We start from the raw sequence: 58,676 nt of genomic DNA, 5'->3' as shown, positions 1-58,676 counted from the left end.
TTTAAATATGAAACTATTTGTGAAAAGATTAAATGTAATTTTATCTTCTAAATGAGAGAATTGTTTTCATAACTGAACTATGCTCACTCAGTGGCCCCGCCCAAGTGAACAGGCATTGGTTGTGAACTATGAAACACGCCCTTCTCTCCCCCACTATAAAAGCCCATTGATGAAAGTCAACCATTTGTGTTCCCGATGACGTGAGGACTGCTGTCCATACATTTAAAAGGGCTAATTTCAACTACAGAACTGAGCCAACCTCAGCGTGAGCTCTGGTTGCGAATGGTTGAACGACTACAACCTAATGAAATTAACATTGTGTTCCCTATGTCGTGAGGACTGCTGTCTATACGTTTAGAAGGGCGAATGTCAACGTGGAGGTGACGATCGCCACGCTGGAAGGATGATTTCAACTGTACCAGACAGAATATGGCATGAGCTTATAATATGGCAACTTGGTATGAACTTTAAACTCTTATTCACTAAAGAAGTGATACATCCTGGGGGTCGAGTTATCAGCAGCAGCTGTGGACGTGCGTGGCCTGGGAAGGGATGAACAATCTCTTCAGAAAGACAGGGTACTACAACGTATCCGTTCTACCATATTCTTCAAAGGACAAGGGAGATCTCTGCTGGGCAACCAAGTCTTCCATCTTCGACCAATCTATCAAAGCGCAGCTCAGAGTAAATATATTTCTTGCATTTTCCTTTTCCGAATGGACGGATATTTAGAATGCATAAGATTCTGTATTTACGATAGAATAGCTTGATGAGGTCCGATAGAGACCCAATCCTTTTGTTCCTCAGTCTTTCATTAAAACCCAACCACATTTCTTTGTGTAACCAGCCGTCATATCGGTTCCGTCCACTAGGGACATTTTCTTGTATGACATAATTAGTAATCAATGTATGATCCATCCTGTGTATATGTAATTCTGTGTGATTATTTAGTAAATAAATAGTTAAACCAAATGTTGTATTGCTCATTCAACTTGTTAGCCAGGGTTCGTGAAGATGTCTCCCGGGTGGCGCAGTGGTCTAGGGCACTGCATCGCAGTGCTAGCTGCGCCACCAGAGTCTCTGGGTTCACGCCCAGGCTCTGTCGCAGCCGGCCGCAACCGGGAGGTCTGTGGGGCGACGCACAATTGGCATAGCGTCGTCCGGGTTAGGGAGGGTTTGGCCGGTAGGGATATCCTTGTCTCAGTATGTAAATGTAATAAAATGTATGCACTCTACTGTAAGTCGCTCTGGATAAGAGCGTCTGCTAAATGACTAAAATGTAAAGATAACCAAGAATTTTACGCCGTTCAGATAAGACTGAATAAGGTGACAATTAATAATTGACTGCTATTGATACTAAAGATTACCAGGTATTTAAGAGTTTAGTCGGAAGACAACAGCTCCATAAACATTCTTCCGTGGTGCCCCAACTTCCTAGTTAATTACGTTTACATGATTAAATTAATATTATTTGATCCATAGTAAAGACACGAGAGTGTCTTTATCAAAAGCAATCACTTTTGCATGTAAATACACAGAATCCTACTCATTACTTCTCGTACTTAATTACATAACTTTTGGTCACATGGCTCACGCCGGGAGGTAGCCCGGTTCCAAAACCAATGCAATCAACTCTGATCCTGTACAAAACATGCCTACACGGGCACCCGGGCCAGATGAATCAAATCTCCTCACTGACAAAAGGGTCTACTTGTAGCTTTTGTCATGCATCAATGAAAGCAGTGATTGTGCTTTCATGAAAACTAGGAACTTAGAAAAGAACGAGGTCAAATCATGACGTCAGTCATCTTCAGGTCCTAGTTCCAGAAAGATGCCAGAATTTCCGACTTGGATGATCATTCAAAGCAATTTTCCCTAGGCAAGAATGCCTTCCCTGACATGCACCAGCTAACTGCCAAGATAAGCACCCCTAACAAATCAAATGTATTTATATAGCCCTTCTTACATCAGCTGATATCTGAAAGTGCTGTACAAAAACCCAGCCTAAAAACCCCAAACAGCAAGCATTGCAGGTGTAGAAGCACGGTGGCTAGGAAAAACTCCCTAGAAAGGCCAAAACCTAGGAAGAAACCTAGAGAGGAACCAGGCTATGACGGGTGGCCAATCCTCTTCTGGCTGTGCCGGGTGGAGATTATAACAGACCATGGCCAAGATGTTCAAATGTTCATAAATGACCAGCATGGTCAAATAATAATAATCACAGTAGTTGTCGAGGGTGCAGCAGTCAGCACCTCAGGAGTACATGTCAGTTGGCTTTTCATAGCCGATCATTAAGAGTATCTCTACCGCTCCTGCGGTCTCTAGAGAGTTGAAAACAGCAGGTCTGGGACAGGTAGCACGTCCGGTGAACAGGTCAGGGTTCCATAGCCGCAGGCAGAACAGTTGAAACTGGAGCAGCAGCACGGCCAGGTGGACTGGGTACAGCAAGGAGTCATCATGCCAGGTAGTCCTGAGGCATGGTCCTAGGGCTCAGGTCCTCCGAGAGAGAGAAAGAAAGAGAGAAAGAGAGAATTAGAGAGAGCACACTTAAATTCACACAGGATACCGGATAAGACAGGAGAAGTACTCCAGAGAGAGAGAGAGCAAGGGCAGAGAGAGCAAGGGCGGTTCGTTGCTCCAGAGCCTTTCCGTTCACCTTCACACTCCTGGGCCAGACTACACTCAATCATATGACCCACTGAAGAGATGAGTCTTCAGTAAAGACTTAAAAGTTGAGACCGAGTCTGCGTCTCTCACATGGGTAGGCAGACCATTCCATAAAAATTGAGCTCTATAAAAGAAAACCCTGCCTCCAGCTGTTTGCTTAGAAATTCTAGGGACAATTAGGAGGCCTGCGTCTTGTGACCGTAGCGTACGTGTAGGTATGTAGGGCAAGACCAAATCGGAAAGATAGGTAGGAGCAAGCCCATGTAATGCTTTGTAGGTTAGCAGTAAAACCTTGAAATCAGCCCTTGCCTTAACAGGAAGCCAGTGTAGGGAGGCTAGCACTGGAGTAATATGATAACATTTTTGGGTTCTAGTCAGGATTCTAGCAGCCGTATTTAGCACTAACTGAAGTTTATTTAGTGCTTTATCCGGGTAGCCGGAAAGTAGAGCATTGCAGTAGTCTAACCTAGAAGTAACAAAAGCATGGATACATTTTTCTGCATCATTTTTGGACAGAAAGTTTCAGATTTTTGCAATGTTACGTAGATGGAAAAAAGCTGTCCTTGAAACAGTCTTCATATGTTCGTCAAAAGAGAGATCAGGGTCCAGAGTAACGCCGAGGTCCTTCACAGTTTTATTTGAGACGACTTTACAACCATCAAGATTAATTGTCAGATTCAACAGAATATCTCTTTGTTTCTTGGGACCTAGAACAAGCATCGCTGTTTTGTCGATATTGGACTTGTTTTACTGTGGATATAGATACTTTTGTACCTGTTTCCTCCAGCATCTTCACAAGGTCCTTTGCTGTTGTTCTGGTATTGATTTGCACTTTTCGCACCAAAGTACGTTTATCTCTAGGAGACAGAATGCGTCTCCTTCCTGAGCAGTATGACGGCTGCATGGTCCCATGGTGTTTATACTTGCGTACTATTGTTTGTACAGATGAACGCGGTACCTTCAGGCGTTTGGAAATTGCTCCCAAGGATGAACCAAACTTTTGGAGGTCTACAATTTTTTTTCTGAGGTCTTGGCTGATTTCTTTTGATTTTCCCATGATGTCAAGCAAAGAGGCACTGAGTTCGAGTGTAGGCCTTGAAATACATCCACAGGTACACCTCCAATTGACTTAAATTATGTCAATTAGCATATCAAAAGCTTCTAAAGCCATGACATAATTTTCTGGAGTTTTCCAAGCTGTTTAAATGCACAGTCAACGTAGTGTATGTCAACTTCTGACCCACTGGAATTGTAATACTGTGAATTATAAGTGAAATCTGTCTGTAAACAATTGTTGGAAAAATTACTTGTGTCATGCACAAAGTAGATGTCCTAACCGCCTTGCCAAAACTGTAGTTTGTTAACTTTTTATGGCTGCAATCCCGCTAACGGGATCGATATGTCAAAAGCCAGTGAAAGTGCAGGGCGCCAAATTCATAAAGCAGAAATCTCAAAATTAAAATTCCTCAAACATACATGTGTCTTATATCATTTTAAAGGTAATCTTGTTGTTAATCCCACCAACGTGTCTGATTTCAAATATGCTTTTCAGCGAAAGCACTACAAACGATTAAGTTAGGTCACCACCAAACCACAATAAGCACAGCCATTTTCCCAGCGAAAGATAGCTTTCACAAAAAGCAGAAATAGAGATAAAATTAATCACTAACCTTTGATGATCTTCATCAGATGACACTCATAGGACTTCATGTTACACAATACATGCATGTTTTGTTTGATAAAGTTCATATTTATATAAAAAAATCTGAGTTTACATTGGCGCGTTACATTCACTAGTTCCAAAAAACATCAAGTGATTTTGCATAGCCACATCGTTTCAACAGAAATACTCATCATAAATGTAGATGATAATACAAGTTATACACATGGAATTATAGATATACCTCTCCTTAATGCAACCGCTGTGTCAGATTTCAAAAAACTTTACGGAAAAAACACACCATGCAATAATTTGAGACGGCGCTCAGAACAATAGCCAAATTAGCCACCATGTTGGAGTCAACAGAAACCAGAAAATACATGATAAATGTTTCCTTACCTTTGATGATATTCATCAGAATGCATTCCCAGGAATCCCAGGTCCACAATAAATGCTTGATTTGTTCGATAATGTCCGTTATTTATGTCCAATTAGCTACTTTGGTTAGCGCGTTTGGTAAACAATTCCAAAGTCACAAAGTGCGTCCACTATAACGTGACGAAATGTCCAAAAGTTCCATAACAGTCAGTAGAAACATGTCAAACGATGTACTGAATCAATCTTTAGAATGTTGTTAACATACATCTTGAATAACGTTCCAACCGGAGAATTACATCGACTTCAGTTGAGCATGGAACAGAGCTGCCTATGACGTGAACGCGCGTGGTCAAAGCATGGTCAGCTCGTGGCAGTGGTGACTAATTCCTGTCTCCTTCGGCCCCCCTTCACATTAGAGTCATCAGACAAAGTTCTATTGACTGTTGACATCTAGTGGAAGCCTTAGGAAGTGAAAACTCACCCATATCTCGCTGTAATTTCAATGAGAGCTTGGTTGAAAATCTGCCACCCTCAGAAAAATTCCAAACAGAAAGTGGAACTTCTCAGGTTTTTGCCTGCCATATGAGTTCTGTTATACTCACAGACATAGTTCAAACAGTTTTAGAAACTTCAGCGTGTTTGCTATCCAATACTAATAATAATATGCATATATTAGCAACTATGACTGAGGAGCAGGGCGTTTACTTTCATCCAGCCATAAGAAGTTTTGACAAGACATTTGTGGAGTGGTTAAAAAACGAGTTTTAATGACTCCAACCTAAGTGTATGTAAACTTCCGACTTCAACTGTATTTACTACATACAGGAGTGGTAAGTCAGTACTGATGATGTTGATTTATTTCCTTATGAACTATACTCAGTAAAATCTTTTAAATTGTTGCATGTTGCATTTATTTATTTGTTCAGTGTGCATGCTAATAATGTTAAATTGTCTTTATATTAAAATTTTCTTTATATTTCACAACATTTTTGGTCCCACAGGCTGTCCCAACACATAATGACATGAAAGTGAATTCTAAAAGTGTAAAAAGCCCTTAGTTGTCTCTAAAATGTTGTATTCTATACCCATCTGAAGATAAATAAGTTAATAATGTGTTTGATAAGGTTAATGATTCTCTCAGGGGACCCTAAGTGAAATTTAGGGGACACCACAGGGTCCCCGACCCCAAGTTTGGGAACCACTGTACTACTAACCTATCTCCCTGCTTGCTTTAATGCTTCCTCTGTGTGTGTATCTCCTTTTTAAATGTATTTTACCTTGATTTAACTAGGCAAGTCAGTTAAGAAAAAATCTTATTTACAATGACGGCCTACCCCGGCCAAACCCTAACCCAGATGACACTGGGCCAATTGTGCACCACCCTATGGGAATCCCAATTACGGACGGTTGTGATTCAGCCTGGAATCGATCCAGGGTCTGTAGTGATGCACTGAGATGCAGTGCCTTAGACCGCTGTGCCACTCAGGAGCCCACTTGGGATGGCTCTCTGTAACAAAAAGCTATTTTTTTTATGAGAACTTAGTAGCCCATAGTAGCCCATATTTTGGTTGTAGCTAGCTTAATTTCAGTCACCTACTCCTGCTGAGGTCAGGCTCAGTTCAATGTTAGCTTCTAACTTCATCCTGCTAGCTAGCAAGTTATAGCTAGCTACCTGGCTAACAGCCAGAGCCCTTCAGCTACCTAGACATCTAACTGAAATATCAGTGAATATTTACCAGTTGTGCACAGTGGTGTGTATTCATGGATGCCAAGGGAAGCCCCTCTCTGGGTTTCATAATTTTCCTTCAATTCGCAAGAGGCTGAATGTATCTCACAGGAAAAAGATCAGAGCGAGCGAAACACCGCCCCTGTTTCGCTAGCACAGACTGGAATATGTTCCGCGATTCATCCAATGGCATTGAGGAGTACACCACCTCAGTCATCGGCTTCATCAATAAATGCATCGATGATGTCGTCCCCACAGTGACTGGACGTATATATCCCAACCAGATCCATGGATTATAGGCAACATCCGCATCAAGCTAAAGGCTAGAGCTGCGCTTTTAAGGAGTGGGAGACTAATCCGGACGCTTATAAGAAATCTCGCTATGCCCTCAGATGAACCATCAAACAAGCAAAGCGTCAATTCATGATTAAGATTGAATCCTACTACATCGGCTCTGACGCTCGTCAGATGTGGCAGGGCTTGAAAACTATTACGGACTACAAAGGTAAACTCAGACGCGAGCTGCTCAGTGATGCAAGCCTACCAGACGAGCTAAATGCCCTTTTATGCTCGCTTTGAGGCAAGCAACACTGAAGCATGCACGAGAGCACCAGCTGTTCTGGATGACTGTGTGATAACGCTCTCGGTAGCCGATGTGAACAAAACCTTAAAACTGGTCAACATTCACAAAGCCGCTTGGCCAGACGGATTACCAGGACGTGTACTCAAAGCATGCGCAGACCAACTGTCAAGTGTCTTCACTGACATTTTCAACCTCTCCCTGACCCAGTCTGTAATACCTACAGTTGAAGTCGGAAGTTTACATACACTTAGATTGGAGTCATTAAAACTTGTTTTTCAACCGCTCCACAAATTTCTTGTTAACAAACTATAGTTTTGGCAAGTCGGTTAGGACATCTACTTTGTGCATGACACAAGTCATTTTTACAACAATTGTTTACAGACAGATTATTTCACTGTATCACCATTCCAGTGGGTCAGAAGTTTACATACACTAAGTTGACTGTGCCTTTAAACAACTTGAAAATTCCAGAAAACTATGTCATGGCTTTTGAAGCTTCTGATAGGCTAATTGACATTTGAGTCAATTGGAGGTGTACCTGTGGATGTATTTCAAGGCCTACCTTCGAACTCAGTGCCTCTTTGCTTGACATCGTGGGAAAATCAAAAGAAATCAGCCAAAAGAATTGTAGACCTTCACAAGTCTGGTTCATCCTTGGGAGCAATTTCCAAACGCCTGAAGGTACCACGTTCATCTGTACAAACAATAGTACGCAAGTACTTCTCAGCTTCTTTGGAAGTTGCTCCTTGGTTGGGGTATTCGGGTATGAATCACATTCACCCCCCTTTTTTACACTGCAAGCATATGAGTGAGTTTCAACAATGCCTCTTTTCTCCTTGAAGTTTCAACATCCATTATCTCAGCAACTGTTTGGTCATGTCCTGATTCCATGCTACTAGCTATGAAGACGTTAGAAGGCTAACTTAACTACACACGCTGAAATTTTTCGATAGTTAACGTAAACTCACTCACTTTTGTACATCGCCTTGGTCCGTACAATTGACCTTATTTTAGCACCCAAAAAAAGTAATACTTCCAGATCAACTGTAATGTCAATACCACTGTAAAGCACAATTTCTCCACTTTCCAACAGAATCAATTACATGAACTCCACGCTGCCCGTTTCTGCATGATTCAAGAAGGCAACGAGCTCCGTCGGGTCTTTTTAAAAATGGCGGGTGGGGAAGTGAAACTAATTCGTGGTAGTGAGAAGGAGAGACGTGTGTGGCAAAACAACGTTTTTTCACTCGATCTGTCCAACTTATCACCTTATTGCCTCTAAAATGTAAATAAAACACTATAAAGAATTTATATAATGTGTCATTACATACCTATTTGAAGGATTGTGTCGAATTTGAATCGGGTTTTTAGGGCGGTGCTAAAGTGATCTTCAGAAGTAAACACCGGCTCTGAGAGTCATGATGCTTGCAGTGATGACGCAAAAAATGACTAGGTATCCCCCCTTACCCCCGTCACTGTCCATTTCTTGTTTTAAACGATGAGAGAAGTGCTACACCTGGTGGAGAGATTGTAAGACAGAAATAGTTGCTTTATGGGTGCTGTACGTTACGGCATGACACGTCACGATGTAACAGAGGGTCAGTTTTTTAAAAACTTTTCTCCAATACTATAGAGCCATTACCATGTCTATCAACGCTTGAATAGAAACATAGTTCACACCCCAGATTTTGAAGTCAACACAGTCGCTACAGTCCCATTAGTTTTCTTCGCAGCCTCGTTTGAATGTCGCGGTTGCGCACATTTGAACGGATTGGGGCGAGTTTATGTTAGCTTGTTCGTTGGAAATCGACAAACATATATTTCAATGGTTTGATTAATTACAAAATGATTCAAAATAGCTATATTGTATTGTTAGATATCATTTTGTGTGAAAAAAACAAATTGTACCTGCAGTCTAAAACTATAATCTTTGTGAGAAAACCCTGAAATTGTTCCTCAGAAATGTTACACCCTCTCATGTCGCCATCTTGAGCGCCCCCCTCCATCGCTCGTTGCCCTGCAAGTGTATACACGTCAGATGTCATGAAACGTCATGAGAAGTGTCCACTTCATTTGAGGGCTGAGGGGATAGGGTGTGTCTTTTAAGTGTTTGGACTACACCGGTGACAAGCAGTCAGGCAGTCAGTCTTAGAGCATGCGATCAGTTATCAGTTCTAAACATGTATTTGTATTCTCTACGCTTATGATCTATTTTCTTACGCGCATATGACAGAAAAGTGGTGGTCGGAGCACGTCTCTGGATCCGCTGTGCCGGAGGCGCTTGTATTAATCCTGCTGTAGGACTCCTTGCGGCCAGCACCAGCAGCATGAACGAGTCACTTCATGTTATGTTTCTCATGCTAGGGGCAGTGTAGAGCTGATTTCTTGCGTTTCAAAGAATGAATAAAGGACATTAACGAAGAAAAAAATTGTTTCTCTATTGTCCATGCCTAACTTAATGAAAAAAATTACTTTGCTACAAAACGGATAGTAATATAATGGCATATGCTTTTCATTAAGTCGCGTTCCCTTATCATTTGCTAATAATGCTTAATGTTTTTTTTATTCAAGGCAACGAAGAGTAGATGCGCAAGAACCTGTTTTGTGGGGGAATTGGAGCAAATTTCGGAAGGAATGTGTATCAAGACCGGATTGCATTAGACTGGGAAATCCTTAGACTAGTCATCTCTATCGGGTCTGAATGCTTTCTTCCACCCGGGGAACTTTGTCTTTGTGCTAGGAACAAACTATTTTTATAATGTTTGATCATATGTACAGCATCACATCACGCAAGGATAACAATGTAACGATTCATCAGGATTACAACGAATAGACAGATGCATGTTTGCAATTTTTTCTTGGTGAAAACACATTTCGGGATAAACCGATGTCAATGCTTCCGTGATCCGAGGACTGAGGAGTTACAAGTTGCGAAGCCCACAAGTTATATTGCAGTTTCAAGTATTGAAGGAAAAGTTTGGATATCAAAGAAAACGTTTTGGCTAAGGGAATGTAATGCTATCAATAGGAATATGGTACTGATGTAGTGGGCGCATGGCATATGCTAGCAATATACCAAGTTTGCAATTTAAATTTGCAGTAAGAATTCCAATGGAAATAGCCCATGTTAATTGTACGTGTTCAGGATTTGATCCTCACAACCACTGAAAACCATCTGCAATTCGATTTTACTGCTTTTATATACAGTCCATAGGCCTACTAAAAAGATGGACAAGATTCTTGGCAGAGTATAGAAAACAACCCAGGACAGTTGTGTAATTGAGTTGTAAAAATACCCAGCTTTATACTGCACTATTTGTTTTTTAAGAGAGTAGACATAGCACTAAGGTTAGTATCATGTTATAGTGCATGAGCACATTCGAAATTAGTAGTTTGTATCAGTATTAGTGTAATTTGACACTTTGTCAATCGAGTCACTCTTTCACTCCTTCTCTTATTGATTTGTTGTGTGACTAGAGTTGAGATTAGATGAAATAGAAGGGCTATGGTTCAGCTATTCAGAGCTCACCTATTTGCACAACATGTGTTAACAAGTTGTGCTCAAGGGTAGCAGGGTCACAATGATTTTAGGCAGTGTGCATATGATAGCTGATTTTTGATGTCATAAGTGAGTCAAAATGTCGATGAAAGGCAAGGCACTCTTCACTTTCCAAAGTGAAAACAAAGAGGAGATCAGCATACAGGAGAATGAAGAACTGGTTATCTTTGACAATAACTCTGTGGATGGATGGTTACAAGGGGAGAACAGTAAAGGAGAGAAAGGTCTCTTCCCGGCCTCTTATGTGGAAGTAATCCGCCCTCGTTCCAACTCCAACCTGACAGACTGCTCCATAAGCCCGGTGGGTTCTCCCGGCAATGGCTCCTCATATTTCCCCTCTACAGCAAACGCGCCCTTTCACATGCAACAGGGTTACTATCACGATGACGATGATGACTGGGATGATTGGGATGACAGTTCCACAGTGGTGGACGACGATGGCCCCAGTGGCACAAATGGACATTCCCATCAGAGCCCCCACTCCAACAACCCCAATGTCCACTATTGTGCCAAACCTTACATGGAGAGGCAGGACAGCATCTCCAGCTCGCGGAAGGGCAGTATGGTAGGCAGGAACTTAAACCGATTCTCCAGCTTTGTCCGCTCAGGGGTGGAAGCGTTTGTGTTGGGCGATGTGCCCATGAACGCTAAGATAGCCGAGTCATACACCATTGCGATGGGCCCCAAAGGGCCTCAATGGAAAGAGAGCCCCACACCTTTCTCTTGCTCCATCGAGGACCCCACCAAGCAGACCAAGTTCAAAGGCATCAAGACCTACATATCTTACCGGGTGACCCCGAGCCACAATGCGAGGCCTGTGTACCGGCGTTACAAGCACTTTGACTGGTTGTACAATCGTCTACTGCACAAGTTCACCATCATCTCCGTACCCCACCTGCCCGAGAAACAGGCAACGGGGCGCTTCGGGGAAGATTTCATTGAGAAGCGCAAGAGGCGGCTGATTCTCTGGATGGACCACATGACCAGCCATCCGGTCCTGTCGCAGTACGAGGGCTTTGAGCACTTCCTGATGTGTGCCGATGACAAGCAGTGGAAGCTGGGAAAACGGCGGGCGGAGAAGGACGAGATGATGGGCGCCAACTTCATGCTTACCTTCCAGATCCCCAACGAGCACCAGGACCTGCAGGACGTGGAGGAACGTGTGGACTCCTTCAAGGCCTTCGCCAAGAAAATGGACGACAGCGTCATGCAGCTGACGCATGTGGCCTCGGAACTGGTGCGTAAGCACCTCGGAGGCTTCCGGAAGGAGTTCCAGCGTCTGGGGAACGCTTTCCAGAACGTCAGTCAGGCGTTCATGCTGGACCCTCCCCACTGCTCGGAAGCCCTCAACACCGCCATCTCCCACACGGGACGCACATACGAGAACATTGGTGAAATGTTTGCCGAGCAACCTAATTATGACCTCTTCCACATGCTGGACAAACTGTCGCTCTACCAGGGACTACTCGCCAACTTCCCGGACATCATTCATCTACAGAAAGGTAATGTACTCTCTCCTTATGATGTGCTCATTAGTGTTAGACCTAGAGTCTAATAGCTTGTCCTAGAGATTAATCTTCAACTCATTGTTTTGCCTCACAAAGTACGGCCTATTAGTTTATGTAGTTATCACCATCATTCTGACTTCAATACCATCATGTAACTCGATGCCAAAACGATACCACAACAACAAAAAATTGGTATATTAGCCAAAGTAACAGAATCGTAACTGATCCAGACACACTCAGCTACTACTCTGTTCAATCATTGGGGCATCTTTTGAGTTCAATATCATTACATTAGAAACAAACAACTTTTGTGTATCGTGAGTGGGGAGCTAACATGATGCAGCCCAGACTCCCAGTGCAGGCTAGCAATGAGTAAGTGGAGCAGGCATGGTGCACTTTATAAATAGGGGTTGTTGCGCAGATACAGGCTTGATCTGTGAGACACATTTGACAGAAGTACCGAAAGTAACACAAATTCTAGTACCGAACCGTTGTTCATGTTTTAGTATTGAGAAAGTACCAAAGTTTCGGTAAACCATGCAACACTAGTTATAAGTGCTTATAGAATCAGCGTTATAAGTAATCATGCGTTACCACAACAGCTTTGAAATCAATAGGGCAGAAATCACTCTTGGTTCCTTGATTGATGAAGACTGACACTTCTATCAAACATGTCTTTGAGCCCTAACGGTATCTCCTAAATGCGTCTAGTTTTACTACCCTGTCACTGATAAATGGAAGGATAATTGAAGTACCCCCAAAGCCATTCCTTAGTCGCATATACAGTGCCTTTAGAAACCTTTCACACCCCTTCTTATTCCAAATGTTGTTGTGTTACGTCCTGAATACAACATTGATTAAGTGGATTTTTTCTCAACCATCTGCACACAATCTACACCCCATAATGACAAAGTGAAAACCTGTTTTGAGGAATATTTGCACATTTCTTGAAAATGAAATACAGAGATCTCTCATTTACCTACAGTTGAGTCGGAAGTTTACATACACCTTAGGCAAATACATTTAAACTCAGTTTTTCACAATTCCTGACATTTAATCCTAGTAAAAATGTCCCTGTCTTAAGTCAGTTAGGATCACCACTTTATTTTAAGAATGTGAAATGTCAGAATAATACCAGAGAGAATGATTTATTTCAGCTTTTATTTCTTTCATCACATTCCCAGTGGGTCAGACGTTTACATACACTCAATTAGTATTTGGTAGTATTGCTTTTAAATTGTTCAACTTGGGTCAAACGTTTCGGGTATTCTTCCACAAGCTTCCCACAATAACTTGGGTGAATTTTGTCCCATTCCTCCTGACAGAGCTGGTGTAACTGAGTCAGGTTTGTAGGCCTCCTTGCTCGCACACACTTTTTCAGTTCTGCCCACAAATTTTCTTTGGGATTAATGGGATTAAGGTCAGGGCTTTGTGATGGCCACTCCAATACTTTGACTTTGTTGTCCTTAAGCCATTTTGCCACAACTCTGGAGTATGCTTGGTGTCATTGTCCATTTGGAAGACCCATTTGCGACCAAGCTTTAATTTCCTGACTGATGTCTTGAGATATTGCTTCAATATATCCACATAATTTTCCAGTCTCATGATGCCATCTATTTTGTGAAGTGCACCAGTCCCTCCTGCAGCAAAGCACCCCCACAACATGATGCTGCCACCCCTGTGCTTCACGGTTGGGATGGTGTTCTTCAGCTTGCAAGCATCCCCCTTTTTCCTCCAAACATAACGATGGTCATTATGGCCAAACAGTTCTATATTTGTTTCATCAGACCAGAGGACATTTCTCCAAAAAGTACGATCTTTGTCCCCATGTGCAGTTGCACACCGTAGTCTGGCTTTTTTATGACGGTTTTGGAGCAGTGGCTTCTTCCTTGCTTAGCGGCCTTTCAGGTTATGTCGATATAGGACTCGTTTTACTGTGGATATAGATACTTTTGTACCTGTTTCTTCCAATATCTTCACAAGGTTCTTTGCTGTTGTTCTGGTATTGATTTGCACTTTTTGCACCAAAGTACATTCATCTCCAGGAGACAGAACGTGTCTCCTTCTTGAGCGTTATGACGGCTGCGTGGTCCCATGGTGTTTATACCTGCGTACTATTGTTTGTACAGATGAACGTGGTACCTTCAGGCTTCTTTTGATTTTCCCATGATGTCAAGCAAGAAACACTGAGTTTCAAGGTAGGCCTTGAAATACATCCACAGGTACACCTCCAATTGACTCAAATTATGTCAATTAGCCTATCAGAAGCTTCTAAGCCTTGACATAATTTTTGGGAATTTTCTAAACTGTTTAAAGGCAGTCAACTTAGTGTATGTAAACTTCTGACCCACTGGAATTGTGATTAGAGGTCGACCGATTAATCGGAATGGCCGATTAATTAGGGCCGATTTCAAGTTTTCATAACAATCGGAAATCTGTATTTTTGGACACCGATTTGGCAGATATTTTTTTTAAATATATATAATTTTTTTACACCTGTATTTAAATCTTTATTTAACTAGGCAAGTCAGTTAAGAACACATTATTATTTTCAATGACGGCCTAGGAATGGTGGGTTAACTGCCTCGTTCAGGGGCAGAACGACAGATTTTTACCTTGTCAGCTCGGGGGATTCAATCTTGCAACCTTTCAGTTAACTAGTCCAACACTCTAACCACCTGATTACATTGCACTCCACGAGGAGCCTGCCTGTTACGTGAATGCAGTTGAAGCCAAGATAAGTTGCTAGCTAGCATTAAACTTATCTTATAAAAAACAATCAATCAATCATAATCACTAGTTAACTACACATGGTTGATGATATTACTAGTTTATCTAGCGTGTCCTGCGTTGCATATAATCGATGCGGTGTGTATCATTGCTCCAATGTGTACCTAACCATAAACATCAATGCCTTTCTTAAAATCAATACACAGAAGTATATATTTTTAAACCTGCATATTTAGCTAAAAGAAATCCAGGTTAGCAGGCAATATTAACCAGGTGAAATTGTGTCACTTCCCTTGCGTTCATTGCACGCAGAGTCAGTGTATATGCAACAGTTTGGGCCGCCTAATTTGCCAGAATTTTACGTAATTATGACATAACATTGAAGTTTGTGCAATGTAACAGGAATATTTAGACTTATGGATGCCACTCGTTAGATAAAATACAGAACGGTTCCGTATTTCACTGAAAGAATAAACGTCTTGTTTTCGAGATGATAGTTTCCGGATTCGACCATATTAATGACCTAAGGCTCGTATTTCTGTGTGTTATTATGTTATAACTAAGTCTATGATTTGATAGAGCAGTCTGACTGAGTGGTGGTAGGCAGCAGCTGGTTCGTAAGCATTCATTCAAACAGCACTTTCCTGCGTTTTGCCAGAAGCTCTTCGCTGTGCTTCAAGCCTATCAACTCCCGAGATTAGGCTGGTGTAACCAATGTGAAATGGCTAGCTAGTTAGCGGGGTGCGCGCTAATAGCGTTTCAAACGTCACTCGCTCTGAGACTTGGAGTAGTTATTCCCCTTGCTCTGCATGGGTAACGCTGCTTCGAGGGTGGCTGTTGTCGTTGTGTTGCTGGTTCGAGCCCAGGTAGGAGCGAGGAGAGGGATGGAAGCTATACTATTACACTGGCAATACTAAAGTGCCTATAAGAACATCCAATAGTCAAAGGTTAATGAAATACAAATGGTATAGAGAGAAATAATCCTATAATTCTATAATAACTACAACCTAAAACTTCTTACCTGGGAATATTGAAGACTCATGTTAAAAGGAACCACCAGCTTTCATATGTTCTCATGTTCTGAGCAAGGAACTTAAACGTTAGCTTTCTTACATGGCACATATTGCACTTTTACTTTCTTCTCCAACACTTTGTTTTTGCATTATTTAAACCAAATTGAACATGTTTCATTATTTATTTGAGGCTAAATTGATTTTATTTATGTATTATATTAAGTTAAAATAAGTGTTCATTCAGTATTGTTGTAATTGTCATTATTACAAATAAACAAAAAAATTGGCTGATTAATCGGTACCGGCTTTTTTTGGTCCTCACATAAATCGGTATCGGCGTTGAAAAATCATAATCGGTCGACCTCTAATTGTGATAGTGAATTATAAGTGAAACATTTTTTACTTGTGTCATGCACAAAGTAGATGTCCTAACCGACTTGCCAAAACTATAGTTTGTTAACAAGAAATTTGTGGAGTGGTTGAAAAACGAGTTTTAATGACTCCAACCTAAGTGTATGTAAACTTCCGACTTCAACTGTATGAATTCACACCCGAGTCAATACATATTAGAATTACATTTGGCAGTGATAACAGCTGTGAGTCTTAATGGGTCTCACAGCTGTCTAAGTCTAAGAGCTTTTCACACCTGAATTGTACAATACTTGCACATGATTATTTTAAAATTCTTCAAGCTCTGTCAAGTTGGTTGTTGATCATTGCTACACAGCCATTTTCAAGTCTTGCCATAGATTTTCAAGCAGATTTAAGTAAAAAATGTAACTGGGCTACTCAGGAACATTCAATGCCGTATTTGTAAGCAACTCCAGTGTATATTTGGCCTTGTGTTTAAGGTTATTGTACTGCTGAAAGGTGAATTTGTCTCCCAGTGTCTGTTGGAAAGCAGACTGAACCAAGTTTTCCTCTATGATTTTGTTTGTGCTTAGCGCCATTCCTTTTCATCCTAAAAAAAACTCCCTAGTCCTTGACAAGCATACCCATAACATGATGCAGCCACCACCATGCTTGAAAATATGAAGAGTGGTACTCTGATGTGTTGTGTTTAATTTGCCCCGAACATAACACTTTGTATTAACACTTTGGACATACAGTTAATTTCTTTGACACATTTTTTGCAGTTTTACTTCAGTGCCTTATTGCAAACAGTTTTAATGTTTGGGAATATTTTTTTTCTTCTGTACAGGCTTCCTTTTCACTCTGTCATTTAGGTTTCTTCTAAAACAACCATTAAACTCTGTAACTGTTTTCAGAAGGACACCTGTATCTTTGTAGTGTCTGGGCGTATTGTTACACGATCCAAAGTGTAATTAATAACTTCACCATGCTCAAAGGGATTTTCAATGTCTTCTTTTTTTAACCCATCTACAAATAGGTGCCCTTCTTTGCGAGCCATTGGAAAACCTCCTTGGTCTTTGTGGTTGAATCTGTGTTTGAAATTCACTTCTCAACTGAGGGACCTTACAGATAACTGTATGTGTGGTGTACAGAGATGTGATAGTCATTCAAAAATCGCACACAGAATGAGTCCATGCAACTTATTTTGTGACTTGTTGAGCACATCTTTAGTAAGTAAGAAAAGGTGATAGATATCTATGCCATCACTAGATGGAAAACTGTCTAGCTTCCAGGATATGTTCCCTCTGAGTTCCATTTGCACATTGCATCAGCCTACATATAATTTACTTAAATACATTAATGCATTCAGTGGTGGAGACGGCATGTAAACAAATCAGTCTGGTGGTCAACCACCTTTCACAAACTGACAACCTTGTAATGGCATGTCCCTTAATGGTAGAGTGAGCTGTAAGAAATCCTGTTAGTGTCAATGCAAAAATCTTCCATCTGGGGTGATTTCTTATATGCCCTGCACAATCCAGATGATCATTCTTCTCCATTGGATGCATTGAAAAGGGATGATGTGCCTAGTACATGCTTGGGCATTGCTGATGCATTAACTATGGCCAGCAACTTGGACGTGTCTGTATTTGTCATCAGGGTGGTGCAGTATTTGACCAGCATACCAAAGACATGCTTCAGTTCTCAAACAACCCACATATCAGTAGGGGGGAGGGGCCTCCAGCAGAGGAAGCCATGTTTCTCTTAGTTGTCTATTGTAAATAAGGGCATGGTCAATGTTTCAATCTTAAGTAAACAGCTGCAATGTGCTTTTCTAAATCACATCTACACCGCACCCTTAATTGTACAGGAATTGAAAGCCATTTGAAAATGTCATAGGCATAGCACAACGTCAGGGACCAAGGGTCTTATTGGTTCAGCTGAAAATACTCATGGAACATTTGGCTGACTATTGAATGACCTTGGCCCATAGACGTAGATCTACATTTAGTGATAGCATAGTCAAAAGGCAGAATGTCATATCTGCACTGCACATTTAATAAATCCACTTCCTCTCAGTTTTACTGTACTCTCATTACCTAGCTGAAGGCAATGCACATGAACACATCATGTAAGAATATATATATTCGGAAAGTATTCAGACCCCTTGACTTTTTCCACATTATGTTACGTTACAGCCTTATTCTAAAATTGATTAAATCGTTTTTCCCCCTCATCAATCTACACACAATACCCCATAATGACAAAGGAAAAACAGGCGTTTGCAAATTTATAAAACATTTCAAACGGAAATATCACATTTACATAAGTATTCAGACCCTTTACTCAGTACTTTGTACTTTGTTCAATGAACATTGGCAGCGGTTACAGTCTCGAGTCTTCTTGGGTATGACGCTACAAGCTTGGCACACCTGTATTTGGAGTTTCTCCCATTCATCTCTGCAGATCCTCTCAAGCTCTGTCAGGTTGGATGGGGAGCGTCGCAGACCATCTATTTTCAGTTCTCTCCAGAGATGTTCGATCGGGTTATGTCCGGGCTCTCTCTGGGGCACTCAAGGACTTTCAGAACTTGTACCGAAGCCACTCCTGCGTTGTCTTGGCTGTGTGCTTAGGGTTTTTGTCATGTTGGAAGGTGAACCTTCTCCCCAGTCTGAGGTCCTGAGCGCTCTGGAGCAGGTTTTTGTCAAGGATCTCTCTCTATTTTGCTCCGTTCATCTTTCCCTACATCCTGACTATTCTCCCAGTCCCTTCCTCTGAAACACCTCCCCACAGCATGGTGATGCCACCACCATGCTTCACCGTAGGGATGGTGCCAGGTTTTCTCCAGACATGACACTTTGCTTTCAGGCAAAAGAGTTCATCAGACCATTTTTCAGCCTAAGGTGTGTGTATAATGTAACATTGGTAACATGTAAAAAGCAATATTATATTTTAATCGACACGTACAATTCCTAATTAGGCTATTTGTATTAAAATGTATTATAAAGTTTTTTTTATTCTCAATACCATACAGGGTGGAAGCACCAGAACACAAGACTGGAGGACACCAAATTGCTTGGGAAAGCATTGTTTTAATAAATAATTGTTTTAATAGATAATTGCTTAAATAAATAAAAAGATCAGCATTCTTTACAGATTGGGCATTTGTTTCCCTGAAGGAGTTTCTCTTTCTGAATTTGCAGTAGCTTTTTCTGTAAATTCAGGACCTCACTCTGTAGTAGGTTTTTCTCTCTCTCCAGCTCCAAAACATCAATATGAGCTTGGTTCATGTCAGTTCTGGGGCGTTGCTTGGCCTGTCTGCTGTTTTTGCTGCTGGTGCAAGATCCAGGCACTGCTGTTTCTCCACGGCACAGGGTGTCAGCTCAACTAAAGGAAAGAAAAGAAAGAAAATGTTGTACAACAATTGAATTGGAGTTTATGATATGCCCAGCCTTGGTACGAATGATGATGTTATGCAACATGCTGTAACGGGACTGATAACGGTAACATTGTAGTGAAGTAGCATTAACGTTAGTTTTAACGTCCATTATATTCATTGATATGTACCAGTTATTTATGTTTACTAAATATTGGTGGGTCGAGTTGTCCGTCGTCATCATAGGGGTTAAGGAGAGGGGCAAACTGCTAGGGAATCATCTCGCATATCTTCTGGGAGAAAGGATCAATTCCATTGGACGGAGGTCCCCCTCTGGTCTGAAATAGCCCCCGCTTCTCCTCTGCCGCATCCTTTTTGGCTTTGAAGTTTTTCCAATTTGGGTCTTTCTTCTCTTTAATCTGTGTCAATCCGTTCAATCTGTCACATAAAATGGCCCTGGTGTCTTCCTTCTTTTTGACAGTTGTCTGTTTTATTATCCTCCAGTATGTTACTAAATTCCTCCATCAGCTCCGACAATAGTTTTTTTTTTCATAAGCAGAGCAATGTGAACTTCTTTGACGTTTGACGTGCCATGATCAGGTGGCTAGCGGACAAATAATAAATGCCTAAATAACGTTAAGTAATAACAATAACTTATATTTCATGCTAGCTAGCTTGGATTATAAATTAGCTACCTACAGTAGCTAACATTAGCTATTTAACAAGTTTTCTATCTAGTACTGGCAAATAACGGATTTTATTTCAAATCAGCCAACCCGTGAGAACCTTTCACGATGGAGTTGCAGTAGTTTTAACGTTACCTTATTATTTTAATCAAGGAACAGCATCTTTGTGGCCTCATTTGTCAAGTAGGCTAGCTAGCTTCGTTTCAACTCACGAAATACCTCATATATTGGTGTTACATGTCACTATTCATAGTTCAAAACCGTTAATCATAGATGTATTGATCCAGATTTAAAATGAAGTGCTGCATCACATCTCTATTAATTATAAACCTAGATTTACAAAACCTAGATTAGCTTTAATCGTAGATGAATTTAAGGCCAGGCACCACAGGCAAACGTTGTGATTTTGCTTCCATCTGTCATTTTTCTGATTTTTGTATATTTTGCAACTATAACTTTCCTGATTTCATCAAATGTACAAATAAATCAGCAATAATGTATATAAATACTTTATTTGTATCATTTTATCCCAACTCCGTCAACAACACCAGCATACATTTTGTTCTTGTTAGCATGTTTCATGTAGAACTTCAACCACTATTTTTTTAAATGCTCCATGTGGAATCATATATCATTCAAAAGCTTGTTTTCCGGAGCATATCGTTAGCTAGTCCACACATGGCTATATTCTTTGTAGACGTAGTGCTTCGTGCTGAAAGATGAGTAATTTCCTGACATTTGATTGGTTACTGGCATTTAAAGGCCCTTCCGGCAACCTGATTGGTTAAAATGCCTCACTTTCTTGTTTGAAAGTATCTCCCACGAAGAATCCACGTAAAGAGAGATAAAATGAGAAAATCTCAAAATATACCTACAGTATGTGAATAAAAATAGGCGATCTCAGTTAGCCAATGAGAGAAAAGCAGTGAATGAAAGAAACAATTTGCTTGATCAGCCGATCGAGGCAGTGGCAGTACAGGTAGAGGAGGAAAAGGAGGTAGCCGGCAGCTGCGTGTCGAAATGCAAATTAGTTGAGATGAAGAGGACAGCGAGCGGCGATCAACCAGACAGCAGCCAGCCAGCCAGCCAACGGTGGCTTTCATTCCACGTCACAAATAAACCAACTTGAACATGATTTGATTTGCCCTAAGTGTCTACACACTGGACTGAAAATCACCATAGACCCCACCAATCAGGGATTCTGTAATTCTGTCATGATAGAGTTTGCACACTGAAGGTGATCGTGATGCATTTAGGAGGAGTGTTTACACATCCTCCAGGCTGCAGGAGTGCTCCGGGGGAGATGTGGCTTTTGACATAAATGTGAGGATGGTTCTTCTAGCCCACAAACTTGGACTTGGTTATGCAGCTCTAAAGAATATAAGCAAAGGGATTTGCATCTCACCTCATAGCAGAGACATGACAGGAGAGTGACAGGTAAATAAAAGGAGAGAGTAGCCCATTAGTGTCAGTTGACTTGCTGTATATAAAAAATATTTATTTCCTTGCTCCAGCAAAAGTATTCAAAGTTAATTAAACAGAGTGATAGGAAAACATAACTATACAATGAGACTGTCACATAGGCCTACAATGTCATAGGGCTGTAGCCTACTGTGATTACTGAGAAATTAGCTTAACATAAAGTAAATGCATGCTAATATGCTAATATTTACATAGGGTAACATGCTGATATTTAGTCCTGCAGTTATGACTGTAATGTCGACAGACATCATAACAAGTACTTATCCCCCCCCACTTTAGTTGCAGAGATTCAGAGAGGGCGTACGCAGATATAGACCCAGACATAGCAGAGTTGCGGAAGGAGGATGAGGATCATAGACATGTATGTATCCTTTGATGGCACTTGGCACGAGAGGATTCACTTCCAACTACGGGTGTGTGCATAGACATTGTAACAGGTCTAGTGATAGACTACGAGGTGTTGCCTTCATACTGCCATTCATGTGTGATGAAAAGGAAAAGTGGAATTACTGAGGAGGAGTTCAGGGAATGGAAGGATTCACATGCAGATGACTGTGCTCAACTTCTCAGGTTCGAGGAAAGCAATGGAGCAGGAAGCAGCTAAACACATGTGGGCCAGATCAGTCAGTTGCCACCACTTTCTATACACCGGGATGCTCTCAGATGGTGACAGTACTGCATACAAGGCAGTTGTCAAAATAGATCCCTACCCAGGCATTGAGATAGGGAAACTAGAATGCATCAATCATGCCCACAAGAGGATGGGAACAGCGCTTCGTAAACTGAGTTCAGAGAAACACTTTGGGGGGAGAGGTATAGGGAAACTCACTGCACAAAAATGTAAGAGTCTGCAAAACTATTACAGGGGTGGAATTCTTGATAACCAGGGTGATGTAGAGGGCAAGAAGAATGCTGTCTGGGCTGGTCTTGTCCATTCCATGTCAACAGGCTAAATCCCTAATCACGGTAGATGCTCGTCATCTTGGTGCTGGTACCAGCGAGCCCTAGAAAATGGTGAAGATCCACCCAGTCACAAAAACCATAGAGGCAATACATGTTTTAACCTCTACTTCCTCAGAATCCCGGGTCCGGGAGCACCCCCACCAGTAAAAAAGCTGACTAGCATAGGCTAGCATAGCGTCACAAGTAAATAGTAGCATCTAAATATCATTAAATCACAAGTCCAAGACACCAGATGAAAGATAAACATCTTGGTAATCAAGCCATCATTTCTGATTTTTAAAATGTTTTACAGGGAAGACACAATATGTAAATCTATTAGCTAACCACGTTAGCAAAAGACTCCACTTTTATTACTCCATCAGTTTTTGACTCCATCAGTAGCTATCACAAATTCGGCCAAATAAAGATATAAATAGCCACTAACCAAGAAACAACCTCATCAGATGACAGTCTGATAACATATTTATTGTATAGCATATGTTTTGTTAGAAAAATGTGCATATTTCAGGTATAAATCATAGTTTACCATTGCAGCCACCATCACAAATCGACTAGAATAACTACAGAGAGCAACGTGTATTACCTAATTACTCATCATAAAACATTTCTTAAAAATACACAGCGTACAGCAATGGAAAGACACAGATCTTGTGAATCCAGACAATATTTCAGATTTTCTAAGTGTTTTACAGCGAAAACACAATATAGCGTTATATTAGCTTAGCACAGTAGCAAACCAAACAACAGCATTGATTCCAGCCAAACATAGCGATAACGTATTCACCACCAAAAATATTAATTTTCACTAACCTTCTCAGAATTCTTCAGATGACAGTCCTGTAACATCATATTACACAATGCATATAGAGTTTGTTCGAAAATGTGCATATTTAGCGGCACAAATCGTGCTTATACAATGAGAAAAGTTGCCAAGCTCCCCAGAAAATTGCGGGCGCCATCTTGGAGAGTCACCTAGTCTAATCAATAAATAATCATAAACTTGACTAAAAAATACAGGGTGGACAGCAATTGAAAGACAAATTAGTTCTTAATGCAATCGCTGAATTACATTTTTAAAATTAACCTTACTGCGCAATACTGGGTGCAATACAGGGTGCGATAGCGCAACGCTACACGGAAAATAATGCCGTCTTATACATTTTACTTTTTCAACAGAACAACGAATTATCAGCATAAATAGTACTTACTATTAGCTGAACTCCCATTAGAATCTTGGGAAAGGTGTCCGTTGGCCAAAAGAATCGTTGCTGGGTTGGAGAATGTTTCCTTCGACGTTGCAATTAGCAGTACACAATGGCATTCGAGAGAGAGAGATACCCAACTCAATACAACGTCAGAAAATGAAATGCCCGAAAATCGCAATATACTGACATAAACTGATATAAATCGGTTTAAAATAACAAGATTATGATGTCTTTAAAGCCTATATCGAATAAAAACAGAGCCGGATATATCTAGTTTCTAAAACCAGAGCTTCTAAAAAGACATTCCAAGACCCTCTCTGCGTCAGCGCGAAGGTCCAAAAGGGTGGACACCTCGGTTCCAATCAATTTATCAACTTTCTGAACTACGTAGAGACTCCATTTCAACTCTCCCTATTCGCTAACAACCAGGGGAAGGCGTATGCAGTGCATCTCAACCAATAGAAGACAGTCAGGGTTATCTACAGGTCTGGGAACAGCAAGCAGATTTCACCATTTTCAAATCCTCATAGGAGAATTGCTCTAAGTCGAGTTCTGTTTCACTTACAGACATAATTCAAACGGTTTTAGAAACTAGAGAGTGTTTTCTATCCAATAGTAATAATAATATGCATATTGTACGAGCAAGAATTGAGTACGAGGCAGTTTAATTTGGATACGAATGTGCTATGTCGAAATGGCACCCCCCTAGTGGCAAGAAGTTTAGAGAGGTTGCACAGAAAATGGTACCTGTATATCATAGGATGTCAAATAATAACCTCAAAAGAATTTCAGCACGGAGGAACCCAGAATGCAAATGAATGTCTGAACTCTGTAATATGGTCGCGATGCCCCGAAACTGTCTTCGTGGGCAAAAGCAGCCTTGACGCAGCAGCCGGTATTGCAGTAGCCACGTTCAATGAGGAAGCCACTGCTCTATCAAATGTGATGGACAAATTGTGTCTTGACAGTTGTGAGAGCTGATGCTGCTTCAATGGAGTGTGCCAAGCATAGGCACAGGTCCCATGACACAGTCAAGAAAGTAAAGTGGCACCAGCAACAACTCAGAGGGCCTTACATATGGGGCAGGCATAGCTGATTAATGTTCTGCACATTTCAAAAGCCATACAAAATCCTTGTGTGTGACAAATTGAGCAAACTGATATGAGAATTTGCCCAAAACTGCATATTTGGCCAACACCAGTATTCAAAGCATATGCTCTATTGCTTGAAACAAACGTATTAAACATTTAGCCCCCGAGTGGCGTCACTACAGACGTGTCACTACAGACTCTGGTTCGATTCCAGGCTGTATCACAACTGGCCGTGATTGGGAGTCCCATAGGGCGGCGCACAATTGGCCAAGCGTTGTCCAGGTCAGGGTTTGTCTGGGGTAGGCCGTCATTGCAAATAAGAATTTGTTCTTAACTGACTTGCCTAGTTAAATTAAGGTTAAATCAAATGTATAAATGTGCTCATGTATTTGTAAAATACATATTTGATGTTTATTTGTCAGTTTAGAAGTGATATATGAATGAGTTTAATGTGATATAAATGGTCATACTTTTGGAAAGTACATTTTAATTGCATTAGCCTATCTTTATTGGCCATTTTCTCAAGATGACATGTTCCCCGTGCGCCAATTCATTGTCTTCAAAGGATGTACATTCACATTATTCCACACAAAGGTTCTTAGGTCTTATAATCAGACTTTTACAGAGCTTTTTTTTTATATCTTGTGTCGTTTTGATTTTTATTGTCATTTTATCTGTAAATATATGTGAAATATTCATCTGTCATACATGAGAATTGTGTTTTTTAAATAATTCCATGAAAATACAATATTTTGATCAACTAATCTGTTGTAACGGATTTCCTCCTCGTCTGAAGAGGAGTAGCAAGGATCGGACCAATGTGCAGCGTGGTAAGTGTCCATAATGAGAAGTTTAATAAATCAAACTGAACACTGAACAAAAATAACAAAAGCACAAACAAACAACCGAAACAGTCCCTTATGGTGCAAACACTAACACAGGAAACATAGAAAAACAACATAGAATGCCCACCCCAACTCACGCCCTGACCAACTAGAATAAAGACATAAAAAAGGAACTAAGGTCAGAACGTGACATCTGTAAAAGTCTGACCATTAAGTGTCTTAACACAATAAAATAAAAACATTCTGCCTTGAAGCAATGTGTTTGAAAAACAGATTCTAGTAATATGCAAATTATCAACTACAATTGAGTTCGCAGAGGATCATGAGGCGCTAAGAGATAATTGAGAGTTCAGAGAAAAATGTGCCCAGAAAGTGGAATTGAGAGCAAGAAAGTAAGTGTTGATCTCCCTGCTCATGATATACTTGCCTGCGCTCTCTTGAAATTCACCTACAGTGCATTCGGAAAGTATTCAGACTCCATTACTTTTTCCACATGTTGTTAAGTTACAGCATAATTCAAAAATAAAATCCCCTCATCATTCTACACGCAATAATAAAACAGATTTTTAGAAATGTTTGCAAATGTATAAAAAACAACAACTGAAATACATTTACATATGTATTCAAACCCTTTACTCACTACCTTGTTGAAGCACCTTTGGCAGCGATTATAGCCTCGAGTCTTCTTGGGTATGACACTTCAAGCTTGGCACACCTGTATTTGGGGATTTCTCCCATTCTCTGCAGTTCCTCTCAAGCTCTGTCTGGTTTGATGGGGAGTGTCGCTGCACAGTTATTTTCAGGTCTCTTCAGAGATGTTAGATTGGGACTCTGGCTGGGCCACTCAAGCACATTCAGAAACTTGTTCCACTCCTGTGTTGTCCTGTTGGAAGGTGAACCTTCGCCCCAGTCTGAGGTCCTGAGCGCTTTGGAGCAGATTTTCATTAATGATCTCTCTGTACTTTGCTCCGTTCATCTTTCCCTCGACTAGTCTCCCAGTCACTGCCCCTGAAAAACATCCCTACAGCATGATGCTGCCACCACCATGCTTCACCATAGGGATGGTGCCAGGTTTCCTCCAGATGTGACGCTTGGCATTCAGGCCAAATAGTTCAATCTTGGTTTCATCAGACCAGAGAATCTTGTTTATCATGGTCTGAGAATCGTTTAGGTGCCTTTTGGCAAACTCGAAGCAGGCTTCCGTCTGGCTGCTCTACAATAAAGGTCTGATTGGTGAAGTGCTGCAGAGATGGTTGTCCTTCTGGAATGTTCTCCCATCTCCACAGAGGAACTCTGGAGCTCTTTCAGTGTGACCATCAGGTTTTTGGTCACCTCCCTGACCAAGGCTCTTCTCCCCCAATTTCTCAGTTTGTCCGGGCGGCCAGCTCTAGGAAGAGCTTTGTTGGTTTCAAACTTCCTCCATTTAAGAATGATGTAGGCCAACATGTTCTTAGGGACCTTCAATGCTGCAGAATTTGTTTTGGTACCCTTCCCTAGATCTGTGCCTCAACACAATCTTGTTTCGTAGCTCAATGGACAATTCCTTCGACCTCATGGCTTGGTTTTTGCTCTGACATCCACTGTCAACTGTGGGTCAACTGTGGGACCCAAGTGGGTGGGCCCTACCGAAGTGGCTGCGCCACTGCCCATTCATGTGAAATCCTAATGAATTTATTTTAATTGACTGATTTCCTTATATGAACTGTAACTCAGTAAAGTTGTTGAAATTGTTGTGTGTTGCGTTCACATTTTAGCTCAGTAAAAATGTTTTCTCCCTATAATGAGGATATTCAAAATGAATTGGAAATTCACTATAATTTTAGGCTAACCGTAACCTGCCCTGCGTAATCAGTGAACCAACAGCATAGCCTAGGGCTATATCTTCTCTCCCAGACTCGTGGGTAGACATTTTGGAGCGTAGCATAAGTCTATCCAGTGTGCATAATCATACAATCCACACTCAAAGTCAATTACTGTCACGAATCCCGCTTCCTGAGTCTGTTTTTGCCTGTGTTCTGTCCTGGAGTGTTTTTTCCGGTGTCCTGGAACGCACCCTGTCTGGTTGCCGGGCGACGTAGCTAGTTGGAGGATCTCTGAGTACCCGCACCTGTATCCCATCAGCTATCTGCACACCTGGTCCTGATCATCACCCCTCCACTTCATAAGCGCTGACCTGACATCCATTCCCTGCCGGATCGTTAGCCATGAACAGTATGTTGTGCCAGCGTATCAGCCTCCAGTTTGATAGTTTGTTTTGTTGTTTTGTACGTCTTGCTTGCCTTGAACTCACCTCCGTTTTTTCTGTCTACAGTCATTCACCCGGAACACTCCTCCCATCCCTACCTGGTCGTCGGTGACTTCAGTTACTTCCTTGGATCTGCCTATTCAATCCCATCAACTCACCTCCGCTGCCCGCTCCGCCACCTGGATCTTTCTATCACTACATTTAAACTTGTAAATAAATACTCACCTTCGTCTTACTCTCCTTGTCCTGGTCTGCTTCTGGGTTCTACTTTAGAAAACTGTGACAATTACTCTAATTTGTTTAATTATAGAGTATGGGCTAGACCAATTATGTACCAAAGACATATTATATCAGTTTGTTGTATGTTTTTCTGCCATGCGTAATATGCGGTAGGCTATTTATTGTACAATGGCACAATCATAATTTACTCAATTGATGTTAATTAGCCTATCAGAAGCTTCTAAATCCATGCCATCATTTTCTGGAATTTTCTAAGCTGTTTAAAGGCACAGTCAACTTACTTGTGGAGTGGTTGAAAATCAAGTTTTAATGACTCCAACCTAAGTGTATGTAAACTTCTGACTTCAACTGTACATTGATGTCAGAGTGGTTAGAGCAGTGCCTAATTTGAGCCGGATCCGGCACCTCTCCGTTTTGGACTGTTTTGTTCCTTAACCTATTTGGCCGGATCTGGTACCTCTCGTGGCATAACTTTTTGTAATGTAAAAATTCAAATCAAACCGATCAAAGTTCATTCGTGGTGCCTGTTCGTTAATTCTCCTGCCCCCACAAAAATGTGAAAAGTCGATTTATCGCCCGAGCCTAATATTCTAAGAGTTGATTTGGTTTGGGCCGGCCCAGGTTTATGGTTTGTGGAACATTGTAACCTATGTTTAATTCCCTCCATAGAGGGAGAAGCACGCCAGTATCTCTCACATAACTAGAATGAGATTCACTTTCTATCATCTCTCTCCCTCTATGTTCTGATAGACATGAGCCTGCAACTCTGATCTCTCCTGCGTTGCATTTATTTTCTTACAGAATCATAGCTGCGTGAAGGGTCCGGGAGGAAATGCAGCACCCCTGATCAATTGAAATACATTTGCCAAAGTTATAGAATAACTGCTATCTGTTCAGAAATACATGAAATCATTCAGAATAGCCTACTACACCATGAGAAGGCCTATAATTTAGCCACAGAGGATCAATATCTTCTTTTTTTTAAACAGCCTAGCTGTGGATTTTAGCCCAATAACAAGGAATAGCCTACAGTCAGGAATGGGCTGCAAATCTGTCATTGATAAAACAGTACACAGACAAAACAGGCCTTTCGCAATATTTCAAATACAATCGAGGGGAAACACAGGTTGGACAGCGATTGCTCCTGCTGAAAAAAGAAGACTATCCTGTAGGCTACCAAACATATGTGGTAAACTTCCAAATATTGTTTTACAAAAGAGAGAGAGAGATAGGCTTTTGGCACGAGCGCATCGACAATCACCAGCGAGTTAGCTGTGCATCATTGGGTGAGTCTGTGAAACTGGAAAGCATTTTTAGGACTATAATTTCCTTCTCATAATGTAGCCTACAATATGTGTCTCCACACACCTAGGCCTAGGCTACTGATGGCATCACATTTCAGGTAAGTCCCAAGTGCAGACTGTGTTGAAGTAACAATGTTTATTACAGCAACAGGGGCAGGCAGACGACAGGTCAAGGCAGACAGGGGTCGATAATCAAGAGTGGTGGGGCAAAGGTACAGGATGGCAGGCAGGCTCAGGTCAGGCAGAGGTCGGGTAATCCAGAGTAGGGGCAACAGTACAGGACGACAGGCAGGCTCAGGCAGAGTGGTCAGGCAGGCAGGCTCAAAGTCCGGACAGGCAATGGTCAAAACCAGGAGGGCGAGAAAAAGAGAGACTGGGGAAAAGCAGGAGCTGAGAAAATCGCTGGTTGACTTGACAAACGAGATGAACTGGCAACAGACAAACATAGAACACAGGTATAAATACACAGGGGATAATGGCGAAGATGGGTGACACCAGGAGGGGGTGGAGACAATCACAAGGCAGGTGAAACAGATCAGGGCGTGACAGATGGATTCAAGACAAGGTCGTTTTTATTGATCTCAGATTCTCAGTTTGTCTGTGTCAAAGTAGCCTGTCATTTCGATAATTTGTGCGGTATTAAAAAAGATTCTCCTAAAGTCTCCAGTCATGTAAAATGCGGTAGAATTGCATGAAATGGGTTTCTAAAAGGCAAAACATTTCCCCATGTGTGCAACTTCTTTAAGTGCCTCTACTCTACTGTTCTATGCCACTATGCAAATGCAATGATATGCAATGCTTTATTATAAAGGTGTTTTTTTTCTCTTCATGCTTTTCAGTACCTTAGAACTCCCCAGATCACCCCCCTCTAGAGCTCACTTTTTGTTCTGGCACCTTCCGATTTACATATTAAGCACTGGGTTAGAGAGTGACAAATAAAGCTCTGAGTACCAGGCCATTAGGACTTGATGGCCGTTAGTGAGTTGGCTACTACCAAAGCATGTCCAGAGTGCATAAGAAGAGATTACCGTGACTCAGCGGTCACATGGAGTTTTACTGCGGTCATGACTCGTGACTGCCGGTGTGGTGGTAATACAATCACTGCAACAGCCCTACTCTCCATTGCTATTCAATGCAGATCCTGCCTTCATTCCGCTTTGATCAACCTTTTTTGCTTCGGTGTGTGAATCTGGGCCAGCGATAGGTTATTTTGTTTTATAGAGGAGCTCTGGCCTACTGGTTATTGTGTTATAACACAGTTCCTCTACTTCCAACAAGTCATCTGTTGAACACAACTCTCAATGTGCATGTCGTTAGACCAGTTTGATCTGTTGAACACTTTTTTAGTCAGTTTCCCTTGTATTCTCTGTATACAACACTCGTTTGAAATCAAGGATCAACATATGATCAAACACATCAAAAACTAGGAGGACCAAGGCACTCTTCATACAATTAAAATGCCTTTGTTTTGGTGGCATGTTCAATAGAACTAAATCTTTGAAACTCAGACACATTCCGGCATGTCTTGTCTAGCCTTTGTCAGGGAGTGATACCATGACCAACACAGTTGACATTCTGAGGTATTATTCAATTAAACGGGATGGACGTGTAAAGTCGTCTAAGCTCTTCCTGTAACTAAGTCCCAGGGCAAGAATGGGTGGATCTCTTTGAAAATTCCTCATTGCTGAAGCTTTGCTTCTCTCGTCTGTCGTCAGTCTGTCTTTATATCCCCCTTTATTAGCCATAATAAATAAACAAGAACAAGCCGGGCACGTGAGACAGTAAAAGTTTGTTGTGTTCACATTCCACACTTGGCATGTACACTCTAGCTATTGGCCTGTTATTATCAAAGCCAGAGAGGAGCTGAAAATGATGTTGCAGCCAGCATACTCAGACCCTTTTCTTCTAACAAGAACTCTGCGGTACAGTGACTGTGATGCTTTAAGGCAGACAAAGCAAACCTTTTACAAGTAAATTGCTCTCTGAGATGTGCGTTAGCCTGCCTTTAGAAGTTAGCTGAGGTTGCCTCGGACAAGTGCTGCTAACAATTCACTGTTTCCTACAGTACGATGTAAAAAAAAAAAGTGGAGGAGAGAAATTTGTGCAGGAGTGTCTAGTCATCTCTGTTGATCTCACCCTCCCCAAAGTGATGGTGTGTGCGTGTGTGAGTGTTCTGTTACTGGCGAGCCGACAGATGGAAGGGGTGTGTGTGTGTGTGTGTTTGTTTGTGTGGGTGAATGTCTGATCAGTTCACTGCTGTGCTTGGCACGGCGTCAGTCCAACACCCACCCCCCTCGCCCTCCCCAACCCTTTGTTGGTCATATGCTGTGTACTGGTCACAATCCACATTTGGCAACTGAACAGGCTTGACTAGTCTGGCTGGCAGTCCGCTCCATAGACATTAAAACTAGGTCAGCGCAGACTACTTCAAAGACAGTAGTGATGCGGCGAACAGGCAGATGTTGTGATTCACAGTCGGAATGATGCCACCCTTGTTTAGCAGCAGACTTGGTACTTGTGACACAATGAATGAATGATCAGATCACTGGGTCAATCCATGTGAGAAGTTATTGCATAGTCATTGTATGGCAGGGCACAGTTGCAGCAGGTGTAACCTACAGTGCCTTGCAAATGTATTCATCCCCCTTGGCGTTTTTCCTATTTTGTTGCATTACAACCTGTAATTTAAATTGATTTTTATTTGGATTTCATATAATGGACATACACAAAATAGTCCAAATTGGTGAAGTGAAATGAAAAAAATGACTTGTTTAAAAAAATTATTTAAAAAAATGAAATTGAAAAGGGGTGCGTGCATATGTATTCACCCCATTTGCTATGAAGCCCCTAAATAAGATCTGGTGCAACCAATTACCTTCAGAAGTGACATAATTAGTTAAATAAAGTCCACCTGTGTGCAATCTAAGTGTCACATGATCTGTCACATGATCTCAGTATATATACACCTATTCTGAAAGGCCCCAGAGTCTGTAACACCACTAAGCAAGTGGCACCACCAAGCAAGTGGCGCTATGAAGACCAAGGAGCTCTCCAAACAGGTCAGGGACAAAGCTGTGGAGAAGTACAGATCAGGGTTGGGTTATAAAAAAATATCTGAAACTTTGAACATACCACTGAGCACCATGAAATATATTATTACAAAATGGAAAGAATATGGCACCACAACAAACCTGCCAAGAGAGGGCCGCCCACCAAAACTCATGGACCAGGCAAGGAGGGCATTAATCAGAGAGGCAGCAAAGAGATCATAACCCTGAAGGAGCTGCAAAGTGGGACTGGGACGGAGGTTCACCTTCCAGCAGGACAATGACGCTAAGCATACTGCTAAAGCAACACTCAGGTGGTTTAAGGGGAAATTTTTACAGTTGAAGTAGGAAGTTTACATATACCTTAGCCAAATACATTTAAACTCAGTTTTTCACAATTCCTGACATTTAATCCTAGTAAAAATTCCCTGTCTTAGGTCAGTTAGGATCACCGCTTTATTTTAATAATGTGAAATGTCAGAATAATAGTTGAGAGAATTATTTATTTCAGGTTTTATTTCTTTCATCACATTCCCAGTGGGTCAGAAGTTTACATACACTCAATTAGTATTTGCCTTTAAATTGTTTAACTTGGGTCAAACGTTTCAGTTAGTCTTCCACAAGCTTCCCACAATAAGTTGGGTGAATTTTGGCCCAGTCAGGTTTGTAGGCCTCCTTGCTCGCACACGCTTTTTCAGCTCTGCCCACAAATTTTCTATGGGATTGAGGTCAGGGCTTTGTGATTGCCACTCCAATATCTTGACTTTGTTGTCCTTAAGCCATTTTGCCACAACTTTGGAAGTATGCTTGGGGTCATTGTCCATTTGGAAGACCCAGTTACACTACCGTTCAAAAGTTTGGAGTCACTTAGAAATGTCCTTGTTTTTGAAAGAAAAGCTATTTTTTTGTCCATTAAAATAACATCACATTGATCAGAAATACAGTAGACATTGTTAATGTTGTAAACGACTTTTGTTGCTGGAAACGGCTGATTTTTAACGGAATATCTACATAGACATACAGAGGTCCATTATCAGCAACCATCACTCCTATGTTCCACTGGCACGTTGGGTTAGCTAATCCAAGTGTATCATTTTAAAAGGATGATCATTAGAAAACCCTTTTGCAATTATGTTAGCACAGCTGAAAATTGTTGTGCCAATTAAAGAAGCAATAAAACTGGCCTTCTTTAGACTAGTTGACTATCTGGAGCATCAGCATTTGTGGGTTTGATTACACGCTCAAAATGGCCAGAAACAAAGACCTTTCTTCTGAAACTCGTCAGTCTATTCTTGTTCTGAGAAATGAAGGCTATTCCATGCGAGAAATTGCCAAGAAACTGAAGATCTCGTATAACGCTTTGTACTACTCCCTTCACAGAACAGTGCAAACTGTCTCTAACCAGAATTGAAAGAGGAGTGGTAGGCCCTGGTGCACAACTGAGCAAGAGGACACGTACATTAGTGTCTAGTTTGAGAAACAGACGCCTCACAAGTCCTCAACCGGCAGCTTCATTAAACAGTACCCGCAAAACACCAGCCTCAACGTCAACAGTGAAGAGGCGACTCTGGGATGCTGGCCTTCTACTCAGAGTTGCAAAGAAAAAGCCATATCTCAGACTGGCCAATAAAAAGAAAAGATGAAGATGGGAAAAAGAACAGACACTGGTCAGAGGAACTCTGCCTAGAAGGCCAGCATCCCGGAGTCGCCCTCTTCACTGTTGACGTTGAGACTGGTGTTTTGCGGGTACTATTATTAAATTAAACTGGATAGACGTGTAAAGATAGTCGTCTTAGCCCTTCCTGTAATAAGGTATTTCTGTTACAATTTTGTTTTATGAATTAGCAAACATTTCTAAAAACCTGTTTTCGCTTTGTCATTATGGGGTAATGTGTGTAGATTGATTTTTTTTAAAACATGTAATTTAATCAATTTTAGAATAGGGCTGTAACGTAACAAAATGTGGAAAAAGTCAATGGGTCTGAATACTTTCCCGAATGCACTGTAGTAACCTAACATAGCAGGTGTAAAAGAAACGCCTGAAACTATATCCCCTACATATTCTTTCCATTTCCCCAGAAAACCGGAACATCTGGTTGTTGGGGACTCGGCAGAGGCTACACAGTTAGTAACACCTCTTATGTATCGGTAGCTAGCTAACCGCCAACTCTCTCTCACTCCTCAGGTGCGTTCGCCAAGGTCAAAGAGAGTCAGCGGATGAGCGACGAAGGAAAGATGGACCAGGACGAGACGGACGGAGTGCGTAAACGCTGCCGGACAGTGGGATTTGCCCTGCAGGCCGAGATTAACCACTTCCACCAGCGCCGCGAGGTGGACTTCAAGGAAATGATGCAGGCCTACCTCAAACAGCAGATCGCCTTCTACCAGCGTGTGGGCCAACAGCTGGAGCGTACCCTGCACATTTATGACAACCTGTAGAGGCTGGGCCTGTCATCATTCCAAACGTTATCCTTCTGATCCAAAATGTCCGCCCAGTTCAACAGGGCCTCCCCAGGGGTTGCCAAAAATCCTAGTGGAAACAGAGACATGGCTGTAGTTGGGAAAGTGTATCACTTTGTTCTCTTTTTTTCATGGTGGACCATGATAGTCACACAAACCCTGGCTTGAAAGAAGAGAGGTGTTGCTGAGGTTGCTGCCTTAGAAAGTTGACTTTCTGCTTATTTTGGCCTGAATAGACAAAAAGAGGGAATGTACTTGAAGAGACTGGGGAAGCCAGTTTTTGCACTTCACGTAATAGTCACTTTCCAGGCTGGATTTCAAAGTCGAAATTGTTGGTTGCAAAGGACTTACACCATTGTATTTTTCATAATTCCACCAATTTTGCTATGTTTTGACCAAAATGTAAATTTTTAAATTTTATATGTTAGCAACCAATCTTAATGTGTTAAATCATTGGTGGCATTTAATCATTCTTTGTAGAGGGTCAAAGATAGGCATGTGTAGCCTTAATGCTTAGACAATTCCCTGTAGATGATAGAAACTGAACTCCTTTAGTGTAATGTATGATAGCCATGTCAGAATAAGGGCTCGACTGCTCAGGTGTTCAGTGCAAACATGTTACATTCATGTATTTTCTAATAGGTACTTGGTCTTTTACTAAATAGGGCTATCTTCTGTATACCCCTATTACCTTGTCACAACACAACCGATTGTCTCAAACGCATTAAGAAGGAAAACATTTTCTTTTAAGAAGGCACACCTTAATTGAAATGCATTCCAGTTGACTATCTCATGATGCTGGTTGACAGAGTGCCAATAGTGTGCAAAGCTGTCATCGAGGCAAAGGGTGGCTACTTTGAAGAATCTAAAATATATTTTGATTTGTTTAACACTTTTTTGGTTACTACATAATTCCATATGTGTTATTTCATAGTTTTGATGTCTTCATTATTATTGAACAATGTAGAAAATAGTACAAATATAGAAAAACCCTTGAATGAGTAGGTGTGTCCAAACTTTTGACTGGTACTGTATGAAAAATAATTGTCTAAACTTTAACAATTATTCCAATTTGTTTATATTTAAGTGACATCAAATAATTGCCCCCAATGCAAATCACTGTATATGGAATACATATTGGCTTACAGCAAGAACTGTTCTGGGTGCCGCAGTAAAAGTATTGTAGGGAATACTCAGTAGGGTCTGTAGAATGTATATATGGTGTCATTCCATGGGGCTCTGAATAATACGGAGTGTTGCTGGCCTTTTACTCCACCTATTCCATTGGCTGCCGAATGACATCACATGTACACTTACTACACTACAAAAAACCCTGTAGCCAAACAACAGTGCAGGGCATTCTCACTGAATTAAAGGGCAACTACACTCAAAAGCAAAGTTTTTTATATTTTCCCAGATCTCAAAAGTTATCCCCTGATGTGGTTTATGCATTGTTGTGAACACAGAAAATCCCATTTAGTTTTTTTGTCTTTTTAAAAAGTGTGAAAAAAATGGGGTAAACCTGAAAAAATGGGGTAATAAGAAACCTGTAAATACAAAACCAAGAAAACTGAGTTTTGGGAAAAATAGAGGTAGGCAAAAAATATAAACAGATTTTTAAAAGGCCCTACCAACGTTTTCTGCAGTGCTTGACTGCACTTTAGAGTGTTTCATCCTGCAGAACAGCATTTTTGGGGAAGTTTAGGTCAGGTCCAATATTGACTATGCACCCAAGAGGGAAAAAGGTTATGCCGTTCTAGAAATGTTTTTGTGAAATCTAATATAATACATAAAATGTAGCAGACACTTTTATCCAAAGCGACTTACAGTCATGCGTGAATACATTTTTACGTGTGGGTGGTCCCGGGAATCAAACCCAATATCCTGGCGTTGCAATGCTCTACCAACATGCATGACAGTGTTATAAATGCTTTATAAAACCTCAATTTAATATTATTTATAAGGCCTTTATTAATCAGTGCTTATGCCACCCTTTATAAAGCACATGTTTATGTCATATTTGACATAGTGGGTTGTGGGTTATAGTGGGTTATACATTTGACATTGGTGGTTATGTCACACAGTTATGCCACATTTAAGAACCCTTTATAAAGCATGACATACGGTTGTAGATGCTGTGTTTTTTTCTCCATATCTCACTCCCCATGAGACACCCTCGGAGAGTGGGATATCCCAAAAAACACATTTCCAATTCACACATATAATTCTAAATTGTACATGTGTGAAATAGGACATATGTAAGCATCCATGTTATTATTTCCATTCACCTCAATTTGTCAGGACAAGAAACAATCACCAAAATAACAATACTGTAAATGATTGGATGATGTCCTCTTTTTCCTGTAATGCTTGAGACCATAGTTCCAGTTAATAAACAAAGACTGCTTTGAATTACCTTCTCAGTAAACAACAAATGTCTGACGCTGTTTATGACTCGGTACTAAGTGTTGTCTCAATGGCTGTTCCACTTCCAACATACATTCCCAAGTATGGGCAGATGTTAAAACCAGGTGTTTCACAACCCTTCTTTTTGAAATGTCCTCATCTTCTCTCCTGTCTTTTTACTGCACACGTCTCAGTTACTCAAAGACCAAAGTAACACTATTTAGCACTCAGTTTCAAATGAAAGAAAATAGCCTCTCAATAAATAGCTGGCCATACATACTGTTGGAGTTAGTCGAGTGTTCAGCCTTATTCTAAAATGGGTTAACTAAAACAAATCCTCAGCAATCCACACAATGCCCCATAATGACAAAGCGAAAACAGGTTTTTAGAAATTCTAGCAAATACAAAACAGAAATACCTTATTTACATAAGTATTCAGACACTTTGCTATGAGACTTGGAATTTAGCTCAGGTGGATCCTGTTTCCAATGAGATGTTTCTAGGAGTCCACCTGTGGTAAATTCAATTGATTGGACATGATTTGGAAAGGCAAACACCTGTTTATATAAGGTCCCACAGTTGACAGTGCATGTCAGAGCAAGAACCAAGCCATGAGTTCGAAAGAATTGTCCGTAGAGCTCTGAGACAAGATTGTGTCGAGTCACAGATCTGGGGAAGGGTACCAAAACATTTCTGCAGCATTGAAGGTCCCCAAGAACACAGTGGCTTCTATCATTCTTAAATGGAAGAAGTTTGGAACCATTAAGACTCTTCCTAGAGCTAGCCGCCCGGCCAAATTGAGCAATCGGGGGAGAAGGGCCTTGGTCAGGGAGGTGACCAAGAACCCGATGGTCACTCTAACAGAGCTCCAGAGTTCCTCTGTGGAGATGGGAGAATCTTCCAGAAGGACAACCATCACTGCAGCACTCTACCAATCAGGCCTTTATGGTAGACTGGCCAGATGGAAACCACTCCTCAGTAAAAGGCACATGACAGCCTGCTTGGAGTTTGCCAAAAGGCACCTAAATGACTCTCAGACCATAAGAAACGAGATTTTCTGGTCTGATGAAACGAAGAATAAAGTATTTGGCCTGAATGCCAAGCGTCACGTCTGGAGGAAACCTGGCACCATCCCTACAATGAAGCATCATGCTGCGGGGATGTTTTTCAGTGGCAGGGACTGGGAGACTAGTCAGGATTGAAGGAAGGAAAGATGAACGGAGCAAAGTACAGAGAGATCCTTGATGAAAACCTGCTCCAGAGCGCTCAGGACCTCAGACTGGGGCGAAGGTTCATCTTCCAACAGGACAAAGACCCTAAGCACACAGCCAAGTCAACACAGGAGTGGCTTCGGGACAAGTCTCTGAATGTCCTTGAGTGGCCCAGCCAGAGCCCTGACTTGAACCCGATCGAATATCTCTGGAGAGACCTAAAAATAGCTGTGCAACGACACACCCCGTCCAACCTGACTAAAGGGTCTGAATTATTATGTAAAAGTGTTATTTCAGTTTTATATTTTGTATACATTTGCAAACATTTCTAAAAACCTGTTTTGGCTTTGTCATTATGGGGTTTTGTGTGTAGATTGAGAAAAAAAATACAATTTAAGACATTTTAGAATAACATGGAACCCAAACCGGTTGCGTGCATGCGCCATCGTGCATAAATTCATTTATTTTATTATTAGTATTTTTATTTCCCCCCTACACCAAACGTGATCACGGCACGCAGGTTAAAATATCAAAACAAACTCTGAACTAATGACATTAATTTGGGGAAAGGTCAAAAAGCATTAAACATGTATGGCAATTTAGCCAGTTAGCTTGCACTTGCATTTGTCCTAATTAGCTAGCTTGCTGTAGCTAGCTAATTTGTACTGGGATATAAACATTGAGTTGTTATTTTACCTGAAATGCACAATGTCCTCTACTCCGACAATTAATCCACACATAAAACGGTCAACCGAATCGTTTCTAGTCATCTCTCCTCCTTCCAGGCTTTTTCATTTTTGAACTTATATGGTGATTGGCATTTACACTTTCATAGTATTACCACGACAACCGGCAAAACAGTTCGTCTTTCAATCACCCACGGGGGTATAACCAATGAGGAGATGGCACGTGGGTACCTGCTTCTATAAACCAATGAGGAGATGGGAGATGCAGGACTTGCAGCGCGATCTGCGTCAGAAATAGGAATGACTTCTATTTTAGCCCTTGGCAACGCAGACACTCGTTGGTGCGCGCGAGCAGAGTGGGTGCAATAATTGAATAACATAGATTCCAAAAGGTATTGTGCAACGCTCGCACACGCAACGCGAGCGGTGTAGTCAGCCTCTGAGGCTGTAACGTAACAAAAAGAATTCAAGTCAAGGGGTCTCAATACTTTCCGAAGGCACGGTTTGTACGAAAGATACCTAAATAAGTATTTTTTCCCATGTTTTTCTGCCATATTTGCAGTAGGCCATGTATTGTATAACGACACAATCCTTATTTTAATTCAGGTATTTTTTTTCAGGCTCATATAAAGTCCTATGCTTATGCATAAGCTGTCACATCTGCTCCTGCAACCCCCTCTACTGCTCATCCTGTGTCTCCTTGACCTGCCGCCACTCTCCCAGTACTCTCTCCGTCCCCCTCTCTCTATGTGTGTATGATTGTGTGGGCGGAGACAGGTGTGCTGTAGTCAGAGCATATCCCCACCAGCTACTATTCAGATCCTGTTATCCTGTTGTGCCTGTTTTCCTTGCCTGACACTGTTTTCCTCTCCGCTACAGTTCTGCCCACTCTGACTCTGGTCCCTGTCTCCAGTCCCACATCTCGTCATCCTGCTACTCTGTCCTGGATTCCCCACTCTACTATGCCCTTGGATTCCCCTCCGGACCTGCTTACCCTGTCTCAACCCCTCTCGCTCCAGGCTCAGCACCTGGTTTCCAGCTACCCGCCCGAGCTTCCCTGACCTGCACTTCATCTTCCCCGTGTTTCAATAAATACCTTGGTTACTTTATCCCAGTCTCCTCATCTGAGTCTGCTCTTGGGTTCCCCTGTTCCACTCTAATATGCATATGGTTGTTTTGAATAATCATCACCTAAAAAAAGAGCTGCCCATTTGGTGTGTTAGGCTTTGAAACAACATCCACAATGTTTTCCACTCAGTTTCAACCTATTGAACTTTTTTCTTGAAATTGATAAATCACAGTTAGTTTTAAAAGCACATACTGTTTTGATAAGTGTTTGATGTGATTTTCGATTGCATTTGCCTTGACATCAGTGGTTAGTTGTACAATAGAGCCATGAGTACCAGGCCATTAGCGACCTGATGATCGTTAGCAGTTAGGTACTACCAACGCATGTACTGAATGTATAAGAGGTGGTTGCCGTGACTCAACGGTCACGTCATGTGTTTCCGGTATGTGTGCCTGAAGCGCTGAAAAATATGTACACCTTTAGGGTGGCCCACTCATTTCTAAGGTAACAGGAAGATGGTTTTGCTCGTTGTGAAATTGTGTATTTTAAACACATATAGATCACATGGCTATTGAGAGACATGAAAACCTAGGAGATCTTAGTTTTTTTTACCCCTTTTTCTCCCCAATCGCATGGTATCCAATTGGTAGTTACAGTCTTGTCTCATCGCTGCAACTCCCGTACAACTCGGGAGAGGCGAAGATCGAGAGCCGTGTGTCCTCCGAAACACAACCCAACCAAACCGCACTGCTTCTTGACACAATGCCCACTTAACCCGGAAGCCAGCCGCACCCGCCACAGGAGTCGCTAGTGCATGATGGGACAAGGACATCCCTGCCGACCAAATCCTCCCCTAACCCGGACAATGCTGGGCCAATTGTGCGCCTCTCCATGGGTCTCCCGGTCGCGGCCGGCTGCAACAGAGCCTGGACTCAAACCCAGAATCTATAGTGGCACAGTTAGCACTGTGATGCAGTACCTTAGACCACTGCACCACTCGGGAGGAAAACCTGAGAGATCTGAGGGAAATCTTCAGCTTTGCTAAGATCATCTTACAAATTATTCATGAAAACTGAGATGTCCTTCCTATAATTAGCTGGCTACCTCTTAAATGCTCAAGACACGTGCAAAAACAAAAGATAGGACAGGTGAATAAGATTGCAAGTTTAAACTTTTATTTATAATATAGTACAAGGATATTTTGAGTTTGGTGGGGCGTGGACCTGTACATTATCAACAACAAAGCTGTATAAATTCAACGCCATGGCAACCTGCAAGCAGAACATCACATGACCTGTACTAGCCTGGGTGCCAGTCTTTTTATGCTGTACTGCCAACTCCTTGTCATTCATTGTCATGCCATAGAGCACAAAACAGACTGGCACTCAGGCTAGACCTACTGTATACAGTTTGGCCATGTTTGTGTCAATGTAAAAACTGATAGATCTCTTGAAGATATACCGTATGTCATTTTATACACAGGTAACTGCCAAATAAAGGAAACACCAACATCAAGCCTCTAGATCGCAGTCCAAAAATAAATCATAAGGAATAAGGTATCTATATCTGAGAGGAGAAAACTCCAATAAATAAATACATTTTAAACCCATGTTTCGTCATGTTATTCGGGACCAAACTTTTTACAACCTACTTTTTACAACCTATTCCCCTGAAGCTTGGTTTGAGATCTAAAATTGTTGTGGGGGCTGTCTTGTTAGACTTCAGTGCAGCTTTTGACATTATCAATCATAGTCTGCTGCTGGAAAAACTTATGTGTTATGGCTTTACACCCCCTGCTATAATGTGGATAAAGATTTACTTCTCTAACAGAACACAGCGGGTGTTCTTTAATGGAAGCCTCTCAAATATAATCCAGTTAGAATCAGGAATTCCCCAGGGTAGCTGTTTAGGACCCTTGCTTTTTTCAATTTTTACTAACGACATGCCACTGACTTTGAGTAAAGCCAGAGTGCCTATGTATGCATATGACTCAACACTATACAGGTCAGCTACTACAGCGACTGAAATGACTGCAACACTCAACAAAGAGCTGCAGTTAGTTTCAGAGTGGGTGGCAAGGAATAAGTTAGCCCTAAATATTTCTACAACTAAAAGCATTGTGTTTGGAACAAAACTCTCACTAAACCCTAAACCTCAACTAAATCTTGTAATAAATAATGTGGAACTTGAGCAAGTTGAGATGACTAAACTGCTTGGAGTAACCCTAGATTGTAAACTGTCATGGTTAAAACATATTGATACAGTAGCTAAGATGGGGAGAAGTCTGTCCATAATAAAGTGCTGCTCTGCCTTCTTAACAACACTATCAACAAGGCAGGTCCTACAGGCCCTAGTTTTGTCACACCTTGACTACTGTTCAGTCACTAAAAAGGACTTAAGAAATTTGCAATTGGCTCAGTACAGGGCAGCACGTCTGGCCCTTGGATGTACACAGAGAGCGAATATGAATAATATGCATGTCAATCTCTCCTGGCTCAAAGTGGAGGAGAGATTGACTTCATCACTACTTTTATTTATGAGAGGTATTGGCATGTTGAATGCACCGAACTGTCTGTCTAAACTACTGTCACACAGCTCGGATACCCATGCATACTCCACAAGACATGCCACAAGAGGTCTCTTCACGGTCCCCAAGTCCAGAACAGACTATGGGAGGCACACAGTACTACATAGAGCCATGACTACATGGAACTCCATTCCACATCAAGTAACTCATGCCAGCAGTAAAATTAGATTTTAAAAAAACAGATTAAAAAAACACCTTATGGAACAGCGGGGACTGTGATGCAACACAAAAATTGGCGCATACACACACACACACAAGCACACAATAACATAAGCACTATACATACGGATTTAGTACTGTAGATATGTGGAAGTGGTGGAGTAGGGGCCTGAGGGCACACAGTGTGTCGTGAAATCTGTGAATGTATTGTAATGTTTTAAAAATGGTATAAACTGCCTTAATTTTGCTGGACCCCAGGAAGAGTAGCTAATGGGGATCAATAATAAATACAAATACACACACACACACACACACACGCCATTTAAACGCCCTATGCTCCTTTGAGACCCCTCTTTCAAAATAATGGGCAACTGGGCATTTTTATACATGACCTTTAGCATGATGTGATGTTATAATTGCTTAATTAACTCAGGAACCACATATGTGTGGAAGCACCTGCTTTCAATATACTTTGTACCCCTCATTTACTCAAATGTTTCCTTTATTTTGGCAGTTACCAGTAGCTTCCACTAGCATACATTTAATTGGTTGTACTGTATACGATTACATATGTACTGTATATAAAGTGCAAAAAGAAATTAAAACACTTAAAGTGAAGGCTTGGGCCTGAAGTGCTGTTTGGATGAGTGTGCCAAACATCCATGTGTACAAACATACATCATCATCGGCACATGACCTGCTGGTTTAGCAACTAGATGCCTGATTCGCACTATAGGGCTAAGCCAAGCCTAGCCGAGCTGTACTGAGATGGCCTGGTTATACATCTATCACAGTTCCTGAAACCACGCTAGAAAGCACAATGTGAAAATAAAATATCCAAGCCATAATAGTTTGGTTCAACCCTACAGTGTGAATCAGGAAACAGGGTATCTGAGTTATGTTTATTAGAGCATGGAAGGAAACCTTTCAAAATGTTTTGCAATGGAACAATAACATAAGGGTTCTCTTTCAAATACTAATTTCGATGTATCACATATGGGGATTCGCTAGGATCACCAATACTCTTGGAAGGACCAATAGAAATCGTATGTTGGAGACAGAGTGGCAAATGAGCCACTCTCCAACCCTATGGTCATTCTCGTTCATCTTCCTCGTGAGGACTATTGCTCTCTAGCTCTCAGCATGACTGGAGCCCTGTTTTCCTGCTTAATTGCTCAGAAGCGAACCGTGTAGGATATCTTTGCTGAACGTAGCTCTTCAGACCCTGTTGAGAGGTTGAGTACTGAACGAAAGGTTTTTGCTTTGTGTCAATTGCTTTTCTACTTCTCAGTCTCCGTTAGTAGCTAGCTTTACGGCTAGCTATTTAGACTTGGTTAGCCCACGCTGCAAGGCTAACTTAGCTAGCTCGCTGAGAGGCAAGCTAACCTCACTAGCATATCCATCTGCAAACACGGTAGCATTGCTAGCTTAACCTATGTTCATTCCTTTTGTGTTAATTAGACCGACCGTCTCATACTCACGGTTCCTTCGGTGGAGGGAACACACTACCTGACGGCTAACTCTGCCCCCACGCGGTTCCCTTCAGCCAGCACTAAGCTAGCTACGGCACACCTTCACCACAAGGTAGCTGCTAGCTAGCTAAAGCCCCGCTAGCTAGCTAAAGCCCCACTATCCTCGCGGCTATAGCATTCTACTGGGGTCATTATTGCTAGCTATTAGCTGCCTCCCCATCTTACGGGAGCGAGTGACTGAGGATATATCTTCGCTCTTGACAACCCTCCTCCATGGTGCAGGGACAAGATATACCAGTCATATAGCTGTCCTACTGCCCAGAAATATGAATGCATAATTATGAATACAGGATTTTGAATACTTCTTCCTTCAGATACATTGCCTGCTCTGTCTAGAGAGAGCCCACGTCTATCTGGACTGACTTGCTGCACCCTGAAAGACGCGAAGACCCTGTAAGGGCCATGGGAGACCCCATCCCAAAAACGGTGGCCACGCCATTTGGGGCGGGAGAGCTGACAAACCAATGAAATAGAGGGATACCGTATGCTTTTCCAACTATGTTGCCTACCCTCCCTTTTCCGTCGACACAGAGCAAGGGAATAGGGCCTCCCCCTCATCTTCGAGCCCCTCGATGGCCAGTGACTTTCGGGGCAGCAGTTATACCCTACTCACAACCAGTCCTGGCAGCTATTGGCATGCAGGGTGTATACCCTAGCAAACAAAGCAATGCTCTACTCTCTCGGGGCATAGCTGGTGATATATTAAAAAAATTAATTAAAAACATTTTAAGGAAAGGAATAACGGTCTTCGACTCTTAAAAAACAGGGCCAACCTCCAGGGCAGGGCATGCTCTCTGTTTTACAGAAGTGGTATGACTAAACAGATCGTTTCGTCCTGGTCCATGGTCTTATGCTCCTTGCAGGACTTTTTTGGACAGAGAGAAGGTTTCTTCATTGTTAAGGTCCTCTAGCCACTTTCTCGGCCTGCCCAGGCCCTGACAGTAATACAGTTTATCCTAACTGTTGTGTTGTTTATAGGGGGAAGACACGTCCCTTACGCCCAGTCTCTAAGACTTTAGCTCATCCTGTAATCTCGTTTCCAGACACTTTCGCACGAATGCGCAAAAGGTCTGGTGGACCAACGCGTCAAACTTGTTGGCCTTCGTTAGCCAATACAGAAAGAACGGGAGAAACTCCCATTGCATAGGCATTGGCTTAATCGGCTTAATCTACCAACCAATCGTCACCCACAACACCTTCCCCTTAACCCTCCCCACTCTTCGCAGTCATGTGATTCTCCAAAATGAAATGATGACAAATACATTACTCAGTAGGTCACTCCCATAGAATTCTATGGTCACTCCCACTAAGGCCAACTTTGAATCGTTGATATCCCAGGCGTATATTGCTCCGTGCGCAATAGCCTAGGGATGAGGTTACTCAACCTGGGACATGTCTACTGTGCTTAAGATTCTTTCACAGCAGCTACTAGCCGCTGAGAAGCAATATTCCTCAATCTTTTGCTTTACTACTGCCTTTGGTGTCCCTAGAGTGAGTGTGTGGACAGTGCTCTACCAGCCACTGTTCACATCCGCATTCTGCCCTAGGGTTTTTCAGGCTAGCTCTATACCTAACCCCATCCTTGGTCCAGGTCGACAATTTATTTTTGTCGCACCTTGGAGCCTATGGTTTTTCGTCTGTCACCTTCCTCAGAAGGGCGTTCCTGTTGTTGTCCAGTACACACATTGCACATCTACTTGGATTGAACGAAGGCTCAGGCAAGGGTGTAATGCTTTCAATCATTTGGTTACCACCCTCGAAAGAGACACATCTCATTAAACTGAGATTTGCGCACCATGTTTTGGGCTTCCCCTCACTTTGTTATGAAGTTTTCCCAACAGCTTGTTTCTGCACCTTCTTGCATGCGCACTTCCTCAGCTTTGGAGCCTCTGAGGGTTGCTGATGTTGGGACTACCCTGGCTTCGGTGAGCATGTTTGCGATACGAGAGTTGGCCATATCACCATAGAGTATGTGATACATTGAAATTAGTATTTGAAAGAGAACTTAAGGTTACTTTCGTAACCCTGGCTCTCTGATATGAGTGAGATGTATCACAGCATTTCAATGCTCACAATAGTGCGAGGAGAAGCATGCTTGAGAATGACCACAGGGCGGGAGAGTGGTTCCTTATAAGGAGTTAAGGGGACTCAGCTCATTCGCCACTCTACCTGTGTCTCCAACAGCCGCTTTTGGTTGGTCCTTCTGAGAGTAATAATAATAATAATACATGGGACTTATATAGCGCTTTCAATGACCCAAAGTCAATTGTAGAAACTAAACAAAAAACTGAGATCAAAACAAGACAATGCCAGACTAGGCAAGGCACACAATTGGCCCAGCTTCGTCCGGGTTTGACCGATGTAGGCTGTCATTGTAAATAAGAATTTGTTCTTAACTGACTTGCGTAGTTAAATAAAGGTTCAATAAAAAAATTGTCCCTGCAGCAATGTTCCAACATCTAGTGGAAAGCATTCCCAGAAGAGTAGAGGCTGTTATATCAGCAAAGGAGGACCAACTCCATATTAATGCCCATGATTTTGGAATCTGTGCAAAATATTGAGTTGTACAAATATAAATCAATATGAACTACAGCTGAGAAGAGAAAAAAAAACAAATTTAAGGTTCCGTATTAAACCATTTAATAAGCCATTTATAAATTGTGTGTTCACCATTTATTAATCATTACGCCCACATTTAAAAAAACATTTACTAATAATTAGTAAAGTATTTTTGCAGTCCCTAAAGTGAGCACTATTTATACTTTATGAATATTTTATAAATATTTTTAGTGACCTGTCTAATTTCTCACAAAATGATGGACATGCCATTGGTAGACATTCCTGCATGATTAATAAATGATGAGCAAGCGGTTTGTAAATGCCTTATAAATGCTTTATTATGGACCCTTAAAATAAAGTGTCACCAAAGCTATTTAAAATCCCCCTTATTTATTTTACAATTAAAAATATAACTTTTGTATCACTGCTCCTCCTTCCTTAACTGAACTTAGCACCACTGGGTCTCAAGTAGGGTTCTCAATTTCCAGTAACTCTACCAAAATTCTCAGCTTTTCCAGAATTCCTGGTTGGAGGATTCTGGATTTCTTGCTTATACCCTCCTGATTCTGGGAATCTTTCAACCTGAATTTCTGGAAAACCTGCTGAATCTTTGGAAAGTTACTGGAATTTTGCAACCCTGATCTCAAGGTTTCATGCCTCGAAAATATGAAATTACCTGAAGAAATAAAACTGAGCCTTTCCTTTTTTTATAGAGGAATAACAAGGCATCTCTTGTCCTTTTAAAATGTAAGAAAATATCAGCACGGTTAGTTACACTAGATTACCTGCTTTTTAATATATAGTTCATAGTTGTCGTTTTGTCTTGCAGGCCTATCTATAAGGTCTCTTAGTTATAAAAGCAAGTGTATTCAGCATCACAGTTATGTCTCATCAATTTGACAGGTGAGCAGAGAGAGAGAGTAGCCTGGTTCCAGGTCTGTTTGTGCTGTCTTATGGTCCAACGACCATAGTTGGCTATACAGCACAAACAGATCTGGGACCAGGCTAGAGAGGCTAGTGGGGTCGCCTGGTCGGTCTGTTCACCTTTGACCTCTGACCTCGCCATGCCACACACACCAGTGTCTGAAGGTCATAGGCCATCTATTGGTGCTGGGACCCCTGAGGAGAGAGAAAGAGAGGTGGAGGGTAAAGGCCCAATGCAGGCGTTTTTATGTCAATATCAAATAATTTCTGGGTAACAATTAAGTACCTTACTCTAATAGATTTACATTAAAATTGGCAAAAATAGTTTAGCAAAAAACTATTTCTCAAGCAGTAATTTTGCTAGGACTGTCTGGGAGAGGTCTGAGTGGGGAAGGGAAAACTGAAAACTAGCTGTTATTGGCAGAGAGTTTTGGAAGTCTTTGTAATTGGTCTATTAACCAATTTACTGCATGGTGATGTCACAATGGAAAGCCGAAACTCCCGCCCATGCACACCTGCTGATTAGAACATCCTATGTAGATTGTATTTTCAAACAGAAACTATCAGGAAATAACACTGATCACATTGTTTAACACTTTCACAATGTTCGTTTAACCAGCTGTTAATATTATACAAAACACAGGGAAACATAATTTTTTGTGTACTGAGCCTTTAAAGCATGCTCAGAACTTACACACAGCGTTATAATACCTAGGGCACCTCCTATCTTTACATTGATAGGCTGCTGTGACATTTGTGGCAGTGTGCCCTATAGGTTTTATAAATCTGTGACCTGACATTATCACTACTTGTTTTAGCTAAGCCCTGGATTTGGCGCAGTTGCCTGGTAAACTATATACCTGGATGATTTCAGTTGGAACTTTATGATCCTGCCTATAATAACAGTCCTTACCGTGTTGGTTTAAACCAGAGGGTTTGAATCTCGCTCAGGACCTTATGTCCAGGACAGAAATTGGGCCTTCGAAATAAGAGCAGATCAGTGTCATGCCTATTACACCTTACTGAGTTCTTTATGATAAGTGACCACGTTTACATGCGCACCGTATTCCGGATAGTAGCTCGTAACTCCTACAGAATTATGCATTTCTTGCAGTAAAATGATACAACAAATGTTAATTTTGTCTTGAGAAGAGGAGTGGAGAAATATCATTTCTTTCTTTCAGCATCTCAGAAAATGTAAATGTGCGTCTAATGTTATCTTTGACACTGTTATGCAAGCAGACAGTATTTCAACAACATAAAATATGTTCCCAGAACGAACTGAAGCCTTATCAGAAAGGTTTCATCGTTTTCACAGTTTTTCATCTCCTTAAAACCGGTCAAACTGATTGCATTTGTACATTTTGCACAGAATCAATCATTCCACTGTTTTGGAGTTTTTGCGTTTTCTCCCTGGTACCTAAACGAAATAGACAACTTTACCGGTATTAATTAGGTTACTAACATATTCATTCTATCTATGTAAGACATTATTCTGGTGAGCACTACTTTATTTAGTCTTCTTGGGTAACAAGTTATGACAGAAGAGAAGCTGCATGTATCTAACTATACTGTAGTTGACAAACAAATGGTCTACCGAATGTCGTAAATTATAAGCAGAAAGTTGTCTAAATTAGGGGTGAAAGTAGCCAGTAGGCTATACGGTCCAGTACGGAGTATCAGCAAAATGTATTATTATGGAATTATGGTGTATCGAACTGCGAAGGTAGCCTACTTTTTGAAGTGATTTGTTTGACAATCAGATGAAAACATCATCACCCAACACCCATGATATGTGAAATTGAGCCTACACAGACCGCAAAAAACAACAGTAAATGGGATAAGATGTTTACATGCCACAGTATCCAGTCTAAGATCAGCATATCCCAGGCATCTTATCCGGCTTTCCCACAGCCAGGATAAAAGCTTTTCGGGTTATTGTAAACGGGATATGATGTTTGTGTGTCAACTCGAAAACTGAATACTTGAGTATCCTGAAAAATAAGGCAATATTGGTCTGCATGTAAACGTGGTCACTGTGATCAACTTACTGAGTTGGTTCTCTTGCGTTTCCAGCAGTCAGGGTTGAGTCTCTTCTGCTCGTCAGCCAGAGCCTTGGCCTCCATGGTGTACATCCTCCTCTCCTCGTTCTTCATCTTCTTCCACTTATCACCCAGGATCACACTGATGGCTCTGTATAGGGACACAAGGACATACTATAATTTATACCGTAATTAATTTAGTCACTCATGTGTCTAAATGATTATTCATTACTGTGAGAGACAACACTCTTTTCTCTGCTACTGTAATCCTACCTGTGGCACTTGTCTAAAGCAATGTCTACTCAGAGACGTTCCTATCAGAGAGATCCTTCCATTTTGTAAACAATTTGTCAGAACAGGACAGATGTACACTGACCATCCCCCCCCCCAGAAAATTAGGTTTTACCCGCATGCACACACACACACGTTTGGTCTGCCTACCCACCTGTTATCCTTCCCAGGGTACATCTGTGTGTACTCCAACCTGTACTTCTTAGCGAAGAGCATGAAGGCGTTCATTGGCCGCTTGCATTTGGTGGGCGTGGCCCCGCCAGGGGCCGTCCCTGAGGTATTGCTCCTGTTTGATTTGCTGGTGGAGGAGGGGTGGGAGGAACTGGAGAGTTTCTCTGGGTCAGGGGAGATAGCGCCACTGCTGGACTGGGAGGTCCTACGCTGCCTGGCCATGCTGCTCAGCACATAGACAGCTGAAGAGTCCAGAGGGGTGAAGTCATAACTGGAGAGAGATATAAAGAGAGTGGGGAGATTAACACAATTTATATCATTTCACCAAAATCTTATCTACTCTGTCATACTGAGGCATTGATATTGTCTGAATAAACTAAGCCCTCGGCAGCATATACCAGTGTGCAGACATTTTTGTTTAACATTGGTATTATTCTGTACCTCCTGAAGGTGTCGAAGACAACAGAGTCGTCACAGTTTATGGAGTCTCTGTGGCCTGGAGGAAGACATAGGTCCCCCACCTGCATCTCATAGCAGGGGATACCGTGCTGCACCACCGTCAGGCTGGGATAGAACGAGGACCAGCCTGCGACAGGAAGAGACATGGAGTTGTAAACATTTTTTTTTTTTTTTAATACACAAAAAATATGTGAACCTGTCCAAGATGTAAATCTGGCCTGTACTATAAGGCCCTATCACCAAACAGTCTCAAAGATTATCCTACCAATAGGCCTATCCGCTTCCATGGAACATCAAGAGCTGAACATTTGCTTAATCAATCTGATGATAGCTAGAACTTCCGAACTTCAGACTAATAGCGCCTGCATTTATCATTTGCACGCAGTTCCAGTTCGCCCTGTTCCCTTAACTGATTCAGTTATCTTGTTAACAATTCAAAGACATTTCGTTCGTTTACCTTTGTTTTTCACAAAGAAGGGGTGATCAAATCTGCACTCTGCCGTTAAGAGGCCATCTTCTGGCGAGCCGGGGTCAAAGGTGAGTTTGAGGAAAGCCTGGCCGTACGACACGTTCTCCTCGTGGGCCACTAGCTTCAGACCTTCCGAACCGTAGCTCTGTAAATCAATCAACATCCAGAGAGAAAAATGTGAGAGGGAGACTAGCCAATCATATCAGATCTGGCGATTAGCAAGGGCATGTTCATAAGGCATCAAATGTAAGAAAACAAACAAACAAGGAGGGACTAGCTGGACTTTTTATTTTTTTCCGCTGTAAAACATTTTGCTACCTTTCGGGCGGTGGACGGCATTATTCTCTCATCATCATCTGACTCGTCATCAGAGTCTCCCAGGTCCTCAGCCTCTTGCCACTCCTTGTTAGAACCCCTGTGGAACCGCAGCCGGGTGCCTGAATAGGATGATAACAGCAAAACATTTAGTCAAATAGAGTAAGAGAGAGAGACAGATATTTCTTCTTGCCTTGAGACTTGACTTTTGATGCTTCTTATTGATACATCCTTACTTACAAAGAAGTACAAACAGTATTGGCCTGTCATACTGCTGTCTAAACACCAGAGGCTGATATTCCCTATGAATTTATGTTCACTCTGGATTAAGTTAGCAACACACAGAGGAAACAGGTACATTTAAACAACAGAGTAAACACAGGCTTAAAAAAATTATATATTTAATATAACACTTTTCATTACAGAGTTATCTCAAAGCTCTACTGAGGAAAAAAACAAGTGATATACAATAAAAACAACATACATTTTAGTTTGGGATTAGGACAATGAAAAAGACTGTGTCTACAGAAGTCGTTTTTAATAAGGCCCGTTTTAAAAGTTCTGAGTGATGGAGCGGCTCTCAGATGGTCAGGGAGAGCATTCCATAGGCGAGGGGCAAGGGAGCAGAATGCTCGGTCCCCCATAGTTCGGAGACGTGTCTTGCGGACTTGAAACAGTAGGGAGTGGCTGGAGCGGAGAGTGCGTAGTGGCTCGCTGATTGAGATGAGGTCGCTGATGTCGGTCGGGCTCAATCCATTCAAGGATTTAAATATAAGCATGATGACTTTGAAATCGATCCTGTTGTTGACCGGTAGCTAGTGGAGTTGGGCCAGGATCGTTGTAATGTGGTCTGACTTCTTGCTCTTGGTTAGGACCCTGGCAGCACTGTTCTGGATTAGTTGGAGCCTCTGTAGTGATTGCTGGGAGGCCCCCAAACAGCACATTGCCGTAGTTGATCAGAGAGAAGATGAAGGCATGGATGAGTTTCTCTGTATCTGGCTGGGAAATGGTATGACCCGGACAGATGGAATAACTATGTTTTACATACTTGTTTTATGTGGGCATCGAAGGACAGAGAAGGATCAAACTTGACTCCTAGGTTGGAGATGACAGTGGACAGGTGGATGGCCTAGCCATTGATTGTAGGGCAGATGTTTCCAGCACTGATGACCTGCTTGGGTGTCCCAATAAGCATAGCCTCAATCTTGCTACTGATCAACTGGAGGAAGTTCTCTTTCATCCATGCCATGCCACAGGATCTGTGATATGTTGCCTGATACAGTCCTGAATCCAGAGTGCACAGCCACTTGTTATCAATGTGTTAGCTAGGCTTTTTCCACAAGTAAAAGGTAAACGCACTCAAGGCCATAATTCTAGGAAAAGCTTATCCATTTCTCTCTGTGTATGTGTGTGTGTGTGTGTGCGCGCGCCTGCGTACGTGCGTGCGTCCATACCTTTCAGGAAACAGTGCCAGGCAGTTGAGGGCCAGGAGTTAGACCAACCCATGTCCTCATCATCAGAGAAGGATGACATAGAGAACACACCAGACTCTGACTCACTGCTGGCCTGAATGGGGGACGTTCAAACAAAGAGAAACATATTACAAAACAGTTGAATAGCACATGTCATAAATTGCAGTTGTTGTCGCAAAGTTATAGAACAGTTGCATTGCCCTGAATGAAGCATGCCAATCAGGGTTGGCCAATGCCACTTCAATTCAGTTCATTAAGGAAATTCCTCAATGAATTTCCAATCCATAGAGAAAATTTGAATTTCAGTGAGGGATTTCAGTTTACTTCCTGAATTGACTAAACTAAAATGGAATTGACCACAATGAACACTAATGGTCATACATAATCTTGTAGTAGATAGTCTAGGTGACGTGACACGTACAAAAACATTTTATTCATTCATTCAGTATAGGAGTGGAGAGGGTGATAGGTTCCACACACAGGAAATGGTTGGACTGAAAGGTAAATGGTGAAAGGTTGTACTCTGACACGTCTGCTGCGCTCCCTAAGGTGACCCCTAGAGGGGCTGGGTGCACTGCTGGCCAGGGGAGGTCGGGCGTAAGAATGTAAACTACGACTGGTGGCAACGATGTGCATAGGAGACGACCTGATGAGAGGAATAAAGAGAAATACATATTAATTATCAATACATTAACAATCTAACACCATCACTTTGCCTGTCCATGAGACGACCTGATAAGGAGAAATACAGATATACATATCAAATTCAACATATCAAACATCAACCTAATGCTTTGTTGATGTGTGGCTCTGTCTGTGTGTCTGTCTGTGTGTACCACGTGCCTTTGTGTGACATGCATGTGTATTGTGTACCACATGTGTGTATGCTACAGTAAATGAGTGTGCATATGCGTTGTCAACCCCTAAACACAACAGGTACCTCTTGATGGGAGGAGGCTCCTGCAGTAGGGGGCTCTGAGGGCCGGTGGCAATGTTAGCCAGCTCAGTCAGCCAATTGGTGTGAGGGTAACCAGCTATACACTCCTGATGTGACACCCCAGTTCCCACATGGAACAGCACCGGAGAGGACTGGTTCTCCTCTACCTCCTGCAGCTCTGGCAGGTCATCTGGAGCGGGAGGGGAGTGAGGTTGGTCGGGTTTGTGCTTATAAGTGTTCAGAATATAATTAAATAGAAAATTCCTGTCCTTTATGGTAACACTTTACATTGCAGTCTTATACCTGTATACTGTGTGTGTGTGTGTGTGTGTGTGTGTGTGTGTGTGTGTGTGTGTGTGTGTGTGTTATGTAGACCAATTACATAATAGCAGATATTTACCATACTCCATGGGAGTAGGGGGGCAGCCAGGTGATGAGGACAGAACCTCATTGCATTTCAGAAGATCAAAGGAGTCTTCTATTCTATTTGCATCCATCTTGTTTTCCTCAACTTGTTCAGTCTTATTAACTTCCCATAACATATTACGCCATGTCCAGCTGGCAAGTCTGTAGACAGCCACTGGAGACAACGATAAATTACAATTTCAGAATCTGCCCACAACAGGTATATATAAAACATACAAAATTATGAAATAATATGCTTTGAATTATTTGGTTAAACGCTAGGCCTATGTAATTTATGTTTGCATTGAATATTAATAGGTGAGTAATAAAATAAAAGGCACTGGTTAAAAAAGCATAGATGACTGCATTATTCTACAATCACGAATCCCCATTTCCTGTGGCAATATCACATTATGGCCATAATAAATTAAATCAAATCTGCAGGTCATTACATAGGGGATAAAAAGCCTCCATATAACAAAGTCCTTTGTCTGTGTGGACTAGATAAAGAACAGTCATGTGACCATATGAGTGCAGCCCTTGTTTATAAACTTTGGGAACTTCGCGCATGCGCACCAGAGCTCATTCATTCATAACTGCGTAACAAGCACTTGTCAATAACGCTGTTATGATCATACAAAAATTCACAAAATATCGAGAAAAAAGCAATATAATTTCATAGATAAAGGCGAATTGAGAAATATCAACGTGTCATGCCACCTAGTCTGAGCAATGTAGGCTACATTAAAAAGGATCGGCTGAAGACAATAACAAGCTTTCTGCTTCGTAGCTGTGGCCAAATGAAATGTAGCCATTTTTTTAGGTTATCGTAGAAACTTAAATTGTAAAGTTACAATTATATCTAATGTTAGGCGATGAATGGCTTTCTAGATATCCGATAACTAATCTTGCGCAATTTATTTATTGACATTTTGATTCTTGGAAAACTAGCTAAAACATAGAATGGCACTTATTACTCTTAGAAATGTGAAAAGTTGACATAGCCTATAGCCAACTGTCCAATTACTTTTTTCTATAATGCAATATGTTATTGTGTTGAGTGCTGTCACAAGGGAATATACTTTCTTGTCACAGCTAGAAAATAACCAAGCTCACTTGTAAACAAAAGAATGTCAACAAGTTCAGACACGACGCCGCTTGCGCCCCAGTGTTCGAGATTGTCAAATGAATGAACCGAAAATGTACATTCAGTCCGAAGTTTTTTCCCGAAACATTGTTTTACTACTTTGAAAGCAGGCTGTCTTTGTCACTATATTAATGAATAGCTAGCAAGCTGATAGCCTAGCAAGCTAATGTTACAACCAAAATAACAAACATAACAATGAACAAAATCTGTCTAGAATAAATTGTCAATCGACATCGAACGGTCGAATGACAACTGTTCCACTCCACCAAACTATACGCGCTGAATAAAGAAAATTACACTGCTTATTTCTCAAGATTAGTTAGACTTTTGTTTCTTAGAAATCTGTTATTTTACCAAACCTGTCGCCATCAAGTAACTCTCTTACATTCATTGAAGGGGTGGGAAGGAATACTTCCAAAACCGGTCATCTATTGGTGGATAAAAACGTCAGTAAAGTTAACCTCTAATCGTTATTGGTGGGTTCATGACGGTACTAAAAGAGCCTGGTTTGGTTTGTTAATCAAACGTCCATTGGCTGAATGTGCACGTCCGTTATTTCCCAGAAACAGATGATTGGTCATAACAAGGAGAATACAATTAATCCTTTGTTATTGAAACTCACAGGAATGTTCTTATATTATCTATGTTGAATAACAGTGTAAGGGTTCAATTCTTGGACCGACTCTCTTCTCTGTATACATCAATGATGTCGATCTTGCTGCTGGTGAGTCTCTGATCCACCTCTACGCAGACGACACCATTCTGTATACTTCTGGCCCTTCTTTGGACACTGTGTTGACAACCCTCCAGACGAGCTTCAGTGCCATACATACAACTCTCCTTCCATGGCCTCCAATTGCTCTTATATACAAGTAAAACTAAATGCATGCTCTTCAACTGATCGCTGCCTGCACCTGCCCGCCCGTCCAACATCACTACTCTGGACGGTTCTGACTTAGAATATGTGGACAGCTACAAATACCCAGGTGTCTGGTTAGACTGTAAACTCTCCTTCCAGACTCACATCAAACATCTCCAATCTAAACATCTCCAGTTAAATCTAGAATTGGCTTCCTATTTCGCAACAAAGCATCCTTCACTCATGCTGCCAAACATACCCTTGTAAAACTGACCATCCTACCGATCCTCGACTTTGGCGATGTCATTTACAAAATAGCCTCCAATACCCTACTCAATAAATTGGATGCAGTCTATCACAGTGCCATCCGTTTTTTCACCAAAGCCCCATATACCACCCACCACTGCGACCTGTACGCTCTCGTTGGCTGGCCCTCGCTTCATACTCGTCGCCAAACCCACTGGCTCCAGGTCATCTACAAGACCCTGCTAGGTAAAGGCCCCCCTTATCTCAGCTCGCTGGTCACCATAGCAGCACCCACCTGTAGCACGCGCTCCAGCAGGTATATCTCTCTGGTCACCCTCAAAACCAATTCTTTCTTTGGCCGCCTCTCCTTCCAGTTCTCTGCTGCCAATGACTGGAATTAACTACAAAAATCTCTGAAACTGGAAACACTTATCTCCCTCACTAGCTTTAAGCACCAGCTGTCAGAGCAGCTCACAGATTACTGCACATGTACATAGCCAATCTATAATTTAGCCCAAACAACTACCTCTCCCCCTACTGTATTTATTTATTTATTTTGCTCCTTTGCACCCCATTATTTCTATCTTTACATTCTTCCACTGCAGATCTACCATTCCAGTGTTTAACTTGCTATATTGTATTTACTTCGCCACCATGGCCTTTTTTTGCCTTTACCTCCCTTATCTCACCTCATTTGCTCACATTGTATATACTTAATTTTTCTACTGTATTATTGACTGTATGTTTGTTTTACTCCATGTGTAACTATGTGTTGTGGTATGTGTCGAACTGCTTTGCTTTATCTTGGCCAGGTCGCAATTGTAAATGAGAACTTGTTCTCAACTTGCCTACCTGGTTAAATAAAGGTGAAATAAAATAAAAATAAATAAAAATATCAACATTGTCTGAATTCATTTTAACAAAGGCTTGCATGTTATGAAGAGATCCAAATACAGTATTGTCTTTTATTTTTTTTATTTTTTTTTATTATTAACAACAAATCAATACAGGAAGTACATGAGGGAACACAAGTATATATAGATTATATACAATGGACAATTAAGCTAGGGGGTACAATATCACATTACACAAGGACCTTAAGGGACATACATACACTTATAATTCTAACAGCTTTTTTGTTAGTAGAGTATTTAACTGTCTTAAAATACAGTTCAATTTCTTTTTGTAGGGTAAGAAAATGTGTTTTTATGTTGGTAAATTTACATTTGTGAATATGAAATTTGGCCAAAAGAATAATGAAATTAATTACATAAAAATGTTTCAGCTTATTCCTATCGTAGGTAAAGAATCCAAGCAGTACATCTCTCCACAATAGTGTAAGACCTTCAGAAATGTGTTCAATTATAAATCTACTGATGTCTTTCCACAGTCTTCTTACATGAATACAATGCCAAAAAAGATGCAACACTGTTTCTGGGTGGTCATTACAAAAGGAGCAATTTGAGTTGATGTTTTCCTTAAACTTCTTCATATAGTGGTTGCCAGGGTAATATTTATGAATAATTTTAAAGGAAACTTCCTTAATTTTGTTAACAAGTAGGTATGTGTGTGGCAACAGCCACACTTTTTTCCAACAGAGATAATCAA

General features: G+C 41.5%; 2 protein-coding genes across 5 annotated transcripts; one reads left to right on the top strand and one right to left on the bottom strand.

Moving 5' to 3' along the window:
- The first annotated feature begins 10,652 nt into the window (after window positions 1–10,652).
- Window positions 10,653–35,101, top strand: LOC120053551 (sorting nexin-33-like). 2 transcript variants are annotated; one of them, XM_039000685.1, is made up of 3 exons: window positions 10,653–11,810; window positions 12,033–12,075; window positions 34,848–35,101. In XM_039000685.1, exons 1-3 carry the CDS (start codon window positions 10,653–10,655, stop codon window positions 35,099–35,101), a joined length of 1,455 nt encoding a protein of 484 aa, XP_038856613.1. The 2 variants fall into 2 exon arrangements, with proteins under 2 accessions (XP_038856613.1, XP_038856612.1); XM_039000684.1 differs by having other exon boundaries at window positions 10,653–12,075.
- A 12,603-nt stretch (window positions 35,102–47,704) lies between these two features.
- LOC120054197 (HMG box-containing protein 1-like) lies at window positions 47,705–56,334 on the bottom strand. 3 transcript variants are annotated; one of them, XM_039001651.1, is made up of 11 exons: window positions 54,812–56,334; window positions 54,415–54,601; window positions 53,955–54,120; window positions 53,457–53,568; window positions 52,006–52,124; window positions 51,676–51,832; window positions 51,201–51,345; window positions 50,743–51,030; window positions 50,307–50,448; window positions 49,169–49,234; window positions 47,705–48,450 (listed from the first exon to the last, which is right to left on the bottom strand). In XM_039001651.1, the coding sequence occupies exons 1-10, from the start codon at window positions 54,951–54,953 to the stop codon at window positions 49,211–49,213; spliced, it is 1,482 nt and encodes a 493-aa protein (XP_038857579.1). In that variant the 5' UTR covers window positions 54,954–56,334; the 3' UTR covers window positions 47,705–48,450; window positions 49,169–49,210. The 3 variants fall into 3 exon arrangements, with proteins under 3 accessions (XP_038857579.1, XP_038857581.1, XP_038857580.1); XM_039001653.1 differs by having other exon boundaries at window positions 53,997–54,120; XM_039001652.1 differs by lacking the exon at window positions 49,169–49,234.
- Between the last annotated feature and the right edge of the window lie 2,342 nt (window positions 56,335–58,676).

Source organism: Salvelinus namaycush, chromosome 9, assembly GCF_016432855.1.
Source record: "Salvelinus namaycush isolate Seneca chromosome 9, SaNama_1.0, whole genome shotgun sequence".
In the NCBI taxonomy this organism is placed as follows: Eukaryota; Metazoa; Chordata; class Actinopteri; order Salmoniformes; family Salmonidae; genus Salvelinus; species Salvelinus namaycush.
The sequence above is the reverse complement of the archived record's forward strand: the minus strand, read 5'-3'. Positions and strand labels throughout refer to the sequence as shown.

Bases quoted from the DNA above. Each gene is read 5' to 3' on its own strand.
- LOC120053551 (XM_039000684.1), top strand. From the start codon at position 10,653: ATGTCGATGAAAGGCAAGGCACTCTTCACTTTCCAAAGTGAAAACAAA. The intron at 12,076-34,847 runs GTAATGTACTCT...CTCACTCCTCAG, and splicing joins CATCATTCATCTACAGAAAG to GTGCGTTCGCCAAGGTCAAA.
- LOC120054197 (XM_039001651.1), bottom strand. From the start codon at position 54,953: ATGTTATGGGAAGTTAATAAGACTGAACAAGTTGAGGAAAACAAGATG. The intron at 54,602-54,811 runs GTAAATATCTGC...CTCCCGCTCCAG, and splicing joins CCCTACTCCCATGGAGTATG to ATGACCTGCCAGAGCTGCAG. The intron at 53,569-53,954 runs GTGTGTGGAACC...TCCCCCATTCAG, and splicing joins TTTCAGTCCAACCATTTCCT to GCCAGCAGTGAGTCAGAGTC.